This window comes from Leuciscus leuciscus (assembly GCF_965113295.1).
Source record: "Leuciscus leuciscus genome assembly, chromosome: 21".
Classification (NCBI taxonomy): domain Eukaryota; kingdom Metazoa; phylum Chordata; class Actinopteri; order Cypriniformes; family Leuciscidae; genus Leuciscus; species Leuciscus leuciscus.
This window is the reverse complement of record NC_138745.1, coordinates 156226-210000: the sequence shown is the minus strand read 5'-3', so window position 1 is coordinate 210000 and position 53775 is coordinate 156226. Positions and strand designations below refer to the sequence as shown.

Here is a 53775-nt window from a genome sequence, read left to right as displayed (position 1 = left end):
AGTGATTTATAGATAATAACCAAAATGATGTTCAAAGTGTGTGCACACGCATGTGTGTGTGTGTGTGTGTGTGTGTGTGTGTGTGTGAGAGAGAGAGAGAGAGAGAGAGATACAGAGACATTTTCCATTTGTGAAAATACTGTAAAGCAGAATAGAGTATAATAGAGAGGAAACAGGTGACTGTTTAATGACTGTAAAACATCAGATTGATCAGAGATGCATCAGTAGAAGGGAGACAGACGGCATCAAATTCAGCTTTTTACATTACAGTATGTATGCCATGTGATACTGTAAACATGGTAGAGCCATGGTAGTTACATAACTGTAATGTTTATGTTTATATTTATGTTTTCTTTTTGTATGTGTTTTTATGTTATCTGAGCCTGCCTTGTCAAAAACAAATTTCTGTCACTTGTGACAGACAATAAAGTTTTTCTAATCTAATCTAATCTAATCTAATCTAATCTAATCTAATCTAATCTAATCTAATCTAATCTAACTCAACCTTCATCTGTAAAGGTCCACTACAGTATATTCAGTCAAATAGTCAAAATCATTTACTGTATTCATTGCCAGCAAACTCTGTTAGCACAGAACCTCATGGCTGTACTTTATCACACCTTTGGACAAAACACTGGATAGATACTATTACAAACATTATGGATTCAATTACATAAGATTAGATTAGATTCAACTTTATTGTCATTACACAAGTACAGGTACAAGGCAACGAAATGCAGTTTAGGTCTAACCAGAAGTGCAATAGCAGCAAGTGCAGGATATACAGTGGTTCCATAAGTGCAGAACATGGATATGTACTGAATAAATATAGAGTTGAATACTATTATAAACAAAAAATTACAGATAGATTTGTCCTATGAATATAATATACAGATAACTATTACTGTGAACAGAATTTACAGCTAGATATGTACTGAATATAATATACAGATGGCTATTACTATAAACAGAATTTTACAGATAGATATGTACTGAATATAATATACAGATGGCTGTTACTATAAACAGAATTTTACAGATAGATATGTATGAATATATATACAGATGGCTGTTACTATAAACAGAATGTGAGCATAATATACAGATGGCTGTTACTATAAACAGAATTTTACAGATAGATATGTATGAATATATATACAGATGGCTGTTACTATAAACAGAATGTGAGCATAATATACAGATGGCTGTTACTATAAACAGAATTTTACAGATAGATATGTATGAATATATATACAGATGGCTATTACTATAAACAGAATTTTACAAATAGATATATAATAATAATAATACATTTTATTTAAAAGCGCCTTATCAGGACACCCAAGGACACTGTACAAAGCAGATAAAAACATTAAAACAATCAAATTGGCAATACAACATTGAGATGATATGGGTCAGGTGGAATATGATTGTCTGAACAGAAAAGTTTTGAGTTTGGATTTGAAGAGATGAAATGAGTCCATGGTACGAAGGTCTGGAGGGAGTGAATTCCAGAGATGGGGAGCAGAGCGACTAAACGCCCTGCTCCCCATTGTGACAAGACGGGCAGGGGGGACAGAAAGCTGGCAGGTATGGGAGGATCGAAGTGAACGGGTCGGGATGTTTAAATGAAGGAGATCAGAGATGTATGGAGGAGCCATATTGTGAACTGCTTTGAAAGTAATGAGAAGTATTTTAAAGATGATCCTCTGTTTGATGGGAAGCCAGTGAAGTTGTTGCAGGATGGGAGTGATATGATGAGAGATGGGGGTCCGAGTAATCAGGCGTGCAGCAGAGTTCTGTAGGAGCTGCAGCTTCTGGAGTGACTTATTAGGGAGGCCAAACAGGAGTGAATTGCAGTAATCTATCCGAGATGTGACAAGGCTGTGAACCAGGATGGCGGTGGTTTGGGGAGTGAGAGAGGGACGGAGACGGGAGATGTTACGCAGGTGAAAATAGGCGGACCGTGTGATGCTGTTAATGTGAGAGTGGAAAGATAATGTGCTGTCGAGGACGACACCCAGACTCTTAACCTGTGGGGAGGAAAGGACAATTGAGTTATCAATGGCAATGGAAACTTTATTGCCTTTGGAGAGAGTATGAGGTGTGCCCACCAAGAGAACTTCAGTTTTTGAACTGTTCAGTTTGAGAAAATTGGATGAGAACCAAGAGTGGATATATGTATAAGTTAGGCTAAAATGAGCAGTATAACAATGGATTTAAAGTAGTGCAAATAAAGTTTGGACAGAAGCTATCCGACTGAAAGTGCAGTAGAAAGTAATTGCATATTACAGTTAAAGTACGGTATTGCAAATGTATATGTAAACAGTCGGTACTGTAAATAAACAGTCGGCAGTGCAAATTGAGCATATTCCAGTCAAGGTAGTAGTGCAAGATGCATATGTAAACAGTTGTTACTATAATAACAGTCAGCAGTGCAAATGAACATTATAGTATTGAAAATAACAAATAACAAAATGGAGGCAGGTGTGAGGAGGGAGAGGAGAGTCAATCAGTATATGAGGGGAGTGGGATCAATGAGGGTTAGAGTTTAATAAAGAGACAGCTCTGGGGAAAAAACTGTTCTTTAGTCTGCTGGTCCTGGTCCGGAGGCACCTGAAACGCCTGCCGGAGGGCAGGAGAGAAAACAGTCTGTGGGCTGAGTGAGAGGAGTCCTTAAGGATGCTGCGAGCTCGATGCAGACAGCGTTTCCTCTGGATGTGCTCGATGGCAGGTAGTGGAGTCCCAGTGATGTGCTGGGCGGTTTTCACCACCCGCTGCAGTGCCTTGCGCTCTGCAACAGAACAGCTCCCATACCACACTGTAGCACAGTTGGTCAGGATGCTTTCTATTGCACAGCGATAGAAGTTCACCAGGATAGTGGAGGAAAGCTGATTCTTCCTCAGTGTCCTCAGGAAGAAAAGGCGCTGGTGAGCCTTCTTGACCAGGCTGGAGGTGTTGGTTGTCCAGGTCATGTCCGCCGAGATGTGGGTCCCCAGGAACTTGAAACTGGAGACACGCTCAACAGCCATTCCATTGATGTGGATGGTGTCGTGTGTGTCTCTTGACACTTTCCTGAAGTCCACGATGAGCTCCTTCGTTTTGGTGGTGTTGAGGAGCTGGTTATTTTCAGTGCACCATGTGGCCAGGTGCTTGATCTCCTCCCTATAGGCAGTCTCATCGTTGTTGCTGATGAGACCAATCACCGTAGTGTCGTCCGCAAACTTGACGATGGAATTAGAGGGAGTAGAGAAACGGGCTTAGCACACAGCCCTGTGGTACACCAGTGTTGAGTGTGATGGACGTGGAGCAGTTGGAGCCTGATCGAACATTCTGGGGTCTGTTGGTCAAAAAGTCCAAAATCCAGTTGCACATGGAGGTGTTGATGCCCAGGTCTCCAAGTTTGGCTATTAACTTAGTTGGGATGACAGTGTTGAATGCTGAGCTGAAGTCAACAAACAGCATGCGTGCATAAGTGTTCTTATTGTCCAGATGTGTGAGCACAGAGTGCAGTGCCATGGAAACTGCATCCTCTGTGCTCCTATTGCTACGGTAGGCAAACTGGTGTGAGTCCAATGTGGATGGTAGAGAGTCTTTTAGGTGTGCCAGGACCAGCCGCTCAAAGCACTTCATTACGATGGGTGTGAGTGCTACAGGGCGGTAGTCATTAAGGCACTTCGGGCTGGAGTGTTTTGGCACTGGCACAATGGAAGTGCATTTAAAGCATGTTGGTACAGCTGCTTGGGCAAGAGACAGGTTGAAAATGTCTGTAAAAACCCCAGCGAGCTGCTCCGCACATGCCCTGAGTACGCGTCCAGGGATGTTGTCTGGTCCAGCAGCCTTGTGAGCGCTGATCCTGCTCAGTGCATTGCAGACATCTGTGGAGGAGAGTGTGATCGGCGGGTGGTCAGCTGCGGATTTGAGCTTGGTGGCAGTTACTCTGTTGTCTCTTTCAAAGCGAGCATAAAAGTCATTTAGCTTGTTCAGGAAGTTGACATCAGTGGCTGCGGGGGTGGAGTGAGAGGGTTTGTAGTCACTGATGGCCTGAATGCCCTGCCACATGCGCCGAGGATCAGCGTTGGAAAAGTGTCCCTCTATCTTAAGCTTGTAAGGCAAGGCAAGGCAAGGCAAGGCAAGGCAAGTTTATTTATATAGCACATTTCATACACAATGGCAATTCAAAGTGCTTTACATAGAAGAAATTAAAATAATAAAAAGAAATAAGAATAATTAAAACAGTTTAGAAAAATTAAATAAAATACAGTACTTTTAAAAATAAAAAATAATATTATTATAGATCTTTCCTTCAAAGGATTCCCTTAAGACTTAAATCTTTCCTTCTTTTAACCTTCAATCCTCTTACGACTTCCATCTATCAACTTTCCTTTAACTTTCTTTTCTCCCTCATTTACTCACACGTTCTTTTCACTTTCTTTAGCACTGCGTTCACATTCTTTCTCGACTTCCATCTATCAACTTTCCTTTAACTTTCTTTTCTCCCTCATTTACTCACACGTTCTTTTCACTTTCTTTAGCACTGCGTTCACATTCTTTCTCAGACGAAAACTTTAATATCGTCATTTAAACACTGTTCTACTTTCAAACCCACATTAATACACGTCACTTTCACATTATCACTTTCTTTTACCTTCTGAGTGGGCATTTACAGTTTCGGGCTAAATGTCCTGCTGACATAGGAGAAATTAAAATAATTAAAAGAAATAAGGATAATTAAAACAGTTTAGAAAAATAAAATAAAATACAGTACAGTACAAACAGTCGGACGAACAGCGGCACAGTGCTCATTCAGTAAATGCACAGCTAAACAGAAGTGTTTTGAGTCTGGATTTGAATGTGACCACTGTAGGAGCACATCTGATCTCTTCTGGAAGCTGGTTCCAGCTGTGGCTGGCATAATAGCTAAAAGCAGACTGACCATGTTTAGAGTGAACCCTTGGTATTTCTAGCTGATATGATCCTAATGATCTGAGTGATCTGTTGGGTTTATATTCAGTGAGCATATCTGCAATGTATTGAGGTCCTAGGCCATTGAATGATTTATATACCAGTAATAGTACTTTAAAATCAATCCTAAATTTAACTGGGAGCCAGTGTAAAGACCTGAGGACTGGTGTGATATGTTCATATTTTCTGGTTCTGCTCAGAATCCTAGCGGCAGCGTTCTGTATGAGCTGCAACTGTCTTATGGTCTTTTTGGGAAGGCCAGTGAGGAGTCCATTACAATAATCCACCCTGCTGGTGATGAAAGCATGCACAAGTTTCTCTAAGTCTTGCCTGGAAACAAAGCATCTAATTCTTGCAATATTTTTCAGATGATAGTATGCTGATTTAGTTATTGCTTTGACATGACTACTGAAACTAAGGTCTGACTCTAGTGTCACACCAAGATTCCTGACTTGATGTTTAGTTGTTTGACCCCTAGAGTGAAGGTATGCGTTCACCTTGAGAACTTCATCTTTGTTTCCAAACGCAATAACTTCAGTTTTGTCTTTGTTTAATTGAAGAAAGTTTTGACACATCCAACTGTTGACTTCGTCAATGCATCGGCACAAGGAGTCAATGGGGCTGTAATCGTTAGGCGATAGGGCTAAGTACAGCTGTGTGTCGTCTGCATAGCTGTGGTAAGCAATTTGGTTATTTCTCATTATTTGGCTCATTGGGAGCATATACAGGTTGAACAGGAGTGGCGCAAGGATTGAGCCTTGAGGGACTCCGCATGTCATGGATGTCCACTCAGACTTATGGTCTCCTATACTAACATAATAACCTCTCCCATCTAAGTATGACCTGAACCATTTTAGGACTATCCCAGAAAGCCCCACCCAGTTTTCCAGCCTGTCCAGAAGTATGTTGTGATCGACAGTGTCAAATGCAGCACTGAGGTCGAGTAGTACCAGCACTGATAATTTTCCTGAATCAGTATTTAAGCGAATATCGTTTATTATCTTTATGAGCGCTGTCTCTGTGCTGTGATGCGGTCGGAAACCAGATTGAAAATTGTCAAAGTATCCATTTGAGCTTAAGAATTTGTTCAGCTGATTGAAGATAACTTTTTCAATGAGCTTGCCTATAAAAGGAAGATTTGAGATCGGTCTATAGTTGCTTAATATGGTCTTATCCAGATTGCTCTTTTTCAGGAGGGGCTTGACAACTGCAGTTTTCAGGGAGTTTGGAAAACTCCCAGAGAGAAGTGAGGCATTTACCACTTCTAGAAGATCTGCTTCTAAACTGTTTAGCACACTTTTGAAAAAAGATGTGGGAAGTGTGTCAAGAGCGCATGTTGATGTTTTAAGGTGTTGTACGGTTTCTTCCAAAATTTTGCCATCAATTTCTTTGAAGTCAGACATAGTAACTACTTTCTCAGGTGGTCTGATCTGTCTGACCTCAGTGCAACTCAAGGATGTGCTGATCACCTTTCTGATATTATTGATTTTCTCAGAGAAGAAAGAAGCAAACTCACTGCACTTGCTGTTTGAGAGCATTTCACTAGGAATCTGGCTTGGGGGGTTTGTCAGTCTCTCTACAGTAGCAAAAAGAGTGCGTGTGTTGTTTAAATTGCTGTTTATAATATTTGAGAAGAAAGTCTGTCTAGCTTTGCCTAGTTCCATATTGAAAGCATGCAGGCTGTCTTTGTAGATGTTATAATGGACTACAAGTTTTGTCTTCCGCCACATGCGCTCTGCTTTTCTGCATTGTCTTTTCATATGTTGCACTGCTGTTGAGTTTCTCCAAGGTGCTTTTTGTCTGCCACTCTTCTTCCTGACTTTAACAGGAGCAATATCATCAATTATATTTTTAACTTTTGAGTTAAAAGAATCAAGGAGAAAATCAACAGAGTCAGCAGATATGCTTGGTGTTAAAGATATAGCCTTCATAAATAGTACACTAGTGTTCTCATTTAAGCATCTCTTCTTGACAGACACAGATCTAGCTTCAATGGCAGGAGAGATCAATATATCAAAGAAAATACAGAAATGATCAGACAGTGCTACATCCTTAATAACAATCGATGAAATGTTTAGACCCTTACTGATAAGTAAATCTAGAGTGTGTCCGTGATTGTGTGTGGGTCCATGTACATGCTGAGTCAGATCAAAAGTTTTTAAAACAGTTTTGATTTCTTTTGCCATATTATTTTCTGCATTATCTATGTGAATGTTAAAATCTCCAGCAATGGCAAAACAGTCAAACTCTGAGGTAATTGTTGATAACAGTTCTGTAAAGTCCTCAGCAAAGGCTGGAGAATATTTTGGAGGCCTGTAAATAATGATAAGTAAAATGCGAGGAGCACCTTTTAACACAGTACCCAGATGTTCGAAAGACGGGTAATTCCCAAATGATATTTGCTTACATTGATAGATATCTTTAAAAAGAGCAGCTAGACCCCCACCTCTCTTAACAGCTCTGCAGACACTCATAAAAGTAAAGTTAGGAGGGGATGTTTCATTGAGGATTGTTGCACTGCAGCTGTCTTCTAGCCAGGTTTCATTTAGAAACATAAAGTCCAGGTTGTTTGTGGTTATTAAGTCGTTGACTAGAAGTGATTTATTTTTAAGTGAGCGAATGTTTAAAAGTGCTAACTTAACAGTCTTACTTTTTGTCCCCACAGCAATCTTAGTTTGACATGTAATAGGCACCAGATTAGTTGGATTTGCTGTACGGCTATTGAAGGCCTTAGACTTTCTATCTTGTAATAGAACAGCAATAGAGAAAGATACAGGCACACTGGGTTCCCGCTTGTTCTGTAAACATTTGAGAAGGTTACTGTTATCATAACAGGAACCCAAAATACATCACTGAGAGCTGGTATCAGTTGTTTTTGGTTCACCTCGAGCAGATGGAGGAGGGTGTGGGCCCTGGCGTTTTGGCCGAAGAGGCCGAAGAGCTCTCACAGGAGGAGGGGGCGGGCGAGCTCGGCGCGCAGGCTTTGGTGTTTGAGGTGCCTGACGTTTTTTGGTTGGTATCTGGGGGCTTGCAGCAAAAGAGTGGGATAGTCTGGTTCCAGCATGCACCAGTTCTTCCATTTTCTGTGAGAAGCACAAAAGTGGAGTTGCTGGCGAGAGTGAGAAAGTATCTGGTGAAAGGGGCTGTTGCTCAGGTGTTATCGGAGGCTGGGATATGCTGTCCTGGCTTCCCTGGCTGTTTTCCAGGAAGTCGTCCTTGGGTGCTGAATCTTGGAGCAGTTCTGATATGACTGTCTGTGGTGAGCTCTGTGGGCAGGGCTCAGCTGAGATGGTGTCCATGAGCAGAGGTTGTTGTGGCTCAGTGGTGTTATCATTGTCCTTGTGTGATATGTCAACCGCATGTCCATTTTGCTGCTGAAGTGAAGTCCCGTGTTCATTCATACTGTTTCCAGGTGTGTGTGTGTCGTTCAGATTGGCACACACTGCAGAAGGATGATTGAGGGAGAAGTCGATATTGTCCTTTAACACTCTTGAACCAAGTTTGTTTGGGTGATGGCCATCCCGATGAAATAGTTGTCTCTGACTCCAGAAAAGATTGAAGTTGTCAATGAAGTTTACTCCTTTTATATTGCAGGTTTTTTGCAGCCATGTATTAATCCCAAGCAGCCGTGAAAACCTGTTTGTTCCTCTTGCTGGGAGTGGTCCACTGATGAATGTTTGAACTTTCAGTCTTTTAAGTGTTTCAAAAAGTTCATTGAAATCCTTCTTAAGGAGTTCTGACTGCTCTTTATGAATATCATTCTTCCCCACATGAATTATGAGTCGATTTGCAGTCTTATGTTTCATCAGAATGTTTTGAAGTTCCCTGTTTATATCAGAAGTTGTAGCTTGTGGAAGGCAGCATGTAGTTGTATCCCTGCTGCTAATGTTTCCGATTATTGAGTCCCCCACTCAGTAGCAGTGCTTGGCCTCTTTGATGCCCCTTTTCAGATTTGCTCTGGATGTGCTATAGGCTTGTGCATCTCCTGATCTGAAGGCAGTGTTGCGTATCTTCAATAGGAGTCGCACTTCCCTGTTCATCCATGGCTTCTGATCTGGGTATGTGGTGATCTGCTTCTGGGTTGTAACACTGTCAATGGTGGTATTAATATAATCCAGTACAGAGGAGGTGTAGCAGTCAATGTCCGTGTGAGAGCCACTGGTGGCTTGAGAAGCAAACATACTCCAGTCTGTGTGTAGAAACCTTTCCTGGAGTGAGAAATCTGCCCCCGCAGGCCATACCTTGATGGTCTTCACTGATGTCTTCACGCGATTGATGAGAGGTGCATATTTGGGGGTGAGGAACAAAGAAAGGTGATCTGACTGTCCCAGGTGGGGGAGGGGTGTCGCGACGTAAGCTCCCGCCATGTTTGTGTAAACATGGTCTAAGGTTTTGTTTCCTCTGGTGTGACAGGAAACATGTTGGTGAAATTTCGGTAGCACTGACTTTAAGTTTGAATGATTAAAATCACCCGCAACAATAAATGCAGCTTCCGGGTGAACGGTCTGTTGTTTACTGATGGCTGCGTGAAGTTCTTTCATAGCAAACTTGGCATCAGCATTCGGGGGAATATAGGCTGCAGTTATAATAGTGGAAGTGAACTCCCGCGGTAGATAAAACGGTCTACATTTAACCATGAGAAACTCAAGGTTAGCTGAACAATGTGTTACGACCGCTAGGGGTCAGCCGCAACAGGAAAAGGAAGAGAGTCACACTACCAGAGAGATGACGTGTAACATGATTTTTATTGACCAGGAAGGGTTAGCGTCAGGGGCAGACAAGGCCAAAATAACAAACAAAACAATCTTTTTTTAGGATCTAAATGACCTTAAACAAAAGAAAGAAATGAAAATACAATTCAACTTACCTAACTCCCTTACCCATAAACAAAGTGAAAAAGCAATACAAATAAAATGGCGTCTAACCCCCTACATCCCTTAATCTGGTAACAATGTTTATACAAGAACATTTACACGCTTATTTTAAAAAGTATCAGGTTGACAAGTTAGAATCGGAATCCAAGGAGTGGTCAAACAGGCAATAGTCAGATATAGGAGAAAACCAGAAGTAGTTACATTTAACAAACACTCAGTTTCACTAAACACTATCTCTTTGGCATGACACTTCAATCACAGTTTCACTAAACACTATCTCTCTGGCACGACACTCTTACTCAATAAAATAATGGTGGAACGAACAAAGTTGAAGAGAAGCACAATCAATGGTACAAACGCAAAGCACAAAGTCAACGAGGCTCAAAGGCAACCATGGTGTGTCAGGGCCGGTCCTTATATCCAGGTCAGGTGCGTAGCTGGTCCAATCACAGTCCTCCACAGATTACCAGAGGTAACGCCCATCTGAAACACAAACTTGTGTACACACAGAGAGAGAGAGCGAGCAAGACACACCCACACACAAGGACAATTGATACAAACACACAAAATATCTCAGGATCCTAACACCCCCATCCATAAAATAAAACATTCTGTTTTACTGGTTGACACGGGACAGTGAGTCAGCAATGACATTTTCGATACCTTTTTTATGACAAATTTTCATATTGTAGCTCTGACAAATCAGAGACCATCGCATTAACCGATGATTGCTATTAGACATTTGTTGGAGAAACGTAAGAGGATTATGATCAGTGAAAATGGTAACAGGTTGTACACTCGAACCAATATACACTTCAAAGTGTTGCAAGGCGAGAATTAATGCAAGGGCCTCTTTCTCTATCGTACTGTAGTTCATTTGATGTTTGAGAAACTTTTTCGAAAAGAAACTGATCGGATGATTCAAATAATCTTCACCGGTCTGCAATAAAACCGCACCGACACCAGAACCACTAGCATCAACTTCTATCAGGAACGGTTTTTCAAAACGGGGGGCAACAAGTACAGGAGAACTACAGAGCAGAGTTTTTAACGCTTCAAAAGCGGATTGACACTCTGAAGTCCACTTGAAAGAGACTGCTTTACGCAGTAATTCCGTAAGAGGATAGGCTACAGATGAGAAGTTCTTACAAAAGCAACGATAATAACCCGTCATTCCGAGAAATCGACGGAGATCTCTTCTATTTTTCGGGATGGGAAAATCAAGAACAGCTTGAATCTTTGAGCTCAAAGGACAAATCTGACCACTACCGACCTCCTTACCCAAATATGTGACCGTAGCACAACCGAATTCGCATTTTGCTAGATTTAAGGTAAGATTAGCATCTCTAAGACGTTTGAAGACTTCCTCTAAAATTTTAAGATGTTCTTCCCAAGTGCTAGCATGACACACAACATCATCTAAATAAACCTCACAATTAGATATGTTGGATAACACAATAGACATTAACCGCTGAAAGGTGGCTCCAGCATTTCGAAGGCCAAAAGGCATGACCCGATATTGTAGAAATGCTTCAGGGGTGGCGAAGGCAGAAATTTCAGACGCTCGCTCTGTGAGCGGCACCTGCCAATAACCTTTTAGCAGGTCGAGTTTAGTCACAAATTTGGCATTACCCACACGATCTACACAATCTTCCATTCGCGGAAGTGGAAAGGAGTCAGCCTTAGTTAACGCATTAACTTTTCTGTAATCTGTACAGAACCTTGAAGTACCATCCGGCTTGGGGACGAGAAGACATGGTGAACACCATGGACTAGAACTAGGGGCTGCCAAGTTGTGTTTAAGTAAATACTGAGTTTCTTGCTTCATCAGTTCTTTCTTAAGTGGATTTACTCGATAAGCACTTTGTTTAACGGGCGCATGTGAACCAACATCAATGTCATGTTTTAGCACGTGTGTAGTTGTAGGCGAGTCACTGAACAAAGTCGGATACGTCTTTACCAAATCTAGGATATCAGCCTGGGCAGATATGGACAAGTGCGACAATTTTGTTGCAAAGTTTAATAGAGTTTCTGAATTGGACAACCGAGCGGTTGAGAACGCAGCACTGTTCATCTTCAAACCATCAATTTCTGGTGAATATTCTGAGGGTGATACATTTACTGGAGCAACAGTGACAACAGGGATCTTATTCTCAGAGTTAGAGCGCGACACATATGCCTTCAGCATATTGATATGACAGACGCGTGACTTTTTCTTACGATTTGGGGTGTCAACAACATAATCAGTGACACTCAGTTTCTCTTTAATATCATAAGGTCCAGTAAATTTAGCTTTAAGTGCCGAACCAGGCACAGGAAGTAAAACAAGAACTTTCTCTCCAATTTGGAATGAGCGCTGTACAGCTTTTTGATCGTATCGAGTTTTCATTTGGTCTTGGGCAGAATCAAGAGAGCGTTTTGCCAGCTTCCACACTTTATGAAGTCGCTCACGGAATGAGCTAATATAATCTAGGACGTTCGTTGTTGGAGACGGACGATTGGAAGAAAGGATCTGCTCCTGCAAAATTTTCAAGGGTCCACGCACGGTGTGCCCAAAGATCAATTCAGCAGGACTGAATCCGAGAGAAGCTTGAGTCGTGGTACGAATTGCGAACAACAATAGTGGGATTTCCTCATCCCATTCTTTCTGTTGATCAACGCAGAAAGTTCGGAGCATGGACTTGAGAGTTTGATGAAATCTTTCGATTGCCCCCTGTGACTGAGGATGATAGGCGCTAGATACCTGATGTTTGATGTTTAATTTTTTTATTACTTTGGTGAACACTTTAGACATAAAATTGGTTCCTTGATCGGACTGAATGTATTTCGGTACTCCAAAAGTGGTGCAGAATTTAACGATTGCTTTGACAACTCCATGAGCTTTAAGAGAGCGTAGTGGTATCGCTTCAGGATACCTGGTCGATGTACACATTAATGTCAACAAGTAGGAATTTCCAGATTTTGTTTTGGGTAGTGGCCCAACACAATCAATCAATATACGCTCGAATGGTTCGCCAAGCACGGGTATCGGCCTCAATGGGGCTGGAGGAATGACTTGATTGGGTTTACCGGATAACTGACACGCATGACAAGATTTACAGAATTTAGAAACGTCTGATTTCATGGAAGGCCAAAAGAAATGTTTCAACAGATTATCATACGTTTTTCGAACTCCTACATGACCAGAAAGCTCATGGTCATGTGCCACACTCAACACTTGTTCTCGGTAGGGTTTTGGAATGACAACTTGAACAACAGTGCCCCAGTCATCCTTAACATGACCTGGAGACCACTTACGCATGAGAACGCCGTCTTCAAAGTAGTAACCCACTGGACACTCTGGCAAAACGCTCGGCTCAACAACAGCTGCAACACAGTGACACAGAGTTTGATCGGCACGTTGTGCCTCAATTAACATGTTTTTTCCAAATGGGAAGTCAACATTGGGAAGTGCACACATTTTTAACTCAACTGCATCAACTTTTTCCTCTGTCTCACCACAATTATCAGCACACAAAAAGGTTTTTGACAGATCCACAGAGTCTTTAAATTTATGAGCTTGAGCTCGAGTCACTACACACGTACTAAATACATCGGGAAATTCTTTATGCAATGCATCTTCATTGTGCGCATCAGGAACGTCTATCACTTCTGGCAAACAGAAAACTTTATCACCTGCCAGATCGTTTCCTAGAATGAGCGATACACCTTTAACCGGTAATTCAGCCCGAACTGCCAGTTTAACGTTCCCTGAAATAATCCCAGAGCGTAAATAAACATTGTGCAAAGGAACTTTAACTACAGTGAGATCAATGCCTTGCACTAGCACACTGGAACCGCAGTTTGAATGTTCAGAAAATGGCAACACACTCTCTAAAATAAAGGATTGCGCGGCGCCAGTATCACGGAGCATGCAAACACGTTTTGTTTCCGAGTCTGCTTCGTTAAACGACACAACACCATCAAAAATGAACGGCTTAAAAGCAGATTCAGCGGCTGTATCCAGAGATACCGGCTCAGGGGAAAAGATAGGTCGCTCAACTAACGCAACGCTTTTGGAAGTGTTAGCTTTCTTACCAGCTTTACGTTTCAGAACAGGGCAGGCGGAAATGAGATGTCCCACCTCATGACAGTAAAAACATTCACGGTTTTCAGTGAAGTCTGCCCTCAAAACATTCTTAGGAACTACAGAGGCATCCTTAGAACTGCGAACACAATCAGGGAAATTACGTTTTGTGGGTGAAAACACTACTCTGTGCGTAAGTACAAACTCATCTGAAAAAACTGCAGCAGCAGAAAGAGAGGACACTTTCTGCTCATTTAAGTAAACCACGATTTTCTCGGGTAAACAATTCTTAAACTCCTCCAAAAGTATTAGTTCTTTAAGCTGCTCAAACGTGACTATTTTGTTTGCGGCGCACCACTTCTCAAACAAACTTGCTTTGTCTCTAGCAAACTCAACATATGTTTGACTAGGGGTTTTCACATGATTACGGAACTTTTGCCGATATGCTTCGGGGACTAATTCATACGCACGCAAAACGGCGTTTTTCATTACTTCATAGTCCAAGCTCTGTTCAAGCGTTAACGCTGAACAGACTTCTTGGGCTTTACCCACGAGTTTACATTGTAACAACAGCGGCCAAACATTCCGCGGCCATTTCAACGTACTGGCGATTCTCTCAAATACGGTGAAATAAGTGTCAACCTCGGTCTCTCGAAAAAGTGGGACTAGTGATATTTGACGACTAATATCAAATTCAGGTTGACTTACTTGTGGGTTGCGTCGAGGTGCAGGAATAGGACTCGGAGTGGAAGCAATCATGGGTGACGGTAGATTCACGTTCATGCCAAGCGCATCAACAGCTGAGGGGTGAACAGGTGATTTAGTTTTGAGCTCCAGCTCCAGCTCCTTGAGCTTGATATCTCGCTTGGTTTCAAGCTCAACTGTGCGTACATGCAACAGCTGACTCTCATAACGCTGTCTGCCCAGCTCCACCTCTAACTCTTTCAATCTGATCGCCAGTAAAGGATCTCGCGGAGAAGTTAGATCGACAGGATCTATGCTGGCCAGCTCCTCAGGTTTGGGTTGCTCACCCTCACCTGCGAAAACCGGCAACTGAAATGCAACACCCGCCGACTCACTCCGCTCTGGCAAAACTCCGCGCTCCATCAAATGTTTATGAATTACCTCCTTAATCTCCTGTTTAACTGCACCACGAGGAACTGTGATTTGATAAAAATCCGCAATCGTGAACAGATCATTTTTACGGCAAATATCTAACTGTTCAGACGTAGGCTGAATCGCAAATTTTTCTAGTGCAAACTTTAAAGACATTCCAAATTCCCTCCCCCTCAAAGTGAAAACCACTAGCCAAGCAACAATATACAAAGCAAATTTCATGAGTTTTTTTTTTTTTTTTTTTTTCTTCTTTTTCTCTAACACGCAGTGACGAAACTCCAATTGGTTTTGCAATAAAATTATTTTTAAGACGAGCCCCCAATTTCTGTTACGACCGCTAGGGGTCAGCCGCAACAGGAAAAGGAAGAGAGTCACACTACCAGAGAGATGACGTGTAACATGATTTTTATTGACCAGGAAGGGTTAGCGTCAGGGGCAGACAAGGCCAAAATAACAAACAAAACAATCTTTTTTTAGGATCTAAATGACCTTAAACAAAAGAAAGAAATGAAAATACAATTCAACTTACCTAACTCCCTTACCCATAAACAAAGTGAAAAAGCAATACAAATAAAATGGCGTCTAACCCCCTACATCCCTTAATCTGGTAACAATGTTTATACAAGAACATTTACACGCTTATTTTAAAAAGTATCAGGTTGACAAGTTAGAATCGGAATCCAAGGAGTGGTCAAACAGGCAATAGTCAGATATAGGAGAAAACCAGAAGTAGTTACATTTAACAAACACTCAGTTTCACTAAACACTATCTCTTTGGCATGACACTTCAATCACAGTTTCACTAAACACTATCTCTCTGGCACGACACTCTTACTCAATAAAATAATGGTGGAACGAACAAAGTTGAAGAGAAGCACAATCAATGGTACAAACGCAAAGCACAAAGTCAACGAGGCTCAAAGGCAACCATGGTGTGTCAGGGCCGGTCCTTATATCCAGGTCAGGTGCGTAGCTGGTCCAATCACAGTCCTCCACAGATTACCAGAGGTAACGCCCATCTGAAACACAAACTTGTGTACACACAGAGAGAGAGAGCGAGCAAGACACACCCACACACAAGGACAATTGATACAAACACACAAAATATCTCAGGATCCTAACAAATGTCTCCCAACAATAGCAGAGTTTGTGCACCAAGCTTTGCTAATGTAAATGCACAATCCACCACCTCTGGTCTTACCGGAGCCATCTAATGTTCTATCCGCCCGGAATGTATGGCGTCCCGCTAGCTCAATAGCGTTGTCCGGTATTCCGCTGTTTAACCATGTTTCCGTGAAAATTAGAACATTACAGTTCAAAAGTCTCTTGCTGTATGTGATGTTGAGTCGAATCTCCTCCATTTTGTTCAACAGCGACCGTACATTGGCAAGGAAAATGCTGGGTAAAGAGAGCCGGTGTGGTGTTAGCTTTAGCTTAGCTCTTAGTCCTCCGCGCTTCCCCCGCCTTTGTTTACGATCTCGACGCCGCCTGCGAGCACTTCCGCCCGGCCGGGCAGAGTGCATAGCCTCGGGTGTTCTGGCGATCTCAGGAAGGAGTCGAAGGTTGTCCATAAAACTGTCGGAAATTCGCAAACCAATATCCAAAAGCTCACCTTGGGTGTACGATGTTAAGGCACAACTGTTCTGCACGAACAGACCCGAGATGAGCAAGAAAAATACTGCTAAATTGCAGAATCTGGAGAGACCGCGAGCCTCGCGATGTACTCGCGCCGCCATCTTGGTTTCATAAGTTCGGTTATGCACGTGTATTTTCTAATGTGGCATAGCCTGTATTACTGTAATTATTTCAGCAACAACTGTGATTTGAAACATGTATCTTGCATTGTTTGCTGTTGAATGAATTGATTGTTAAAAGTACTAAACTGAAATAAGATCATACTGTTGTGTTTCTGTGATTAAACCAAATGTTCTCATTACATATTACAATAATCTTGTGTTTGAAACAATGATTATGTGGACTGAAGAGTGTATAACTGTAATGAAAGCATGATATCAGGTTTTGAAAGAATGACTAGCTGTGTTACAAGTGTGATCAGTTTGGATTTTTGTAAGAGTTTTGAAAATGTACACCTTACTTGTGAAAATAGTACCAAAGCGAATAAAAAAAACTGTAATATACAAGACAAACTAAAAATATTTTCTCAAGAAAATACAATTATTAACTATTTCATATAAAATAATATAATTTTTTAATAATTAAAAATAAACTATTTTCTGAGTTTTACAACAACACACTGGAAAACACAGCTATACAACATAGTACAAAACATAATAATAATTAATCATTTCTGAACAGTGACTATCAGTCTTTTTTCACCTTTTTCTCATTGTTTCCCAACAGAATTCATAAAAGTATAGAATAGCATATCATAGTTCTAATAGGGGCTTATTGTAACGCAGTGTGACAACATGCCCCGTCTGCACAACTGGGATCTAAACCTGGCGAGTGTCTTCTGCTGGTTAGATCAGCATTAAATTACTATCTCAACTGCCAAATAATAGATATAAGGTTAAAATAATATTGGATTTGTCTAATTTAAATAAAAAAAATAATAAAAAAACAGATATGAAAAATAAACACAAGTAAGAAATTTACTTAAAGATTTCAGAATTTTGGCGCAATATTTTCTCTATAAAGTGTTGATATGGCAACTAGTAAATACACTAAGTTTTGTCATGCTAGGGTGTGTGGAAGTATTTAAAACAGGTGTGTTACAACTAGACCCGCATTAGGGTTGTGCCCCACTCACCCCTACCAAATGTGGCCCGGATCTGGGCCGACACTATGTTGCTGTCGGGGGAGTCAGTACAGGCAGATCAATAATATTGTTGAATATTAAGTGTCTTCAATAAAGCAAACTAGAGGCGACAGTGACAGGAACCCAAACTCCATCAGTGACAGAATGGAGAAAGAAACCTTGGGAGAACCCAGGCTCAGTCTCTCAGTTCTCCTCTGGCCAACCAGCAAACAGTGTGTGATTATGATCCAGGCAGCATTACAGGTCAGAGGTCAGATCGGGATCGGTAGCACTCAAATATTAGTTCAGTTCCTTCTGCTTGATCATCGATTCCTCACGCCGGTGTGGAGCTGAAGCTGGTCACCAGTCTGGTTCTTCTGGTCTAGCTACAACTGTAACTCTGGAGAACCTCCCCACACATATTTTTGTCTGAGAATAAGATTAAAATATACAGTTAGCTTTGTTGGATTTAATTTAGATAATTTGACATCAACTGCATTCAGGTGGCTCTCTGTTATCGGTATCTGGCAACAGTTCATTGTGTTTCTGCTTGGGCAAGCGTTTCTGCCACAGCTTTTCTGGCACATGTAATCACACATATGCCAAGCAACCAATGAGAACGTGTAACAAAGACAACGATCCATCGCAATAAAGCAAAGACACCAAATCCACTCTCCTGAATCCTTCCAAGACAGGAGAAAACTTCTGTTTAACAATAAAGTAATTTGAGGACAGTGACAGACATATTTTTTACATTTTGTAAATATAAATGTAAATAAGCTTTATGTTACACCTCAAATTACAAATTTCTGTTAATGTAACCATGATAAAGCAAATCCCTGCCCTCATTCGCTCGAATGGCTCAGGTAATGATTCTTTCTTTTGTCGTCTAAAGCCCTATTCGGATGGGACTAGTGTAACATGGAGAGATGGGGTAGAGTAATAGTTATCAGAGCTTCTCTGTAATTTTAGGGTTAGGATTAGTGCCATCTCAGTTATCATTACAGACAATGTCAGTAAAGATTACGGCGACTTTTACCTTCAGTAAAAAGGTCTGGAAAAGTTACCTCAGGTAATACTAATCCTGTGCGAATAGACCCGCTGTAAATATGTACGTAAATATTTCGTCATTTCCTGTTTAAAAGTAGTTTTCCGCATTTTTCCAAGTATGGAGACGCTTGAAAAGCATTCTGTTTGTTCTAGACGCTGGGACAAAGTGTTTTCCACACACCATTCAGATCAGACAGAAGATGGACAGCACTTGTTAGAAGCACGAAACATCTTTTAGCGTTAGGTAAGTGCCTATTACCAACACAATCCAATCTGAAGTTAATTAATACATCGTTCGACCGGACCTAACTGTTTAATATATATAAATATAGGTTGTTTGAGCACGTGATATCAGGAAGCAACGTAATACACACATGATGACAGGAAGGTGACGGCGATGCACAAATCTCTAGTTTCACTGAGATCTCTTATCCCGTGCAAATTGGCCATTACTATTACAGACGTCCTGTGGTAAAATTACATTACTCCATCTACCAGAGAGAGTCTGCGTTGAAATACAGGAGTAGGGTACTTTAACATTGTTTAGTTCAAACTTATTCATCTGACATTTATTCCCACCTTTTCATGGGTTGATATGCCTGGTTTTAGCACTCATTCATTGGTTTAGTTTTGTCCAGGAAGAGCGGAGTAACAGAGAAAGCCAGAGGGAAAGAGGGAGCAGAAGTGTCAGGAACAGAGCCTGAGTCTGAACTTCTTCACCTCTGCACAGAAGATCACAAACTTCAGAAGCATTCATTTGTGTGTTGCATACTAATATTAACTTGAAAATTAAATCTGCATACAATTTAATACCCTAACTGCCTCTTTTTTTGACACTTGGGTTAACCCTAACCCTTATCTCCAAACATAAATAATGCATGATCATTATCTTTTCGTTCCTGTTTCAAGGATTACTGTATTATTGTCACAGTCACCAGCTCAGTCACCAACTCTGTAACCTGTCTGCACAACACTTCCCAGCATCCCTCCTGGTCCCCACCTGCACTCAGTCATCACCACTCGTCCAGACCTGCTGCTGATCCTCACCGGTACACTGATTCCCTACACCTGCACTCAGTCATCACCACTCGTCCACACCTGCTGCAGATCCTCACCGGTACACTGATTCCCTACACCTGCACTCAGTCATCACCACTCGTCCACACCTGCTGCTGATCCTCACCGGTACACTGATTCCCTACACCTGCACTCAGTCATCACCACTCGTCCAGACCTGCTGCTGATCCTCACCGGTACACTGATTCCCTACACCTGCACTCAGTCATCACCACTCGTCCACACCTGCTGCTGATCCTCACCGGTACACTGATTCCCTACACCTGCACTCAGTCATCACCACTCGTCCACACCTGCTGCAGATCCTCACCGGTACACTGATTCCCTCAACACAGCCTATATCAACCCTCATCACCCTCACATCAGGGTCTGGTCTTGTCAACGTTACTGCTACATAAACAGTCCTTACCTGAACACTCACCGGAGATCGTCCTGTCTTCTGTCTGTCTCCTGTCCGCCATCTCGATCCAGATCCAGATCTCCAGTCATTGTGTTCATCCTTCTCCTGCACAGAGAATCCACTTCAGTCATCACCAGCTAAGTTGTAATCACCTATCATCAAGTCTCCATCCTTTCACCATCGTCTGGTTCCTGCTTTTGTACCATCACTCTGCTTTTACTTGAATAAACCATTTCACCTTTCCATCTGTCTGTTCCCTTCTGTGAGTTTGACAGTTATACTGTAGTCACTCTCATGAAAAGCTTGTGTGCGTCTATCTTTTGCTTCAGAGATGTGGTCTTTGGGGAAAAGCACCTTTTGTCTTTTAAAGAAAAAAAAATGCATTTGGGTTTGCAATTACATAAAAGTGAGCAAATAACAGAATTTTCAATTATTCTTTTAGTTTCTTATCTTGTATATAGCACTTTTAAATCATATTTTGCATTATAATGGCAATGCCATCAGATTTATTCAGTTTGCATTGAACTCTTTGTTCACACTGTACTGTAGGACTCCTGACTAATAGGATCTATTCATAAGTGATCATGATTCAATAGCCCTGGAATTCATTTTATTGCTAAAAATTGGTTTTACATGTTGCATTTTTATGGATCCACAGCCAAATATATAAAAGAAATGAACTTCAGACTTTGTGAATCAAAGAAGTAGCAGGAGGAGTCAAAAGAACGAGTGAGTCAGCATAAACCGGTATATAACAGATTACATTATCAGCCGCAGCAGAAACACCCTGAGGAACGCATCTGAGGAACATTTATATGATAACCCTAACCCTAATCTCAGACGAGATCTGTTCACTCGTTCAGTGTTTTTACGTCGGTTCATGTGTCTCATGAGTGCTGAGATGCATGTTATTCCTTGACATTTATATGATAACCCTAACCCTAATCTCAGACGAGATCTGTTCACTCATCCAGAGTGTTTTTACATCAGTTCATGTGTCTCATGAGGCCACGGCGAGTGCATTTGCCCCCTCTTCTGCAAGCCTATATATGGGCGTTTTTGAAGAAACATATATTTACTCGCATCATGATTTTAGTGCTAATATCTTGATTTGGAAGAGATTGGAAGACTGCTTTTGCCTTTTTAAGAGTAGTGTTGAACAATGTAACACTAGTTTCTACCTCTCCTGCTCTGAAGATTTGATGTTCACCATGGATTTTAATTACAATAAAAATAGTTTTTTGGATTTGTGAATAATAAAAGAGGGAAATACAAACCTCTTTAGGAAACCCATAGCTCGTCGTAATACTTATTTGAGAGCGGATTCTTATCATCTGTTACCTTTAAAGAATAGTCTTCCATATAGTACATTTTAATAAGAATATCAATAGTACAAAAAGTCTTTGTTACAGAGGATATAAGGTTAAACAAATCAATCACCTGAAGAACAAATTTAACAACAATCACGTTCAGATTTATTAAAGATATGAGAGAAACGTCAAAAAAGATTTACAAAATAATATTCAGAACAATTAAAAAAGAGTATTAATTAACATTGGTATATTTTAGTTTCTTCAGGATCCCCCCCTTATGGCGTTTAAGCGAGATCGCAGTTTTAGAGATTGTTTGGTGAGATTGGATCTGATTCCTTAAAAACATTAAATACATTAGCATCATAAACTGACATATCATTGTACATCATTTTAACATCTCCATACGCCAAAATACGCTTATCCCTTTTATCGGAATGAATTTTGGCATATGGGGATGTTTAAATTATGTACAATATGTCAGTTTATGATGTTAATGTATTATTGTTGTAAAACAAAAGCTCAAGCATCAAGTCCTTTGTGGTAAATCATATGTGGAGAAAACAAGTAGGGAATTGAAGACGCATGTTGCAGGGCATTGCAGAATAATAAGATGTAAAAATTTAAATGATCCCTTGGCTGTACACTTTGTAGAACATATGAACTCGACGGCCTCACTGCGTTATATAGGAACTGAGAAGGTGTCTTTACCAAGAAGAGGTGGGGATTCAACCTTTAGTGAGGGAGAAGCCTATTGGATACACAGATTAACAACTTTGGTACCATTTGGTTTGAATGTAGACTTTGACCTGAAAAAAATTGAGGACACCAAAATTAAATATATAATTGATTAAAACTGATGTGTATTTAATGTGGATTGTATTATGCTTGTAATCGTTAGTGTTTTCTGTTTTCTTAATATGGGTTTAAGAAACAGACTTTTACTCACAATTAGTCACCTTTATGTATTTAGCGCTTTATACAATACAGATTGTTTCAAAGCAGCTTTACAGAGATAACAGCAGTTGTTCAGCGAAAGTCAGTTCAGTGTTGATTCAGTTCCAGTGTAAAGATCATCAATTATTAAATTAGTTCATTTAATCTATAATGCAGTTCTGCAGAAAACAGTGATGTCATCAGTGGCGGCTGGTGCTAAAACATGTTGAGGGGTGCAAACAGACTGAACTATGAAAGCAGGACTGGATGTAGGCTAATTGTTAAATAATCATTTTACAGTGATAATAATGTATCATTACTGCTTTGCTAAAAATGGCAAAGTCAGCATTTAAAGCATGCCATAAGGTAGGGTTGGGCAATAGCCAATTGCCAAAGAAATCTGAATTTTTGGGCTAAATGGCGATATATGGTATAATCTCAGTATTTAAAATAAAATTCTATTTGAATTTTTAAAATCTGTATTTAACTAAAAACATTTTTTTTATTTCATTTCCTGATCAAACAACATGAACAATATGAATATTGTGCTACAAACAATGTTAATATTGAAGGCTATGAAAACAAACACAGTGCAGTCTATCTAAAAAAGGGGTCAAATCACATTACATTCTAACATTGCAATCTAAAAACAAAATAATGCTTTTTAAAGAACTAGTTAAATTTACTGAACTTAAAATGAAAATAAATAAAAACATAACGGATATCATAAAAATACACTTGTAGGTTTTTAATTCTTTAGCACATTTATGTTCACCACCAACAACAAATATTCAACAACAAATATTTTAGCTAAATATATATATTTTTAATTTAGTGTTAATGTATATTTTAGTCAGAATTATTGCGCTCCGTCTGTTCGGCGCGCGTTCACGGAAGTTTAGCCTGCAGAAGCTCGTCCACTCATGGCAGCGAAATGGAAAGATTTGCTTGACTCTCTAACATTTACAGATGGAGAATATCAGTGGATTGTAAGTTATGCACTGAGGAAATTACTGGATGTCACTTCAGTTTAAAGATTATTTGTTTCCACCAATCGCTGTACAAGTGAAGTTTACATCTGATGACGAAAGCACGTTAGCGCGAGCCCTCCCGGAACCCATAGAGAATGCATTGCAGTGCCTGCAGTTCAAAAAAGATAAAAAAATAAATCTTTGTATGGAAGTCTATGGGAACTTCAAGTCTATGGGAACACTGGGCGATTCTCGGCCAGAGTGAAATTGCCCAAAAAGAGGCGGTATTCCACAGAACGGGACTTGACGCTGATTGGACAATATCCAGAGGCAGAACAGCAGTGACTGCTAGCGTAACTCTGTGGTTGAATGCGAATGTGATTGAAAAAGTCCCTTTCACACTTTAGTGGTCAGTCACCCAATCACCCTAATGAAGAAACCACCGCTGGATGTCATCCAGTTCAGTTCAGTTCTGACCCAAACCCAAACTCCATCAGGTTAGCTTGTTAACAACTAATAAAAAAATATTCATTACTGATTGTGATGTAATTATTTTCACCATTGTTGACTCTTATTTATGATGTTCTCCATTTTGTCAGAGTTGTACCTTGACAAAGGCTTGTTGCCAAAAATGTCGGAATAAATAAAATGTGCAGTTACACTTTGCCTCTATAAAGATTTTTTTCTCTAACTTGCTGTGCATTTGCTCCGACATATGATTAAATCATGGACAGCGGTGCAACACACAGTTTAGCAGTGACACATTTCTGCATAATGACCATGAAAACTGTCAATTCAACTGTCAATCCATAATTGATCATTCAGATTTAATGACTAATCAAATGTAATAAGTGCAGAGAATACAAGCCTGAAAACAAGCAAAGGGTAGTAGTAAATTGTTTCTTTGTTTTATGCCAAAAATAACAAATATATTAAAGTGTTCTTTAAAAAAATCTAATCAAGTTTATACCTGATGTACCTGAAATAAATCTACTCTCCATCAGCATTACCACAGCATTCATCAAGACTGCTTTAATTTTATTAATTAAGAGAGAGAAAGAGAGAGAAAGAGAGAGAGAGAGAGAGAGAGAGAGAGGGAGAGAGAGAGAATGGCAAGTATTGTTGAAGGGAAAAACACACTCACACTCCTTCTATCACACACAGGCTCTTTCTGTTCCGCAACACAGTTTATTAATCTCAACATTTCTGTGACCCTGAAATCTTTCAAAGGCCAGTCTGGTACAGTCCTCTACGGTGTCGATCAGTGTGTCGTCCTCTCGGGCTGTTGGTCCAGATGGCGAGGAGTGGGGTGTTGAGGACAGTTCTCCTCGAAGCAGACTGTTGGCACACTCCCTCACCATAGACTTCACTACTCACCCTCCCTAAACCACACCAACTCATCTAACATCCATATTTAATACATTATGACATCTACAATGTGGTTAAGATTCAATTAAATGTGATTCTATTATTTTAGTTAAAAAATGCATTAAAAAAATTATAAAGTGTATTTATTAAATGAAGTCATACTTTATCTAAACTGAGACAAAAACATGGTGGGGCATCAAATGTGCGTGGAGATACATGTGCGTCCGCCTCTCTCTCAGATATGAAATTTAAACATCACAAATGACCTTGAGATTGTGCGCAGCTGAATGATTTCAGACCTCCGCCTTCACTGTAAAATCCAACAGTGATTCTAACTAACCCCTTTTAGTTAACTTTACTTAATGTCTTAACTTAATTGTTACAATCTAGTAATCTGTACTATTCACATACTATGCTTTGTATACTCAGAAAACACAAGTAAATATTAATTGATTGATTTCAGTTTGGTTTTTGAGGCGGGGAAATTCTTAATGGACTTTTAGAATTATTTCCTCCACTTCTGCAGTTATTTTTCTCTGTTTGCATTCACTCATTTCCCAAAGTCATCTTGAATGTTGAATTGTCAATACAACTGAAAACTTTGAGAGAACATCACATAAGCTGGCTTCAAAAAAGTAAATTTTCCTAAAATGTTTTTAGTCACTGTGGCGAGCAGGACGAGGCCGAGGGCTGTGGGAGAATTAGCGTTCCCTTTATTTATATATATATATATATATATATATAATGTATGGATGAATTATGTATAACTTTATTTGTGGTCCGTCTTGCAATTGATCATGCTTGAGTCACACAGACTTCAACGTTCAGCATGCAACACACAACAATGGTAACAATTATATTTGATTTGAAGTAAATTACCAAGTACTCTCAACAGTTATTTTTTAGTTATGTGTAAGTGAACTATACTAACTAAACATTTGTCAGTACCACATATTATTCCTATTTCACTTAACTTGTTTTGTTTTCTATGGCAATCGGTTTGCATGTTTTTTTTTTTTTTAAGTAAGTCTAATTTGATTGTACAGTGTTGTAAATGCAGCCTAAATAATGTCATTAACATATAAAAGATCTCCAGTCAACATCCAAATGTTTTACTTGAGAATGGCGACAGCAATAATTGCTCTGCACAAGGTAAAGTGTGTGGGTGAGCGAGGCACAACTAATGCTTACATCTTTTCCACGTCAAAAAAACATTTTTTATTAATATGAACGTTGGCATGGATTTTAGCGTACATTTACATTTTACATTTAGTCATTTAGCAGACGCTTTTATCCAAAGCGACTTACAAATTAGGACTAAATTAAGCGAGTCATCATGAAGAGGCAAAAACAACAACAACGCAAGAAGTGCTCAAAATACGAAGTTCAGGTATTATTCAGAGTAGCATAAGCCTGATAAGTGATGTTTCAAGGGAAAGGAAGTGTTTTTTTTTTATTATTTTTTTTTTATAAGGTTAAGTGCTCACGGAAGAGATTGGTTTTCAGCTGTCTTTTGAATGTTGTCAGGGATTCTGCATTCCGGATGAGGGTGGGGAGAGCGTTCCACCAGCATGGAACTGTGAATGAGAATGTTCTGGAAAGTGATTTTGTGGCTTTCTGTGATGGAACCACGAGACGTCGCTCGTTGACCGATCGTAGGTGTCTGGTAGGGATGTAGACTCGTAGGAGTGAGTGAAAGTAGGAGGGAGCTGAGCCTGTGATAGATCTGTAAGCAAGCGTCAATGCCTTGAACTTGATGCGAGCAGCGAGAGGTAGCCAGTGTAGAGAGATGAACAGAGGAGTGACGTGGGCCCTCTTGGGCTCGTTGAAGACAAGACGAGCTGCAGCATTCTGGATCATCTGTAGGGGTTTGGTTGCACATGCTGGAAGTCCAGCCAGAAGAGCATTGCAGTAGTCAAGACTAGAGATGACCAGGGCCTGGACGAGAAGTTGTGTTGCATGCTCAGTTAGGAAGGGCCTGATCTTCCTGATGTTGTGCAGTGCAAACCTGCATGATCGAGCTGTCTTTGAAATGTGATCTGTGAAGGTCAGCTGGTCATCAAACGTTACTCCAAGATTTCTGACCGACCTTGATGGGGTGATTAATGATGACTGTAGCTGGATAGTGAAGTCATGCTTTAGAGATGGATTGGCAGGGAGGACTAGAAGCTCAGTCTTTGCCAGGTTGAGCTGCAGGTGATGTTCCTTCATCCATGTGGAGATGTCCACCAGACAGCTTGAGACCCGTGCAGCTACTGTGGGATCATCTGGTTGAAATGAGAGGAAGAGCTGCGTGTCATCAGCATAGCAGTGGTAGGAAAAACCGTGTGCCTGTATGATGTGTCCCAGTGATGTGGTGTAGATGGAGAAGAGGAGGGGACCAAGAACTGAACCCTGGGGAACCCCTGTGGTCAGCTGATGTGCTCTGGATACCTCGCCTCTCCATGTGACCTTGAAGGACCTACCTGTGAGATAGGACTCAAACCAGTGGAGTGAAGTTCCTGTGATGCCCAGTGATGAGAGGGTGGACAGAAGGATCTGATGATTCACAGTGTCGAAGGCAGCAGACAGATCCAGGAGAATGAGGACTGAAGATTTGGAAGCAGCTTTTGCGATCCGTAGGGCTTCTGTGACTGACAGTAGTGCAGTCTCAGTTGAATGCCCTTTCTTGAAGCCAGATTGGTTGACATCCAGCTGGTTGTTTTGAGACAAGAAGGATGTTACTTGGTTGAAAACAGCTCTTTTAAGTGTCTTCGCAATGAATGGTAGGAGAGAGATAGGTCTGTAATTCTCTATAAATGATGTGTTTAGTGTTGGTTTTTTGAGCAGTGGAGTAACCCGAGCCTGCTTGAATGCTGTAGGGAAAGTGCCAGTATGGAGGGATGAATTGATGATGTGTGTGAGTGATGGTAGAAGTGTGGGAGAGATGGCTTGTAGAAGGTGTGAGGGGATGGGGTCAAGAGGGCAGGTGGTAGGGTGACTGGAGAGGAGAAGTGTAGATACTTCTTCCTCGGTTAACGAAGAAAAGGAGGACAGAGGGATATTGGCTGTGGAAGGGGTCGGTCTGGGTTCCTGTGTGTGTGGAGTTGAGAACTGACCGCTGATAGCTGTTGTTTTGTTGGTGAAGAAGTTTGCAAAATCGTCAGCAGTTAAGGAGGAGGCGGGTGGTGGTGGAGGTGGACAGAGGAGAGAGTTGAATGTCTTGAAGAGTAATCGTGTGTTGGAGGAGCTGTTGATCTTGTTGTGGAAGTATGAAGATTTTGCAGCATGAACATTCAACAGAAAAGGAAGAGAGGAGAGATTGATACATACTCAGGTCAGATGCGTCTTTTGATTTGTGCCATTTCCTCTCCGCTGCCCTGAGATCGGTCCGGTGTTCCCGAAGAACCTCAGATAACCAGGGGTTAGAGGGAGTAGCGCGTGCTGGCCTGGAGGAGAGAGGACAGATAATGTCTAGAGAAGAGGTTAGAGTGGAGCATAAGGTGTCCGTTGCGGTATTCACATCCAGAGATGAGAATTGTGAGGGTGGGGGAAGAGAGGATGACACGGCAGAGGAAAGATGGGAGGGGGAAAGTGAGCGCAGGTTTCGTCTGAAAGTGACTGGTGGTGGGGGTGGTGGTGCAGGGGTAGAGAGTTGTAGACTGAAAGTAATGAGGAAATGATCTGAAACATGGAGAGGTCTCACCAAAATGTTCTCTGTGGTGCAGTTGCGTGTGTAAACCAGGTCCAGTTGGTTGCCTGATTTGTGAGTACCTGTGGTGATGAGTCGTTTGAGATCGAAAGAAGCTAGGAGAGAGGTGAAGTCTGTTGCATATGGCTTTTCGAGATGAATGTTGAAGTCACCGAAGACTAGAAGTGGGGTGCCGTCCTCAGGGAAAGGGGACAGCAGCACATCCAGCTCATCTACAAAGTTACCCAGCTGACCTGGGGGGCGATAAATGACAACAATATGGATCTTAATGGGAGTTGTAAGTGTAATAGCATGATATTCAAATGAGTTGTTGTTGCATAGAGAAGAGAGCGCGGAGTATTTGCAATTGTTAGAAACGAGAAGCCCTGTACCCCCACCCCTCCCAGACTGGCGAGGGGAGTGAGAGAAGGAGAAATTGCTAGAGAGAGCAGCGGGGGTTGCTGAGTCTTCTGGACGAATCCAGGTCTCAGTCAGGCCCAAGATACTAAGAGTAGAATGAGATGCAAAGGCTGGAATGAAGTCAGCTTTATTGACTGCTGACTGACAATTCCATAGACCCACGGAAAGAGAGAGAGGAGTATGTGAGGATGAGAGAATGGGACGCAGATTGGCAGTATTGTGCTGCCTTTTGCGCGTGATGAAAGGGCGTTGCCAAGAGATAACAGGAATGGTTTGAAAGCACATGTTGATTAAGGTGAATAATAAGATAAGTAGAGGGAAGAAAAAAAGTGAATAGGAGATACTTAAGTGCCTTTCTGGTGTCCTTGCTCGGTGGAGTCGCGCAGGTAGAGTCGCTGGTCTTTACCCGAGTCGGTCTTCACACGAGATGCTGAACACGAGAGCTGAACGCTTCCGCTGACGCTTCCGCGACAGCGCGCAAATTACATAGATATACAGATATGCTATCACCGCTTGAGTGAGTACAGCTGTTTCGGTCGGGCAATTAAGTGAATAACGCGAAAATGTGCCAAATCGAAAGTCAAGTCAAGTCAAGTCAAGTTTATTTGTATAGCGCTTTTCACAATACAGATTGTATCAAAGCAGCTTCACAGTATTAAATTAAAATAATACAACAAAGTTTGTTTCAAGAGGAATTTATTGATTGATAAAATTAGATTAAATATCCCCAAAATATCCCCAACTGAGCAAGCCAAAGGCAACAGTGGCAAGGAACCGAAAAACTCCATCAAGTGACCTAATGGTGTCCTAAAACTCCATCAGGTGACCTAATGGAGAAAAAAAACCTTGGGAGAACCCAGGCTCAGTCGGGGGCCAGTTCTCCTCTGGCATTTATGAGCTAGAGGACGGATTGTAGTTTGATCTGTAGGATTATATGAATGCCTGCCTGAAGAGATGCGACTTTAATCTAGTTTTAAACTGGGAGAGCGAGTCTGAGCAACGAACAGTATCAGGAAGACTATTCCAGAGTTTTGGAGCCAAATGTGAAAATGCTCTCCCTCCTTTGGTGGTTCTGGATATCCTAGGTATGACCAAAAGACTTGAATTTAGTGATCTTAAAGAGCGCGATGGATTATAGGGTGATAGAAGATCCGTTAAATAGACTGGAGCTAAGCCGTTTAGGGCTTTATAAGTCAGTAGCAATACCTTGTAATTAATACGGAACTTTATAGGTAACCAATGCAGTGATGATAAAATCTGTGTTATGTGCTAGAGGCAAAGGCTTACGTGCAAATTAGACTGCTATAATAATTAAAATGTTCACTTGCGGCTGTTATTGTTTAATGTGGCAACGCGTCTAACTAAAATACAGAATTATGTGAAGTTAAAAATAGAAAATAAGAAGCGAATCGAAGATAGGCTTACCTTGACTAAAATACAACACTGAAATAACAGGAGAACAGAGTATTCTAGAAAAAACACATGTGCGCTCTTGCCGAGCCTCTAGTATGCTGGTCGCTGGTCCTGGCGTACGCACACTCTAAGATCAGATCTGTGCATACGCACTTTCATAACCCATAAATGAGGCCCTAAGAATCTAGATTTGTTACGTTTTCTGAAAATAAGAAATAAAAACACAATACATTGAGAATTGCCACTTGTAGGGTTTCTGTGACTATAAGTATTCTTATTTTATTATTATTATTATAAAATATATGGGCAGATGACCACAAGTAATGTGGACCCGCCCACTCCTTCACCATCACCAGGACCCGCCCACTCCTTCACCATCACCAGGACCCGCCCACTCCTTCACAATCACCAGGACCCGCCCACTCCTTCACAATCATCGGAGAACTGACTTGCTGCACCCTCACTCCCTCATCAACACACCCGTTATATACCCCGTTCACCTTTCACTCCTTGTCTGATCTCGCTGTAGTATACACTGCTTTATGTCAGACTCCTTACCTATCTACTCACCTGAGATCGTCTCGTCCTGTATCCAGTCTCCTGTCCGTCATCCTGATCCAGATCGCCTGTCTTCGTGTTCACTCGTCACCTGCACAGAGAATCCACTTCAGTCATCGCCAGCTAAGTCACCATCATCATTCTACAGGTCACCATCCTCTCACCATCATCTGGTTCCCGTTGTTCCACCACCTAAACCTGTCTGTCTCCTCCTGTGTTTGGGACAGACGACCAGACCATCATGCAGAGTCCTGTTGGAACCAGCGGGGAGCATTCACCGGATCAGTTTGCCGAACCTGTGCGGCCGGTTCAGCAAACTCTCCCCTCTGCACCACCCGCTCCTTCACCACCTAGTCCCATGGCCCGACCAGTGACATACAAACTCTGGCAAAGACTGAGCTTCTCGTCCTCCCTGCCAATCCATCTCTACAGCACGACTTCACCATCCAGCTAGAGTCATCATTAATCACCCCATCAAGATCGGTCAGAAATCTTGGAGTAACGTTTGATGACCAGCTGACCTTCACAGATCACATTTCAAAGACAGCTCGATCATGCAGGTTTGCACTGCACAACATCAGGAAGATCAGGCCTTTCCTAACTGAGCATGCAACACAACTTATCGTCCAGGCCCTGGTCATCTCTAGGCTTGACTACTGCAATGCCCTTCTGGCTGGACTCCCAGCATGTGCGACCAAACCCCTACAGATGATCCAGAATGCTGCAGCTCGTCTTGTCTTCAACGAGCCCAAGAGGGCCCACGTCACTCCTCTGTTCATCTCTCTGCACTGGCTACCTCTAGCTGCTCGCATCAAGTTCAAGGCACTGACGCTTGCTTACAGAACTATCACAGGCTCAGCTCCCTCCTACTTTCACTCACTCCTACGAGTCTACATCCCTACCAGACACCTAAGATCGGTCAACGAGCGACGTCTCGTGGTTCCATCACAGAAAGCCACAAAATCACTTTCCAGAACATTCTCATTTACAGTTCCATGCTGGTGGAACGCTCTCCCCACCCTCATCCGGAATGCAGAATCCCTGACAACATTAAAAAAACAGCTGAAAACCAATCTCTTCCGTGAGCACTTAACCTTACAGAATAAAAAAAAAAAAAAAAAAAAAAAAAAAAAAAAAAAAAAAAATTTCCTTTCCCTTTGAAACATCACTTATCAGGCTTATGCTACTCTGAATAATACCTGAACTTCGTATTTTGAGCACTTCCTGCGTTGTTGTTGCTTTTGCCTCTTTATGATGACTCGCTGAATTTAGTCCTAATTTGTAAGTCGCTTTGGATAAGGGCGTCTGCTAAATGACTAAATGTAAATGTAAATGTAAATACAATGGTGAGGCGGAGGATTGCAGCGGGTTCCTTCTACAAAGTTCAATATATTTTGAAATGCAACCTCCGCCAAGGTAATACTTCTATAAATGCTTAAGCTCTGCAATTCCGCACGTTGGCGGCATCTAGCGGCTGAGACGGCCATTTGACAGCCTTTTGCCAGGGTCTGAACCCGGAAGTGTGCCATCAGGTGGTAATTTATGATGACCTCGGTTTGGAGAGTTTCATTCAGAAAGCTGTGTGTATCTCTCAATGTCTTTCAGCCCTCTCATTGGATCAACCCGCTTCGCATCCTCCGCCCATCTCTCCATCATTTTTAATATTCGCAATTCCAACTCCTGACTCGCTACAGCGGTTTTGACGGAACAAGATGTTTTTATACCAGGGGCTGAGCCTATGCCGAAGGCGTGGTGAGCTCGTACCAAGGGTGTGGCCTGCTTGCATCACCCGGCACCACAACTTCCTATAGGAAAATTCAACTGCAGTAGCCAACGTTCAACCTGAGGAGGGCAGCACTCAGACGTTTTTACAACATATATTGTAGAATTAAAACACTTTATTCCCAAATGTCAAAAAAAAATAAAAAATAACTTGAATCAATGAACAGCACTAATAGAGCCCCAGTCTTATAGATCATTATCTAAACAAAGTTGTTTTAGGGTTTAGTTACCCTTTAATAAACACTGTGTGCACCTAAACCCTCCTTTGTGTTTGTGACAATAATGTTATCAAGCCATTATTCAGCAGTACCTTGGGTAAAAAAACAACAACAAAAAAACACTTCAAAACACATTATCATGTTTTTTTTTAACAACAATTGTTGATGTCAATGAACTGTAAGTCATGATTCTAGGGCAGGGTCCACATATTTTGTTCTTATTTAAATGCTCCATAAAACTTTTAAAAATCAAGTGTAGCGTCAGTTCTGACAGGTCACGTTAGTCAAGCTCTCATCAGCTGATCCACGTCTACCTATAGGAATACGATGCCTATCACTGTATTCATATATAAGCTCCCTCAGTATTATTAGCAGCTATCGTGTTTCTCAGGAGCTAATTAAATTCGGCTGGCAAACCACATCATCTCACAAGGAATCATGCAATCGGGAATTTAGTGAGAGGAATTCGTTCCCCACAAGGATTTCACCTCAGATTCATTCAAGTTCGTGAACTTGAACACGAGATTCGCGCATTGATCATAAGCTGTCTGATTTGGAAGTGACCTCAGTCTGCATTGCTGCTCGCATCGCTGCATTATTAACACAGGACTCGACGTGATTCATTCTCCATTCATCTCTGAAAGTCTTCATGAAGCTAAGCTAAATTCCTTTTTAATGCTCATTGCTAAAAGCTATCAGGGTACTGGCAATATGCTTGTTGCTAATGCTATACATGTTGCTTGGGCTTATCTAGTCATTTTCATTAAAATGCTCTTGCTAGGCTTATGCAATCATATTGGCTATGTGCGTTACTTACCTACTGTCATTGGCAACTGCTCATGTGGCACATGCTGTGCTTTTAGCACGATGCAGCACAGATTCAAGCAGCTTGCGGTGATAGTTAGGAAATAACAATTCATGGTGCAAACGTAATCATTTCTGCTGTGGCACTGCACAGCTCTAAAAAGACTTAGAAAACAGTCACTATTCAGTTGAGTCAATTCAGCGTTGATTCTGTCGGATATCGGTGTTTCTTGGAAACACTGTGTTCTTAAAGCTATAGTGTATTAGAAATATGCTTGCTCTAAAGGCTATCTGTTGTTATCGAAACATGCTTGTGCTTAAGGCTATCTGGTTGCTATTAGAAACATGCTCACATTTTTTTTTAAAGGGTGGCGTTTATATAGCGCTTTTCTGGGCACTCAAAGCGCTTTACACATAAGGGGGAATCTCCTCAACCACCACCAATGTGCAGCATCCACCGTTTGCAATGCAATGCAATGCAATCGAATATATGCTCATTACTTAGGCTTCTAGTATTATTGACCCTAACCCTAACTGCACTAAACGACATGCTGTTGTAATCAAAGTGATGTTTTAGCCTTATCTGGTTGCATAGAATAAAGAATGAGCTTTTTTTTTTCAATCCGATTATTGCACATGCTGTGGTAAAGTTAGCACATGCTTGTGGCTTAAGCTTATCTCGATTATTACTGTGCAAATACACATTAGGTATGTTCACCACAGAGGTCTGTCATTCAACACTAACAACATCGTAGCTTGATGATCCCGTGAATGAGTGTGGAATCATGGGAGTTGTCATCTTCAACTCCACAACAATGGAATTCAGTACGACGGGAGCAGAAATCATGTTAATGAATGAGGAGGCACACTATACTTCATTGCTAAGCTGCCTAAGACTCAGAGCTACAGAGTGTATGCTTCCCTGACTGGACTACGCTAGTTTTAATACTAGAATAGAATAGAATAGAATAGGTCTTTATTGTCATTGTCACAGGTACAACGAAATTTAAAGTGCTCTCCAGTCAGTGCATCATTCATTGAGTCAATAAAAATAGTGCTAATGCTAGTTATAGGAACATATAACAGCATTAGCAGCATTCATAATCGTCAACATCATAGCATAATTTTATTTTATTTTTAAAACAGTATGAACACACAGTCATTGCATAAAAACAGTGTGAACATACATCTACAGACATGCATACTTTCTGTCATTGCATTGATCTATTTCACATCAGCTTCCATATGCACATTATTTTTTCCCGCTCCAGGATAGGCTCTCCTCAGTGTGGACTCCCAGGAAGCGGAAGTCTGCCACCCTCTCCACACAGTGATGATTAATGGTGGGATCTCTGTTTTCTTTCTCCTGTGGTTTATGATGAGTTCTTTGGTCTTTGAGGTGTTGAGGAGCAGTTTGTTGGCCCTGCACTCATCTCTGTAGGCAGACTATAGTATATACAACATGATTGTTGTATCAGATTTTGCTGCCGCTAGGGGTGTAAGCTTCCCCCAGTAGATCCCATACACTGTTAAATTGGCCACAGCAACACGCTTGTTGCAGTGTGTCTTTGTTTGCTCCTGCTTGAGGTGATACTTCCCCCATTAGATTGGATCTATAGTGCCACTAACCTATGCATATGCCACTAACATCAGGAACATTAACCATCCTATCAGCTTCAGTCGTGTTGGGGGTAGTGTGTAAAAGACATCCAGAATTTCGCTGTCAGTTTGTGTTGGGGGATATTGGCATATGGTTGGGTTATACTGTATATGCTAGGCTGCATGGATGCGCAGGGAGTTCTTGCCCAGAACAGAACCATACCGCCAATCCTAACTCTATGCTAGTTGTCAATCGTATTTGACGATAGTGGTCCTGACAGAACTGCAAGATGTGTGAAATGTGTCGGGTTCTCACTTGCATCAGAAATAGATGATGAGTTCCCCGGGCTGGTGTAGTTATTTCTCACAGGTAAAACAATGATGATCGCTCCCACAGTGAGTACGAGCCCTGATCTAATCAGCCCAGCCTCAGGGTTAGCAGTCGGTCTCCTCACTTACAGCTCCTACATGCCAATATATGGAGCTGCTGGACTGGATTTTCTCCTCTTTTTTTCCCTTCTGTCCTATTCTCGTCTGCTACAGGCCTATTGAACTGAAGAAGAGTCGGTCTAGCCTCTAGCAGAGCCACAAAAAGCTAATTAGCCAATTAGATTAAAAGGTTTTTAAGTGAGTCCCCATACTTCTGAAGACATCTCTTTGAATCAGTAAAGCAACAAATTGCATTTACAAATTAGCTTATAGAATATAAAAGTAATTCACCTCTGGCTCAGATTTCACTATCACTCACTTGTGTTTGTTACTGTGTGCGTTCTGCGTTCTCTTCACACCCGATCCCGCACCACCACAATCCTCATCACTGTAATGCTACACTATCATATTTGATACAATGATATTCAATTTAAATGATAAATAGCACTGACACATTATACATGTACATGATTTATTAAGCTGATAAAAACCCTCAAGGAAAACACATTGCAGTAATACGAATTTGAGGAAATTTGTGCTTAAAACATTGACTTTATTTTTATTTGTTTTCTCCTGATTTTATGCTGCAAAGTGGCCTGGATGCTTCATCCATCATTAGTGGAACTATATAGATACATTTTCCCACATTAGCCATCATACAACATATTATACCTGCAATTGCACTTGTGCCGGTCACGTAATACATGCTCTCTACATTTGGCTCTCACTGCTTAGACTAATGCAAATATGACAGATAAGCTGTCATTATCATTGTCAGAAAACAAAGCATGGCACATCTGCAGGGGCTCTGACCCCTCTTAGTGTTGGTTATTATTTTCAAAGACCTCCGCCATTAGCTGAAATTGAAAAGCTCACCTTAGTTTAGTTTCATTACATTATTTGCTCAACATTCTGCTCGTGGAGCTTTTGAATTAGGCTATTTCACATACAATCACCCATGCTATTTTAGAAATGTTCAACTATGCTTTAAATTCGAAATATTTTTTCTGCAAGCCATGAGTTTGAATTATGGACCTTCACATGGTTAGCTACATATTGTGCTGTGTACTTTTATATACTGTCTACTATCCTTATATAATAGGCAGGATGCATTTTAGTTGCATTTTTATTTTTATTTTTTTTAGATCTGTGGGATACGGAAGCCCTGAACCGCAACGTAAAAAAAAAAAATTATCCGTAAAAAAAAAAAAAATTACGTAAAAAAAAAAAAAATTATGTAAAAAAAAAAAAAATGCTATCATTTCGAGATTAAAGTCGAAATGTTTCGAGATTAAAGTCGAAATGTTTCGAGATTAAAGTCGAAATGTTTCGAGATTAAAGTCGAAATGTTTCGAGATTAAAGTCGAAATGTTTCGAGATTAAAGTCGAAATCTTTCGAGATTAAAGTCGAAATGTTTCGAGAATAAAGTCTTCCGTAGAAGTTGTGTGTGTGCTTGCCGTTATTTCACATTGCCGCACAGGCATTCATGCGTGTGCGTGTGTGTAAATACATGCGCTTGTGAAGTCGAACTGCCGTCTATAATAGACACCGTACGTTCTGGATACATTTTAAGTGCATCATTCTGTATCCAATCATTTGGCCGGATCCCGTGATTTCCTCAAATATAATAACCACTGGTGGTTGAGGAAAGATTCCCTGAAATGATTGTAAAGCGCTTTTAAGTGTAGGCCTACAGTAGACATATGAAAGCGCTATATAAATGCCTCATTCATGCATTCATTCATTCATTCATAAAGCTGGATATCTTGATCCAGTCTGACAGTATATTTTATAAAGTCCTATAGCCTAATGTCATGTTGTAGAATATCCCTTTGTTGAAAGCCCAGATAAAAGTAAAAAGCTATTATTTTGTATAGATCCAGTTCACACACACACACACACACACACACGCACACGCATGAATGCCTGTGCGGCAATGTGAAATAACGGCAAGCACACACACAACTTCTACGGAAGACTTTATTCTCGAAACATTTCGACTTTAATCTCGAAAGATTTCGACTTTAATCTCGAAACATTTCGACTTTAATCTCGAAACATTTCGACTTTAATCTCGAAACATTTCGACTTTAATCTCGAAACATTTCGACTTTAATCTCGAAACATTTCGACTTTAATCTCGAAACATTTCGACTTTAATCTCGAAACATTTCGACTTTAATCTCGAAACATTTCGACTTTAATCTCGAAACATTTCGACTTTAATCTCGAAACATTTCGACTTTAATCTCGAAACATTTCGACTTTAATCTCGAAACATTTCGACTTTAATCTCGAAACATTTCGACTTTAATCTCGAAACATTTCGACTTTAATCTCGAAACATTTCGACTTTAATCTCGAAACATTTCGACTTTAATCTCGAAACATTTCGACTTTAATCTCGAAACATTTCGACTTTAATCTCGAAACATTTCGACTTTAATCTCGAAACATTTCGACTTTAATCTCGAAACATTTCGACTTTAATCTCGAAACATTTCGACTTTAATCTCGAAACATTTCGACTTTAATCTCGAAACATTTCGACTTTAATCTCGAAACATTTCGACTTTAATCTCGAAACATTTCGACTTTAATCTCGAAACATTTCGACTTTAATCTCGAAACATTTCGACTTTAATCTCGAAACATTTCGACTTTAATCTCGAAATGATAGCATTTTTTTTTTTTTTACATAATTTTTTTTTTTTTTACGTAATTTTTTTTTTTTTTTACGGATAATTTTTTTTTTTTACGTTGCGGTTCAGGGCTTCCGTAGTGGGAAGCTATAGATAAGAATAGGAATTAACTGTGAAAGTGTCTTCTAATTTACCAGACAATACAAACCTGCTAAAACAATCCCAAGCTATGAGACGTGTAATTTCTGTGCCACATAGCATCAACAAACATGAGTTTCCTCCAACATCCACCTCATCTGTGATTTGTCGGGCAACAGATTGTCCTGCCCAGAGATCGCGTTTTTTTAGCAGTGACGGAAAAATCTGCCGTCATTTGACACATTACACTGAGAGTGATTGTACCTCTTAAGTGTAATTCTCACCCCTGTCCACTTGGCGGCAAGTGCGCTCTTGCTGACAATCAAGTTAATGGTCAACGAATGGCTTATCTGAGTCACGTGACATTGTTTACAAGCTGATTTATTGACGTCTTTCTGCGGTTGAAACACTGATTAAGATATTACATGAGAGACGTGATTCAGATTTCGGTAAATTGGAGTGTATCTTTCTACTTATTTTCTAATGTTCTTTCATGTTTATTTCGTTCTGTAAAGAGGAGGGGATAATCGCATTCACATGCGTTCCACTTTCGCTTGAACTTTCGCTTGAAATCTCTCACACCACATTAAAGAGCGCCAAAACGGTATTGTCATGAGGTGGAAGGATGAACCCAATTGCAGACAATATGCAAACACACAAGGTTTATTTATAACAGAAAACAGGGAAAACAAAGCCCACGAGGGGGTAAAACAGAGGTAAGGAAGGTTGACTAACAAGCAAGACAATAACTAGACTAAGAACTGGGATATACTACATTCAACTCTTCAGACAAAAACTCTTACTTGACAAGGACCTCTCCGCAATGGTACAAACACAGGCAGGTAACACATTGATTGACAATGAACCGACACAGGACAGAAAACATGAGGGGATTAAATAGGGAGCAAATGAAGAGGGCAACAGGTGATAACGGTGAAACAATAATGACTAAACAAGGATAACAAGGGGGCGGGGTAAGTAACGAGACACCACAAGCACATGGCCCAAACAAATGGCCATGTGCTTGTACACAAAACATGGGTCTGTCATGATCCTGCCTCAAGACTAGAGAAATACAAAGACACAAGGGCAGAATCATGACAGGTATTTATGTTTGAATTTTGTGATAAAATGGACAGAATTTGAAAGCTGAGACTTTGTTTTATATCAAAAGTAACAAAGCACAAAGCTTATTGGGATTTATTGGACAAGAAATCATGATGGATCCTGAAAAGTTCAACTTTCTCTTCATAAATAAATGCATAATCTAGCCAGTATGGTTGCCCTTTAAGTTTGTGAATAAAAGTTCAAATGTGAACAAAAACAGAGCCTAATAAATGGCTTATTATAATTAAAATATGAATATTAAAATGACAGGTAATAATAGATTATGACGTCATTTTTACAACCCTGTCCCTGAAGTCTAACGCGACCTCTGGTCCTGACCCAAGACTCAAGCCATTGGTTGAGTTAATGTTAATGCTCAGAACAAACAGCAATGTATGAAAGCCTCACAGAACCAGCGTTTCTTTTCAGAGAAACCAACCAACAGATGGTTTACTTATAGTGTCCTCTGCATAGCAAACTGGGAGAAGAAAAAATATTTTAACAACAAAATCTCTTCTCATTCTGACAAACCAGATTCATCCTCTGCACATCTCATTATTCAGGAGATGCATAATAAGTGGACTCTGCGTTTGTTAACCATTGCTCATGGTTTAATTGCCCTTTTGTCTCTATACTGTGACAAACTGCAGCTGTCAAATCCTGATGGCTGAAGGGATCTCAACAATACGCCATTGAAGCACTATGTGCTCAGTATTATCTCCTCCATCCCTCAAATCTCAGTGTTTTCAGAGTCATGTCTTTATAAAAATATTTATTTATTTAATATATTTTTATTCAGCAGTGTATGAATGAATTAATGAATGAAGCATTTATATAGCGTTTTCATATGTACTCCTGTACACCCAGAGTGCTTTATAATCATATCAGGGGATCTCTCCTCAACACCACCAGTTTGTAGCATCCACTGGGATGATGCGACGGCAGACACAGTACCAGTGCACAGTAACAGCACAGTGCGCTCACCACCGCTACACACACATCCACAAGGGCCAATGGATGGTATTTGTCTAGGACACTGGGGTTACACCCCTACTCTTTACGAGAAGTGCCATGGGATTGTTAATGACCACAGAGAGTCAGTGTGTTTTGCTAGTGTCAGTCCGACGCAGTTTTCATTTTTACGTCGATCGCCACATTGTTTAAATAGCAAATGCATTTGCACCCTTTGTGGCCCATGGGCTGCTGGTCTGAAAACCAGGTGTGTGTTCAAGCACATTGTTGGTGTGTTGCTATTTTAAGGGACTGAAATAGACTGAGCCATTGACCAACTGAAACCTGCTCTAATGTCAATGGCGCAGTATTTGTTTTGTTATTTAAAGAGAGCGTTAGTAATGTGCGTCTATAGGCGGGTCCACAATGCACATACACTCTGCTTATTACACACACTCTACTTATTACACACACACACACAGCTTATTTCACACACAGGGACGAGCAGCAGCACATAAACTAGCCAAATATCAAAAATAAATGGATTGCAATGTAAAAGATGAATATTGTGTACATAAAGATATGGTGAATCCGGCTTGTCCCGTAGATGGTCTCGCTTTAACCTTGCGCACGAACAGATCCGTTTGCTCTCTGGAGAAGCGTTCGGTCTTTCTGCTTGCAAATTCCCTCATGTAAATAGCGAAGGTCTCTAGAATCATCCAAACAAAACAAATCTTACAAGAGATCTATAGTTTTTTGTATACTTAGTCAAAAGTCCAAATGGCAACTATAGTTGCCAGTGGGCAAATGCCTTGTAAGTACATATCTCAGAGCAACAAAATAAAAAAAACATTTTTTTTTTTTTCTCAGTTTATTAATGTTTTTACTCCACATTTGTACATTTTTACTCAACAAAATTTATATAAATAAATTAAAATATATTTTTTAAAATAGGTTGTTATCAAAATTTAATGTAAAATTCACCTTATAAAAGTTCACCTAAATTTCATTCATGGGGATGACATGGACAATTTGACATGGTTTAGTGTAAGATATTTTGCCCCTATTTTGAAAAGAGTTCATCATTTATTTCAAACATCTGTTTTTCATATAATTCTACAAATTTAAAGTGTGCCACTTAATTTCTGTCTATGTGTGTACTGTAGTGTTTTTTTTTTCAGTACAAAAAAATGCCTAAACTTTAAAGTAACTTTTATTGTTATAATTATGATTTCATAATATGTAGATATGAATATAACTGGAAAAACTTGTGAAAAGATGTCTTTCAGTTAGTCAAATAACAAATAGCAAATAGTGGAGCTCTGCAGCCATCTACTGGTTTAAGTGATAATTTGTTACTTTTAAAACGGCATTTTCCAAAACATGGGCAAAAACCGTACACTCTAAACCATGTCAAATTATCTATGTTATCCTCATCAATGAAAGTTGAATCAATGAGAAAATACCCTGAACAATGCATAAGGGTTTAGACAAATTGATTTATTGTTTTTTGTTTTCATATTCAAGAGATTATAAGCTAGATGCAGCTTTTTTGAGGTTCACATCAAATGTTCTTCGACTTTTATACATAATAAATTTGTTTATGAATGAAGATTGATCTGTTGAAAGCAGTTATTTTGAGATAGATGCCAAATGTTCTCCTCCTATTCATATTTGATATTGAGGGGGTGCATACAACATATTTGCCCACAGACAACCATAGTTGCCGCACATTCAAATACGATTTTCAAAAAAAAAAAAAAAAAAACTGGGGAAAATAAATGCAGAACATGTTAGGTTCCCATGCTACAATGTTTTTTTTTGTATATATAACACCCAAAGTAGGCTATAAAATTGCTAATTATTGCTAATTTTAGATATTATAGATTATAAATGTATAAAATTAAACATGTTTCAAATTAGGCTATTATAATGGTGTGTTGTATGCAAACAGGATTGAAAGTGTATGTTCTGCTCTTTCAGTGGCTGTCTCAGTTCATGTTTAGCACTAACGATCGTGGAGATATTCAAGCAGTTTAGCACTATAGATTTCATGTTCTAGTTTGTTCTCACCTTTCTTTGAAAAGAAGTCAGTTACCAACTGTTTCCTCTCATTTTGTTTTCTTCTCCTGTCTTTCCTTTCTTTTTTGGTGGCCTGATATGGCTCCACCAGATGCTCAACTAACTAACATACACAAAATGCGTGCAGATGGACTAAACCATTTGGCACAATAGCAAGGGGTGGGACCGTGAGACCTTAGATAGTCTTTACTTTTTTTGTATACAAAATGTAGTCAGTCAATCAACCAAGTTATTCAGCCAATACACTAACTTTACAGTTCATCTGACATTCATTATGAAATGTATTTATTCATGAAAATATCCAGGTAAAATAAAATATATTCCAGGCCCTCTCTCCCCTTGGGGCGCTGGTAATCAGCACTGGTTTTACCCCGAGGCCGATGCCCCTGCTGTTATGAACTGCTCCGAGACTCGAAGGAGAAGATCCAAATGCAGCTTTATTACAGAGTAGTCGTACAGGCAGGGTCAACAACAGCAAACAGATCAATGGAGGAAACACAGAGAACATCCGAATAACAGGCAGAGGTCAGGGCAGGCAGCAATTATCAGAGTCCAATAAACAATCCAAGTCAGGCCAGGAAGAGAAACAATCAGGAAACGGTGAAACAGTCCAAGGTCAGCAATACAAGAATCAAACACGGGTAAATAACGCTCAGAAATGCAGCAACAGTACAACAAGACTTCGCACTGAGTGAATGTGAAAACCAGGTATTTATGGTGTGAGTGAAACAAGGTGATAAGACACAGGTGAATGAGATGAGTGCTGATGAGTCCGGGTAGTGAGTTATGGGAAATGTAGTTTGTGAGGAAGTGATCATAGTCTATTGTGGAGCACCCTCTGGTGGCTCTCGAGGGCACTCCAGCTGGTGATCGTTACATAGCCCCCCCCTTTAAGGAGCGGATTCCAGACACTCCTAAAACTGTCCAGGAGGGAGGTGGAGCGGAGGCGGACCCGGGGGCGGGATGGAGGGCCAGGCCCGTTCAGCAGAAGAGGACCTGAAGACTCCGGCAGGGCGGAAGGCCAGGGCGGAGCAGGCTGTGCAGGCGACCAGGGCGGAGCAGGCTGTGCAGGCGACCAGGGAGGAGACGACCCTTCAGGCGGCCAGGGAGGAGACGACCCTTCAGGCGGCCAGGGAGGAGACGACCCTTCAGGCGGCCAGGGAGGCGACCATGGCACAGGAACAGACACCGGCTCAGGGACATTAACAGACACCGGCTCAGGAACAGACACCGGCTCAGCGACAGGAACAGACAGTGTGACAGCGGCCATCTCTGTTGAGGGCTCAGGTTCAGGCGTGTCGGTGGCTATCTCTGTTGAGGGCTCAGTCGACGTGGCAGCGGCCATTTTGTCCAGAGACACTGGCTCGGTGGCGGCCATCTTGTCTGGAGACACTGGCTTGGCGGCGGCCATCTTGTCCGGAGACACTGGCTCGGCACACGTGACTTGAACAGACTCTGGATCGGCGGCGGCCATCTTGTCCGGAGACACTAGCTCGGCGGCGGTCATCTTGTCCGGAGACACTGGCTCGGCGGCGGCCATCTTGTCCGGAGACTCTGGATCGGCGGCGGCCATCTTGTCCGGAGACACAGGCGTGGAGTCGGCCATCTTGTCCGAAGAGACAGGCACGGGAAGAGGAAGAGGAACAGATTCAGGCTCAGTATCAGGCTCAGGAACAGATTTTGTCTCGGCGGGACGAGACACTTGACGGGCAGACGTGACGTGAAGCTCAGTCTCTGGATCGGCAGAACTGACGTGAAGCTCTGGCTCTGGCTCGGCAGGACTGACGTGAACAGTCTCTGGATCGGCAGGCAGGAAGTGAAGCGTCTCTGAGCTTGACGGGACCAGCGGCGGCGAGGGCTTTGAGCTGGGTAGGACCAGCGGCGAAGAGGGCTCTGAGCTGGTTAGGACCAGCGATGAAGAGGGCTTTGAGCTGGACAGGACCAGCGATGAAGAGGGCTCTGAACTGGACGGAACCAGCGGCGAAGAGGGCTTTGAGCTGGGCAGGACCAGCGGCTCTGAGGGCTCTGAGCTGGACGGAACCAGCGATGAAGAGGGCTCTGTGCTGGACGGGACCAGCAGTGAAGGCTCTGTGCTGGACGGGACCAGCGATGAAGAGGGCTCTGAACTGGACGGAACCAGCGGCGAAGAGGGCTTTGAGCTGGGCAGGACCAGAGGCGAAGAGGGCTCTGAGCTGGACGGAACCAGCGATGAAGAGGGCTCTGTGCTGGACGGGACCAGCAGTGAAGGCTCTGTGCTGGACGAGACCAGTGGTGAAGGCTCTAGCTTGGCAGGCATGTCGCTTGCTGTCTCAGGGGCGGTGGGCATGACGCATACTGCCTTGGCTTCGGCAGATTTGGCGTGAAGTGCGGGCTCGGCTGGACTGGCGTGAAGTGCAGGCTCGGCTGGACTGGCGTGAAGTGCAGGCTCGGCTGGACTGGCGTGAAGTGCAGGCTCGGCTGGACTGGCGTGAAGTGCAGGCTCGGCTGGACTGGCGTGAAGTGCAGGCTCGGCTGGACTGGCGTGAAGTGCAGGCTCGGCTGGACTGGCGTGAAGTGCAGACGGTGACATGGCGTACCACGGAAGGAAGCTCTCCAGACATCTGGAGAGTGCCTCTCTCCAATCCAGACCGGAGAGATCGGGGAGCTCCCTCGGGTCGACCTCCTTAGCCAGCAGCCGGTAACATAACTTAATTGCCTCGTCACCCAGAGAGCAAGAGGCAGCGAGAGGAACAAACCCCCAGGTGTACTGGAACAGATCGAGGCTATCCAGGGCCAAGGCCGCGATCTGTCCAGCGAACTCCCGGCTCATGCTAGGAAGATCAGGCGAGATCCGTACTGTTGGATTCCTGGAGGTCGTAGCTGCTGGATCTGGGTGTGGCGAAGTCTTCTGTTATGAACTGCTCCGAGACTCGAAGGAGAAGATCCAAATGCAGCTTTATTACAGAGTAGTCGTACAGGCAGGGTCAACAACAGCAAACAGATCAATGGAGGAAACACAGAAAACATCCGAATAACAGGCAGAGGTCAGGGCAGGCAGCAATTATCAGAGTCCAATAAACAATCCAAGTCAGGCCAGGCAGAGAAACAATCAGGAAACGGTGAAACAGTCCAAGGTCCGCAATACAAGCATCAAACACGGGTAAATAACGCTCAGAAATGCAGCAACAGTACAACAAGACTTCGCACTGAGTGAATGTGAAAACCAGGTATTTATGGTGTGAGTGAAACAAGGTGATAAGACACAGGTGAATGAGATGAGTGCTGATGAGTCCGGGCAGTGAGTTATGGGAAATGTAGTTTGTGAGGAAGTGATCATAGTCTATTGTGGAGCGCCCTCTGGTGGCTCTCGAGGGCACTCCAGGTGATCGTTACACCTGCATGTAGATTTCGAAAAAGATGCATTGGGATTGACATTTAAAGACATTCTGAACTCTATTGGAGTTAGACAACATGTGTCAGGACCATAGACTGTAAAAAAATATGGACGTAGTGTCCGTGATGTCACCCATAGGTTTCTGAAGAGCATTTTTTAAGCCTAAAGTGGGCGGGGCCGGCCGTCGCCATCTTGGCCTCGCGTCACTCCCGAATAACAGAAAATGGGCAAAGAGGCTGAGGAGCCTGGCTATCTGAAATCACGCCCACCTAGCTCGACGTGATCGAGTTAGCTCAGGATGGGGAGGTAATGCTATAACGTTATGCTACTGACAGTACCAAGTCTGTGACTGCACAGGGCCTCGTGCTAAAGTGACAGTTGATGATGTAAAGCCAATTAAAAGTTCCTGTTTTTGCCCGTCGAAATATTATAATAGTTTAAAAGACATGGCTACAAGTGAGACTGTGTATCGTTATTCTGTACTATTCTGCTAGTTGAAAATGTATTATGCAGTAATTTATATTACTCTGAAAGAGCGTGTGCGAGTGATTTATGTGCATACATGTCAGTCACTCTTCTTTTTATAGTCTATGGTCCGTCAGCGCGACATCGCTCGTCAAGTTCATAGAGAGCTTATTCAGTCCATTTTAAATTCTGAATTTGGCCGCCTCTCAAATGGGTTGAACCATATATATATTCATTCAAGGATACGCATTTATTGCATGGATGGAGAAAGCACCGACACCTGCAGGATTTCATCTGACGGTACATAAGCATATTATAATCTATCCCGTGAGAGCAGAACGAACGAGCCTTTATATCTACTGACGTTTTTAAATCTGAAAACTCCAAAAAGCAACGAAATTGTCAGACATCCATTAGTGCATGTTCACAGAGGAAAACAACTGAAATACAGCGCTGGTTGTTCTCTCGAACGATACTCGACGACAACGACGGAATCCAAAGCTATGGGCGAAGTAATGGGTGTATTAAATTGTATGAAAGAATCCCCAAAAAAGCACAAAACACTGCAGAGATGGCAAGTTCACCAGCTAAAATTTGCGGCAATCCACCTGTCACTCAAGTGGCCACACCCTTAATTGTGCAGAACTTTAAATATTAATCAACTAAACGGATGGGTTATAAAAAAATAAAAAAATAACCCCCCTCACAGTTGTCATGAAGGGCAAAATTAGCCCAAATGTATAGACCAAAGCCACATACTGTCACGGATTGGCCAGGTTCTTCCACCACAATCACCCAGCGATCACAGTCACCTGAGTTTTAACGACACACACCTGCACCCTATCAGCCACTCTGCTTCATAAGCACACACCACGCACCTTTCATTGTCCGGGCTCGTTGATATGAAGTGGACTCTTAGTGCGTCTCTCTGCGAGTGTCACTAACCATACGTACCTGTGATTTCTTACCTGAATTCTGTTCCATTCCAGTCTGTCCAGATCTCGTCTCCAGCGGTGTGCGAGCTGTAAGTCTGTCAGTCCTGTCAGCGGTGCGTGAGTGTGTGCCGTAAGCCTGCCGATCCTCTTCAAACGAAGTTTGTATTCATTCTGGAAATCTCCTCCCGTCGTTCCTGCAAGGAAAATAATTATTATTCATTAACGGATTTCATTCAAGGATTCACCATATCTGAACTCTGATACTCACCCATTCCTGCACGTTTATTTCACTTCCGATACTCTGCTGTTTTAATAAACACCATTATCATTACTTACCTTGTTGTCTGTCTGCTTCCATAACACATACAGACACCAGGCTGTAAACACGTTTTTTTTTTCTGCTGTAAAATTTGCCATTTTAACATGGGGGAGATACAGATTTGACTCACTTTTGACACCAGCCTCAAGCGGCCAGTCAACGAATTGCAGTTTAACTCACTTCCGTGTTGGTTTCCAGAGAGAGACGGGGAGGTTGCCGCTTGGTCAGGACCTACTCATTGTCGTAATCATACTCTAGATCTAATATTATCACACGGAATCAATGTTGATGCCGTTGAAATTCTGCAGCAGAGCGATGACATCTCAGATCATTATCTAGTCTCGTGTAAACTTCTTTTAGCCAAGGCTGCAAAGCCGACTCCGTGTTACAAATATGTTAGACCTATCACTTCTGGAACTAAAGATTGCTTTATAATAATCTTCCTAATCAGTTTCATTATCTCAGCATCCCAGATAGCCTAGAACAGTAGTTCTCAAAGTGTGGTACGCAGGCTCTCTCTAGTGGTACGCAGAGGAAACACTGAATTTCGATCTCACCGGTGTGAGTAGAACGAGATTAACTGCTAAATTCAAACTGTGTTTTTTTTTTTCAACTAACGTGATCATTATAAAGGCGATTCAATGCTATAGCTAACAAATTTGTGAATATTTTGAATAAAAAAATAAATAAAAGCAGATCATCAGTCATTGAGTGGTTGTGGTCGCGTGACAAGCAATGACGCGTCACCATGGAAACAAAGTGATACGATAACGTCGCCTTGAAAAGCTTACGCTTGGGGAGCAGCTGAATTTTTTTTAACTCTGTGAAAAGGTTAAATATAAATGAATGTTAGGTGGATGATTAAATTATGAAAAGTTCAAAACTGCTATTGTGGCTTCAATCTGAAGTTTGGATCAGGAGGAGAATGTTTCAAATACAAAAACTGAAGAGGATGAGAGTAAACCGAGCATTTAAGTACAATACATTTTCATTTAATCTGTAAGTTTTTATTTCACTTTTAGGTGCAATACATTTTAATTTAATCTGTAAGTTTTTATTTCACTTTTAGGTGCAATACATTTTCATTTAATCTGTAAGTTTTTATTTCACTTTTAGGTGCAATACATTTTAATTTAATCTGTAAGTTTTTATTTCACTTTTAGGTGCAATACATTTTAATTTAATCTGTAAGTTTTTATTTCACTTTTAGGTGCAATACATTTTCATTTAATCTGTAAGTTTTTATTTCACTTTTAGGTGCAATACATTTTAATTTAATCATAAAAAAAAAATACCAGTATGTAAGCAGCACACAGTGCAGTGTTGATGTTAAAACTGTGTTGTTACAATGTTCAGTGGCTGACAACAATAAATATTCTTATTATAAATAAAACTGCCTGTTTTTTGAGCTGTGCAGGTCTGTAGCTGAATAGTTAGGCCTACTACGCTACTGTATTTTAATATTGGTCATTTTGGTGGTACTTGGAAAGCCAAATATTTTCTGAGGTGGTACTTGGTGTAAAAAGTTTGAGAACCACTGGCCTAGAAGAACTCGATATTGTGACAGAAACTTTTAACTCTCTCTTTTCCAGCACTTTAGACACAGTTGCTCCATTGCGCTTAAAGAAGATTAAAGACAATAGTCCAACGCCGTGGTACAACGAGCACACTCGGGCCCTTAAGAGAGCAGCCAGAAAAATGGAGCGCAACTGGAAGAAAACAAAACTAGAGGTATTTCACATTTCATGGAAAGAGAGCTCAATTGCATACAGAAAGGCTTTAAAAGCTGCTAGATCTAGCTATTTTTCAACCCTATTAGAAGACAATAAACAAAACCCTAGGTATTAATTTGAAACAGTGGCTAAACTAACGAAAAATAAAGCTTCAAGCCCAGAAGTTTCCAAGCAGCACAGCAGTAATGACTTTATGAACTTCTTCACTTATAAGATTGATGATATCAGGGAGAAAATTATAACTATGCAACCGTCTACTACAGTATCACATCAGGCAGTGCACTGTAGTCTCCCTAAGATAAAATTTGATTCATTCGTTGCTATAGGAGAGGAAGAATTTTATAAACTCGTTATATCATTTAAACCGACAACATGTATGTTAGACCCTATACCGACTAAGCTACTGAAAGAAATGGTTCCAGAGGTCATAGATCCTCTTCTTAACATTAATTCATCTTTGTCATTAGGATACGTAGCAAAAACTTTTAAGCTGGCTATGATTAAACCGCTTGTTAAAAAAACACAACTTGATCCTACAGAATTAGTTAATTACAGGCCGATCTCGAATCTACCCTTTCTGTCAAAGATACTAGAAAAGGCAGTATCCTCACAAGAGTATCAAGAAATGATATCTGTGAGGATTTCCAGTCAGGATTTAGACCATACCATAGTACTGAGACAGCTCTCATTAGAGTTACAAATGATTTGCTCTTATAATCCGATCGTGGTTGTATCTCTCTATTAGTGTTACTTGATCTTAGTGCTGCATTTGACACTATTGACCACAACATTCTTTTAAATAGACTCAAATTATGTTGGCATTAGTGGAATTGCATTAGCATGGTTTAAATCATACTTATCTGACCATTATCAGTTTGTAGCAGTAAATGAAGAGATGTCTCACCGATCACAAGTTCAGTATGGCGTATGTGAGAGACCAAGCTGGCAGGCATGAGGAGTCAGAAAATAGGTTTCTAAAAAAATTAGTTTTTATTTACAAAAACAAAAAAAACACTAATTTATAGAATAACAGAAAATTCTGGGCCCATAAAAGAGGTCAACTAAACAGAACTTAACTCAGGTAACATAACCTTAACATAGGCTGAACAACCCAAAACCTGGACAAATCAACAGACCTACTAGACTGAGACATGGGGAAAACTTATATAGTGGCTGATCAGGCCATTCTGACACAAAAGGGGGTAAACAAAACACATAATATAGAAACAAACCACAATAACTACAACCAACGCTACCTGATATGAACCAAAGATAAATCAATTAAATAATCATAACAACAAAATATAACTAACAAAGAAAAGAACACATCTCAAAAATGGAATATTCTGCTACCCCCATGATATGGGAAAACATGGTGCAGTCCAATTATCCATTCCCCTATTTAAACAGCTGATAGTCAGTTGAAAGTCCTTTTGCCTGTCAGCCAGCCAGAGACCCCCATCAGCAACTCCCCAAGAACTGGTAACTCAAAGAGAAAGGTATTCATTTCACAGAACGTAAGTTAATGAACTTAATGAACCTTAAATTAGCTAAATTGACAAAGTTAACTAAATGTGTGCACCAGGGATGGAAATTAGCACCCGCCACCAGCCAAATGCGGGTGATTTTGTGTTGTGGCGGGTAAACTCGCTTCACCTACCGGCCACCGTGGCGGGTAAATAAAAATAACATACTGTTTCACACTGACGGCGGACACTTTTGTCTCTGAGGAGGCACACCTTCAAAAAAATGTGGCGTTACATCGCAGGCGTTAAGAGGTCTGCAGAGAAAACATCTCAGGAGGAGCCAGTGGACAAAGAGGCGAAGGTCAAAAAACTTTTTCTTAAAGAACGATGGAGAAAAGCAGACAATGGGGAGTCCTACGATTGGTTAGTTTACGACAAGACAAGTTCTGCTCGGTATGTCGTCAACACGCTTCAGAAGATTGTGTGTGTCAGGCACGGCGCCAGGATTTCAGTTTTGGATGGGCCAGACAAATTGTGGGTGGGCCTTAAATTAAAAACGTTAAATTAAAAATGTTATTCAATCACTGTTTAACCTCATAAAAATTACTTACTAATATACTCTTATATTACATGTGCGTATAATATAGATTTTAATAGCTTGATGCTCTTTAAATATATTGTTGCATTGTAAAAAGTGTCGGTGCATAGGACGGACCTATCCGCGATCGCTCGCCATGGTTCTGACCAAAGAAGAGCGCTTTGTAATCTCCATTACGCATCATACCTGGCGTTGTCTCTTAGACTACGAAGACTCTTGAGGTATAACTTAACTAAAGGTATACTACCACTAAAGGTATACCATTGCTAGGCGTCTTAAGGGCTATCATCCACTCGTGAGGCAGAGGCGCTGGTGCCCTCCTAGCAACGGTGCTGGTCGCCGAGAAAGATGATACATCATATCGCAAATATGTCTGGAGACATGACATGTAAGACATGATTTTGACCACTTCATTGAGTTTTGTTTTGTAGAAAGACTCTTTTTAAAAGATTTTCGTTTTGTATAAATTGTATCTTAATTTTGATCAATGTTTTATCAACCAATTGCCTGTATTTAATAAATAATAAGAAAATGTATAGCAGACAATGTAATAAGGCGCCGGCATGATCACTTGCATTGCACGTGAACTGAAGGGTGCCGAAACTCAGCTTGTGCCTCACAGATTTTAGAAATATAGGCTATCTATTATAGAACGCTCAATGTCTACTTTTAAACGAAAATATTCAAAACCAAAAGAAATAGGCTCTCTGATTGTGAAATCCATATGAAATGTGCATTTCTCTCTGGCGTTCATGGCGAATCCGCATTGTCAACTTCATCTTTGCAGCGACAAAGAAAACACCAGTTCATTAATAAATAATTAAATGTCTCCTTGCTATTTTAGACACATTCATAATCATTACTTTTCCCGGTTCTTTGTGGCTAGCTTTAAGCGTGCGGTCGTGCGCTTGAGTGCGGCTATATTACTGCTCATTATCCTGTGTATAGGCTATATAGCCTATTTAAGTAGCATAATTAAAATAATATACAGGGGCGATTTGTCCATGAATGGCTTAAATTAACAACTACTAGTCGACTAGAATTTTTTTTTTAATTCGGAGGCAGCCCTTATTCCACATATTTTCGAACCAGGCTCAGGCCATTCTGGGTTGAGTGAGTGACCCTGCGGAATATTCAGAAATGCGCTCTCCGCTCACGAGCTCTGATCGGAACAAACCCGAACCACTGTCTGCTGAATTTGCGCAGAAACATCAAAAACGCAACATAACCAGCTTTTTTTTTTTTTTTTTAACTAAACATTTTGACTATTTTAGCACAAATTATGAGCTTATTGACGATTTTTTATAGTTCTTGACAAAATTTGAATATATTAAACAGGGTTTTTTTTTTTAAGAAGGAGAAAAGTTTTGGGTGGGCCTGTTGAAAAGTGGGTGGGCCTACTAACGCACCCATAACGCCGTGCCTGGTGTGTGTATAGAAAGAAAGAGAAAATGTCAGTATTTCATTGAGACTTGAGATTAAATAAACTGCTTAATATTGTAGATCTTGTAGTATTAATTTTCACATGCAGTTACACATTGTAGGTTAAAAACAAGAAAGTGGCTGGTAAAAACATTGAGTGGCTGGTAGATTTTGAAATCCACCAGCCACAGTGGCCGGTGGACAAAAAAGTTAATTTCCATCCCTGGTGTGCACCCAAAAAGAAAACTAAGTCAAATAACTAATAAAACTGTTTTTAAAACTAAAGTGTGTGTCCAGTTATTTATTTTGTATAGTATGTAATGTGCTCAAAACAAATGAAAGAGTTACCACCGTAAGTTATTGTTTCCATGTGTGGCTGCTAGTGCGGCCATCACAGCGTACCACAAGGCTCAGTACTAGGACCGTTGCTGTTCACTCTGTACATGTGTAACAGGTCAAATATGTGCTTCCACTTGCTACAGTTATTTTCATGTATGGCCCCTTTAATTGCATTCTCCGCCCAGATCTGGTAGAAAGATGAACTGGTTCCGGTAGAGTCATTTAGACTCGCGCCAGTCGAGAGTGAGAATGGTCGCGGTGAGTGAGTGCTCCACGTGTTAAATATATTTTAGTAATTATATAACCATTTTATGGGCTAATACTGAGTTATACGTGTGTTTAGAAGTATGTTGTATGATTTGGGTTTGTGTCACTGTTATATGTATTGTAATATCAAGTTTAATGTTCACTTCCAATAGA

General features: G+C 41.1%; 1 protein-coding gene across 1 annotated transcript; it reads right to left on the bottom strand.

Annotated features, from left to right (window-relative positions):
* Positions 1 to 26159: 26159 nt before the first annotated feature.
* On the bottom strand, positions 26160 to 44083 carry LOC309485650 (uncharacterized protein; the record flags this gene model as incomplete). The annotated part of the gene is made up of 3 exons (XM_082152580.1): positions 26160 to 27158; positions 27357 to 27642; positions 43937 to 44083. 3 exons carry the CDS (start codon positions 44081 to 44083, stop codon positions 26359 to 26361), a joined length of 1233 nt encoding a protein of 410 aa, XP_082008706.1. The 3' UTR covers positions 26160 to 26358.
* Between the last annotated feature and the right edge of the window lie 9692 nt (positions 44084 to 53775).